Below are 71,260 nucleotides of genomic sequence, written 5' to 3' on the forward strand. Positions count from 1 at the left end.
ATCAAAACTGCTGGCAAGGAGAAGTACAAACGGGACCAATCCAGGAAAGAAACCACCCAAGCAGGAGCGAGGCCAAAAGGCTCCCTCCTCTCCCCGACGTTTGGGACACCTGTCCCCTTCGGGTTACTCCGCAGCCTCGAGGCCCAGGAGCAGGGAGAAGGGTGGCCGTCAGCATCCTCTTTGCCCAAAGCCCCGCTGGCCGGTCGGGCGGCTCCGGTGGCTCTCCTGCTGCTCGCTGCTGCCCCTGCGTCACCAAGCCCACGAGGACAGGGCGAGTGGCCAGCGCCCCACGTGCCCCAGCAGATGTGTTCCCTCCGGCTAAAAAGAACTGAGTGCGAAACGCCCAGGATCTGTGAGAAACTGTGTGGTCCGGGAAGAGAAGCTCTGAAAACCTTTTTGGTGGAAAACCATCGTGAAATGGGGTCCGGGGAGGAGAATCCTGCTTTCCCACCCACCGTGTGACGCGCGTCCTGCGGGAGTGACGCGCGAAGGCTGGCATCGCCATCAGGCCGGCCAGCGCCTCTGTTTTCCAAGAGGACAAGCTCGGGGGGGCAGGTGACGTCAAAGGAGAAGCAGGACTGGACTCCAGGCCTCTGGACCCTTCGCCTCCGGCTGACCCTCGCCAGCAGCTGAGGTTCGGTCTGCGGCTTTGAAGTCCACGGCCACCGTCCAAGGACACACAGTGAAAGGTCCCAGCGCTGGTCCAAGCCCCTCAGCGTTCCCACGGCCTCCCATTCAACCGGGAAGACAGATAGATGAGCAGACGCTGTGGTGGCTCCAGGCAGAGACAGGGACGAGGACTCATCTCGGCGGCAGGAGAAAAAAGGTAAAGGTTGCCCAGAAAAAATGGAAAGGGAACCAGTGAGAAATGTTGGCGATGCAGAGAGGAAGCGGGAAGGTGATCACACTGAGCTTCAGGGGCTTCGCGGCTTCACCCGCGGCTGACGCTTCTTTGCCATTCGGTCCCGATGAGTTCGTGCTCTGCGAACAAGCCCTTCCCTTTCGCCTTGGCTGCCGGGAAGCTCAGAGCTAAATTCTGGGTTCGATGAAAGCAGCTTCCCCTCGCCTGAGCTTTCTCCTCCCTGCATTATTGCAAATTCTTTCCAGAAGAAGGTAAAAAAAGACATTTGTGATTTTCTATTTCCCCTCTTTTGACACCAAATTCCCTCTAGAAAACCTTCCTGTCCCCTCCGCCTAGCCTGTGCGCCAGGAGCAGAGGTGCCACCTCCACCTCGGGGGTGAGGCGTGTAATCTGGGCACGACCTCGTCAGTCACTCCGTCTGCCTTGGGGTTTAGGTGAGTACAAGCCAGCGAGATGCAGAGCACGGCCCCCAGGAATTACGAGATAGAAGTTGTCCCCCTACACTAGAAGCTGGAAAGACACAAGTCCAAGGCCACCACAGCTGTGATGCACCACAAGGGAGCATCTGCCTGAAAATGAAGCCAAACCAGCTCGTCACGGGAACACCAGGCCCGGCTGCACCCGGAGCCCGCCCGCCCTGCCTGGGGAGCGAGCGCCGAGCCCCTGGGCTGCTTCGGGCTGGTCTGCAGCTGTTCTTAGCCACAGCAGAACGTGTCGCAACTGATAAAGTAGCTGCAGACGAAAAGCCACACTTGGTTTTCTCTCGCTGTGACAATGATTAGGCGGTGATGGCAAAAATTTTGAAAAACACAGGAAAGTGTAATTAAGAAGAAACACTGCCCCCAATCCCATAACCTGGGAGATAATACCAAAATGGACCGACTGGTCCCCAAATTTACTTTGAAGACAGGAAAACACTGCCGTCCACGAGCACCTTTCACCGTGTGGGTCACCGTCGCGAGTTGTCCCATCTAAGCCGCAGAGGGACTTTGAGTTCCCTTCTGTTTGGCTTCGGAGGGTGGGCCCAGCAGGCTTTTGACTGAGATTTGAGGGTTTTTTCCCTTCCAAGTTCAAACCTACAGATCTGCACTACTAGAAACCACGCGGGACTAGGCCTGGCCCCAGACACCTTTTAGCTAGAAGAGCCGGGCTGGTTGGGGGAGCTGCCCGCCCCCCAGGAGCGGCTGGCATCCGGGTCCACCCTCCATCTTCCAGAAGCCACCATCGGGGGTGCACGGTGGCAGCACCAGGCCCGCCAGCCGTGCGTGCAACGCTTCTCTGCACAAGCCTGGGGGGCTCGCGGGAAAGATTCTGCTACGCTCAGTGCTCTGCAAAGCGCACAGCCTGCTTTCTGCTACTTTTCTGTTAGGGGTTTTCACACACACGAGTAGAAAGAATAGCACGGCGAACATCTATCTACACGTGCGCTGCTTCAGCTCACGATGGTTAACGTTTTGCCAGCTTCGCTTCGTGTGTTTCTTTTCTTGCTGAAGTGTTTTCAGGCAAATTACAGACATCGTGATTCTTCACTCCTAAAAGTAAATGTCATATATGCGTATATATTTATACACAAAATGGTTATTGTAATACATAATCACAATTATTACTAAAACAGCTGGCACAGTTAATATAATTTTCAATATCTAACACCTAGTTCATACTCAGATTTCTCCATATATCACGAAAATGTCTTTTAAAGCTGTTTTGCTCAACTGAGGACCAGATGATGCGTTTGGTGTTATGGCGCTTACTTTTCTTTCCATCCAGGATGGTCCCCTCCCCGCTCTGTGAGATGCTGACTACCTGACAGGAACCGGCACAATATCCCACCTCGGGGGGTGCGTCTCTTTGCTCCCTCACAGTGCAATGTTTTCTCTTTTAATTTCCTATGCAAAATAGAGATCTAAGACAGACGAAAATAACGGCTACCATTTATCCAATACCTGCTATTCACCAATTGCTCTATTCACTCATTTACAATGTTTATTGAGTATCAATTAGGACCTGGTTCAAAGCCCTAGGGATACAGTGATGAACAAAAGTGGAGGGTGGGTCCCAGCCCTCATGGAACTTAGGTTTTTGTGGAAGAGACGAGCATTAAATAGAAAAGTGAGAACAAAATATATAGTACTACGTGGGACCCGAGCGACGGTGACCGCGTGCGTGGTGAGCGAGAATCCACAGCAGTTCCTGTACCTGCGTGTGAGCTGAGGGGTCAGGATGACGCCCACACCTCTGGCCTGAGCGTCCCGCGGCTGAAGGCACCATGACCTAGGACGGAGGTGACCTCGAAGAGGGCGGGTCTGGAGGGGACATGCAAAGGCCAGTTTGGATGCGTTCCATGTAAGGTCTCTTGAGATGCAGGGACAGATGTCCAGCGGGAAGTTGGGGCCAGGGCTGGAGCTCAGGGCCGACGTCCAGGCCGCAGACCGCGCTCCAGGGTCCTCAGGGCGTCCAGACAGACTTTCTAGCCTTGAGACTGGATGGAACCAGTAGGAGAGACAGAGCTGGAAGACACCCTAGAACTGAGCGCGGGAGATGGGGAGACAGGGGCCAGTGCAGGGAGGGCTGCAGAGGGTAGCGTCCTGGAGCCCGGAGGACAAAGGGCTTCCGGGAAAAGGGGGTGCTCGCGTCCGGTGCTGCAGACTGAGCCCCGAGTCCGGCAGCACCCTCACTGGTTTGGTGAATGCGCGGGGACAGAAGGCTGCGGGCGGGTCTCAGGGGGTGGGACAGGCAGAGGCAGAGGCAGGGGGCACGCGCAGCCCTCGAGAGACGCTCTGCGGCAACATAAAAGTGCGGGGAGAAATGGGGGGCTCCAGAGGCGTTTTCAGGAGGGAGATGCTACGCCGCGCCTGAGCGCCCCTGAATTATGGAGTAGAGAAGGGACACTGAGGACGCAGAAGAGACGGTGACGCGGGAGCACGTCCTGGGTGGTCGGCAGGGGCCGGGCCGAGGACAGCGGCTGGAGGAGGGGGACGGTCCATGCGGCGACAGGGAAGGGGCTCAGTGCGGGGCGCGGCTGGGTGCGTCACGCCCCCGCCTTCTGCACGGCGCCGATGCGACGCGGGGCGTCGGGAGCCGCTGAGCCGCTCGTTGCTGGCCGGGCCGGCCCTGGTCCCGCCTCCGGCCCGGGTCCTGGCTGGAGGTCCAGTCCGTGCACCCGCTTCTCCGAATCGCGGTGTCTCACTCGGCTCGTTCCCATGGAGAGTTTAATTTATGGGGGCCCGAAACGAGACCCGACGGAACGTCGCCCCGGTGCGTTTTCCGGAACGAACTTTCCTCTTCCTGCAGAAATGACCGCGCCGGCATCTTCGTCGTGCGCTTAGAGCCAGCTGTCGGGGCCGGGACGGGACGGCTCTGAGCCCCGAGTCCCCGCGGGCGGGTGGCGGTGCCGCCGAAGCCTCCGGACCGCCCCGCCCCGCGCGGGAACCGGCGCGCGGCCGCCGCCAGATGGCGCCAGAGCCGCCGTCGTCGCCGCTGTTGTCGCCGCGCCCTCGGGCCAGGCCGGCAGGACGTGGGGTGTCGGGACAAAGGTGCCTCGGCGCGTGCCACGCGCTCTGCCCGGCGTCGGGCCCCGCTGCCCCGAGCCCCGGGCGAACACAGGTGCCGCTTCCCGGGGACGCCGCGCGCCGCGCTGACACGGAGGAGGCGCCCTGTGCTGGCCGGTGCGCGCGTGCACGCTCGTGTGCGGTGCTGGCCGGGCCGCGCGTGCACGCTCGTGTGCGGTGCTGTGCTGGCCGGTGCGCGCGTGCACGCTCATGTGCTGTGCTGGCCGGGCCGCGCTTGCACGCTCGTGTGCCTGGGGGACAGCGAGTCAGCGCGACAGCTCCCTGTGTGAGGCCAGTCTCTGGACCAAACATCCCAGGCCCTGTCGAAAACGGGTCGTGGGGCGCTGCTCTCCTTGACTCCATGCGACTCAGTCCGGGAACTGTACGGCATCCCTGAAAAGCCTTTCGGCACGAAGTGAGTTAAAAACTGTAGGTGGTTAAGTATTTTAAACAGGTCGGGGTCACTGTGATTTATGACGGGAGCCTCCCAGGCGCGTGTGGCTCCAGGGCTGATGTGCCAGGCTGGCTGAGAACCACCAAGTAAGTTTTGAGACATGCGCCCTGTTAAGATGAGGCTATTTATCAGCTTATTCTCACAGCGCTATGAGACCTATGTTGAGTCAGCTCAGGTACAAGCCAGGAAGATGAGCCCGAACCCTTTTTAATCACGAATCCTGTGAACAAGCCAAGTGACGGTTCCATGCTCCCGTGTCCTCTGATAATGTCCTACCTTCCTCCAGGAATTCAGTGATAAAACATCCAGAGCTGTCAAAACATCGCACAAGTGCGGGTTTATTTTTGTTACAACACTGTTTAAAGACAGCGTAAGCTAAGCTAAAATGAGGGGACACCTGATGACCGATGATTCTTAAAATTAGTGTCAAAGGACTTACGAGATTAGATGAGAGCACTGACAAAAGATATTTACTTTTGGCAATTATTTATTTCACTGAAGCAAAATCTTGGGGATCCAGATCATTCTAAATCGCTTAAAGGCTCACATAAGGAGAGCCGTCGGCCCTGAAAAGGAATCCGTGAGTTTTAAGTGTCGCCCTAGTGGACAGCCTCCGCTGCAGAATAGCCACAGGCAGATCTTTCTAGATAAAGAACTGGCTTGCCCAAACATGTCAAATGAAAGACAACCCTACAAGCCCAAGTAGCACAGATTTGACCAAGCTCAAGGCCAGGTGCATGAGGTGACACAAGAGGTCAGTGGCCTCTGAGGTGTCTTTGTGCATGACTCTGTCCAACAGAGGGACGCTCCAGAATCTCCCGCAGAAGGTACGAATGTGACACGCGGAGAAGACAGGACACTGACATACCCCGGAGAAAGATGAGTTGTCAAGGAGGCTGGAGGTGTCAGTGGGACTGAGAGACTCCGTGAGCTTCAGGAGGATGCCTGGGTCTGCTTTCAAAATCGAAGAGTCTTTGGGTTCAAGAGTGTTTAGGTAGAAATCTCAAGTTTAGTGGAGAGATGAAAGCCACATCTGAATGTCGCTTGGGATTGTTTTGGATAAAAAGTAAAGCGGTGGTGAAAACCTTTTGGCTGACTTCTCACCCCACCCTGAAACTCCTTTTTAATTAAACCTGTCAGTGTAAGGCCAAGCTCAGAAAGGAAAGTCATCTCTAATTTTGTTGGGTTCTAGAATATTTTAATCCAGGTTCAATTACCCAGACTCTCATCCTTCTTGAGTTCAGCTCAACAAACATTTACTATCTACCTCCTGGCGTGCCAGAGCGGATACTCAGAATCCAAAGAAAAATGAGATCCAGCTCTTAGTCTAGCAGGGAAGAAGCACGTGAGCAAATGATCACATGAGTTCACTTCTGCGTGTTCCTGATGAGGACCTAAGGCTTGGAAAGCATTTCTAAGAAATCAAGCGCCCAAGTAACCAGTTCCCCAAGGTCAGCCAGCCAGCCCATGACAGCCAGACTTCAAACCGCCGTGCCTGCTGAGGCCACAGCCACTCCGACATTATAAGACGGTTAAACTGAGCATGCTGGACATCTCAGGTAGTACCTGGGAACGTAAAGAAAATGTGGACAGTCTTGTCTTTCGTCATCAGACATTAACTGAGGACACGGTCATTTTAGCAGTATCTTTTTCCAAATATAAAAGTCAAGCTTAAAATTAAGTCATCTGTGAAAGTGGACTAAACTTAAACTGCAAGTCTTCCCAGTTCTGCACGAAGCTCGACCTGACCCTGGCTGCTGCGTGAGGTTCTCCCGGCTCAAGGGACAAGCAGAGACGCAGCAGCCCGAAACGGTAACTGCGCAGAATTCACCTCTGCATCTGACGAGCTTTCCGGGAAAGGATGAATAGTTTAGAATGACTCAAAGTTGTTTTTTGAAAACCTTAGACGTGTTACTGCAGCGACTGCCAGGTTAGCTTTTGAAAATTTGTTTGTGCCATTTTGCTAAGTTAGGTGACAGTCAAGAAATAGAAAAACTAAAGATACATTCCATTCTAGTCTCAAACTTTGTCTATTCCTAATAATCCAGACACTTAATACGTAGCTTTTAAAACGGATCCCTTTGCGACCAACTTCCGCGTCTGCGTACCCCGCTTTTAACTCACTGTGAAACCAGTGACTTCCGCCCACGTGGATTTCCATTCGTCTGGTGAGCGTTTACCAAGCATTGAGCCATCCACAGGCTGGGGACCCAGGGACGGAGGCGTACGACTTTAGCAGTGATCTGGTGGGAAAGAGGGACGCGTTCCCAAGAAATCGAGGTAGGCCTCGGGAATGCCGTGGGGGTCTAACAGGGTCTCCAGCCGGGGGCCCCACCTGTGGGGGAAAGGCGGCATCCAGGGCCTCCCACCCCGATGGTGAAGTCAGTGAGGCCAGGGACAGTCTCTCCAGAGACCCTGGGCAACGCACGGGCACCTCCTGTGCCCCGGCCCCGAGGCGAGGTTGGCCGGCGGCCGGCCCGGCAGAGTCTGAGTGCCTTTGGGGGGGAAGGCCCCCCCAGAGGCTGTCCGATCCAAATCGAAGCTTTCCTTCTGACGTAAACCAGAACCTTGCCTGTGCCCCAGTGTCCTGGCTCCTGGAACAGGCCGCTGTCCCGACCCGGTCAAGCACGTAAGGCTGGAACCCGGGACCGGTCCCGTTCTTTGCCGCCTGCCAGGGGCAAGGACGCTGGCCGCTGGCTCGCAGCCCAAACGCCTGTGTGTCCTTTGCCCTTAAGAAACCGTTCGCTGCGAGACGGGAGGGCAGCCTCTGGCCTCCCTGCCCTCGGCCTGCAGGGCAGAGTCCGCCTCGGGACTTGTCCCTGGGTCTGAGGCACAGAGGACACCTGACGGAGGACCAGTCGGATTCCCAAGGGCCTCGGAGCCACACACGGGACGTGATGCCCCAGAACAGCTCCTCAGGCAGCAAGAGTGGTTGGGGGTGGGGGTGGGGAGGCTGTCTGGTCCACTACAGACAATGGCCTGGGAGCGGCAGTGAGGCCAGAGAGAAGCGGCGGGCGCCAGCGCCTGGGCGGGGCGAGGGCTGGTCGCCGACGGAACGTGGTGAGCAGCTGCCAGTCAAGTAGAGCCGGGTCAGGAGCAGGCTCGGGAATAAATTCAGTTCCGCACGTGCCATCAGAGGTGCCTGTGGACATACGCACCTGGGCTCAGAAGGGGGCCATCAGGTACAGGTGCCACTGCAGCCAGAGAATGAAGTCCCCCAGGAAGAATGGAGAAACTAGGGGGCCTTCTAGTTGCACGGGGTCCGAGAGCAGCAAGTTCCAGCAGCGGCCCGGCTCCCGCCCAGGCCGTGTGCCCTCCCGCCCAGCCCACACCCAGTGCCTGCCTGTCGGGTCCAGTCTGCGACAGGAGCTGAGGAACTCACGACATCCACTCCTGAAGCATTAACTTTATTTCAGTAACTTGGGAGGTGGCGAAAATATTTTTATGTGAGACATTGCGAAATTATAAAGCAGAACAAAAACTCGTTTTATAAAAAGATAGGACAAGATCTCAATGTTTTGTGCTTTCAACTCCTCCCCAGGTTCTGTATTCTCACAAGAAATATTGAATTGCATTCTACGTGCAATTTGAATTACAGAGTGGCCATTTTGTTTTGTTTGTTCGGTATGTCTCTTATCTTTGGTGAAAAGCACCCCCATTATTGTAGAATAAGTCCTCCCAAGTCCCTCGTCCTATCTGTCAAGTAGGTAGCTAAGTACAGTGCCAGTTACCTCCCTAATTCAAGTCCTGAGTCTACAGTCAACTCATCTTTGACAAAAGAGCCAAGAATATACAACAGAGAAAGGACAGTCTCGAATAAGTGATGCTGGGAAAACTGGATATACACACACAAAAGAAAGTAACCCTTCACCTCACTGTATATACAAAACTCAACTCAAAATGGATCAAAGACCTAAACACAGACCTGAAACCGGTCGTAAAACTCCTAGAAGAGAACACAGAGGAAGAGCTCTTTGACACTGGTGTTGGCGACAGTTTTTTGAATGACACCAAAAGTACAGGCAACGAAAGCAAAAACAGAGACTACATCAAACCAAAACCTCTGCGTGGCAAAATAAACCATCAACAAAATGAAAAGGCGGCCTACGGAACGGAAGAAAATATTTGCAAACCGTGCATCTGATAAGGGATTAAGATCCAAAAGTAAGGAACTCATGTAACTCAATAGCGAAAAAATAAACGTCCCAATTTAAAACTGGGCAAATGGCTGAACATTTTTGGAGACATACAAATGGCCAGCGGGTATATAAAAAAATGCTCAATGTCACTGATCATCAGGGAAATGCAAATCAAAACAATGGCACCTCACACCTGTTAGAATGGTTACCACCAAAATGTCAAAAGGTCAGCGTTGGTGAGCACGAGGAGAAAGGGAACCCGCGTGCACCGCGGACATGTAAACTGACCCGGCCACTGTGGGAGACGACGGAGGCCTCACAAAATTAAAAACAGAACTACCACATGACCCAGCAGTTCCGCTTCCGGGGACATGTCTGAAAGAAACGAAATCACTGTCTCAGAGACGTCTGTACTATCGTGTTCGACTATAGCATCACTGACAGTCAAGATACGGGAACGACCTAAGCGTCCGTGGACGAACGCATGAATAAAACGCGACGAACGCGATGGCGTATTCGGCCTTAAGAAAGGAAATTCTGCCGCATCTGACATGAATGAAGCTGGAGGATATGCTGAGTGAAATAAGCCAGACACAGAACGACAAATACTGCGTGACCCCACTTACACGTGGAAGCTGAAACAATCGGTTACCAGAAGCTGGGTGGGGGTGGGGGGTGGGGGTGGGGATGTGGGTCCAAGGGCACAAACTTTCAGGTGTGAGTCAGAGATCTAATGTGCAGCAAGGTGACTGTAGCTCATGACGGATTCTGGACTTGACATTGGCAGAGCAGATCTCCAGTATGCTCGCCACACACACAAAGGTAACTCAGGTGAGGATATGCTAATGACCTCGATTATGACAATCACTTCACACTGTGTACGGACATCGGAACATCGCACTGTACACACACGCGATCTCTGTGAATCGCACCCCCACACGGCTGGGGGTGGGGGGGCCTGAATCTCTTCCCAGGCAACACTGGGCACGTTTCTTTGGCAGTAAAAGAACTGCCACCTTGTAAGAGCGTGAGAGTCAACTTAACACGTTCTAGGGATCAGAAAAGCGACTTCATCGTTTAGCTCCAGCCTCTTCAAGTCTGAGCGAAAGCGAAGGAAGCGCCGTGAGCAGCGGATGGAGGCGCCATCCCGGTTTGGGGAGCCGCCGCGTTCTCATCTCGAAGGCTAGACCTCCTCGTCCCCAGGAGCTCACAAATGCCGCCGCTTCTTGAGCTCATTCGAGCTGGGTTTCCACACTTGCTGCTGGAGTCCTACTCCGGTGGAAGCTTCTGAAAACCGTGTCAGCAATGGGACAACTGAAATGACTGCTTTACAGACGGGTCAGCCTCTGCTGGGACCAGAGCTGTCCTCTGGGCGGGGGGTAGGGTGAGGCCACTCGAGTCGTCACTATGTTCAACCTCTAGGGACTATTCTTGTCACTCTGGGTAAACTGAGTCAATCGCATCAACGTATTTGGCTCCCTTATCAAGATCAGTAGAAATTAAACAGGGCATCTCCACAACGCCAACTGGACTGTTTCCAGAACACAGCTGTCACCTTTAAAAGGTTTAAAATATTGTATGTGATTTATATAATTTTCTAGAAACCTAGTATCCAAAAAGGGAAAAAAATCAATGTGATTCACCCCAGGACATGGAGTCAAAATTTTAACACTCACAACTGAAATGCTTAGGGAATACGATTTTTGCTTAACTGACCTGTCCAGTTGATGGGTTATTTTCTGAGACACGTTCCCCAGGTACATTTAAGTGGACTGACCTATCTCGAACGTCAAGTCTGATAACGATGGTCTATGCGCCTCAGTTCACGATCAGTGTAGTACTACTGGGCGTTCCGCTACCGTCAGCTGGCTTTTCATCACGCTGAATGGCATTTTCACAGAGTGCTGAAGTACACCGTCTGTGACCTTAATACGGCTGGCATTTTAATAAGAATTGCCTGGTTACGTTTCTCACATCACCACTGGGCGTCACTGTCTGTGTCCCAGTCAAAGCGGACGCAGACCAGCAGCACCAGAACCTAGGACTTGTTGGAAAAGCCCACGACCCGCGCTCCGGGGCCAGGCTTGTTTGCCTTGCCCTCCAGGTGGCTGACGCTTGCCGAAGGTGGAAAGCCACAGCCACGCAGGGCCTGCACCTGCGGACTTTGGAGCCTAAGCCCCTAACCTGGGATCTGTGAAGGCCCTGAAGTCAAAGACGAGTGTGTCCGGTCCTGGGGAGAAGCTGCATAGCTGTCCACATCCTCAAAGGGATGTCAATCTACAAACGGTTAGGTGCCACTATTCTGAGTCATCAAATTCAGCAGAATTCACTTCTGCAAATACACACCAAGCCAGTATTTTCTCCAAGCCTTTTAATATGCACTTAAACAGCTGAGGCACAAGCATCAATAAAACTGCATTTTTATGTTACAGAAAGAAAATATTGTATGATTATCTGCACGATATACCAATGACCTCAAAATCTCTTCTGGAATAATAATTCATTTACACTCTGGTCCATAGATTGATTCAACATCAGGCAGCTGCGTGGTACAAACGTCAGACCTATCAAGGGGAAAAGGACTCGAACACTGCCCGCCTGCATACGTTAAATGTGAAGTCCTGGTTGTCTGTCAACAGCATCGCTGCCACCAGGCAAGCTATCGTTTCAACGCTTTCACTTTAAGTGCAAACTGTGGGACCTAACGACAGATCTTTGCCCAGCGGCAGCCAGCGTGCACCGCATCTCCAGATTTTTACCATGAGAGCAACACAAGCGCACAGGAACACGCGAGCTGTTTTCACCTGCTTAAACCTTGGGCCGAGCTCCCTTTGGCCAGCATCGCTGTGACCGCCTGGTCCCACCCCCTTACGGGTAAAACTCTAGATAGGAAACAGCGTTTGGCAATTATGTGTCGGGGGAAAACATTCTTTTTCAAACTAACAGCTCCTTTCAAAATTCGTATCTGCTCTCAAAGCGCCAAAGCTGTCATCTAAATAAGAAAACGTGCCCGGCGTAGTCCGCTCTGAAGACACCGCCGCCTTTCGACAAGCGTCGCATCACAGCTGGGCACTCCCCAGAAAGCCCAGTGTCGCGGGGCTGTCTGCGCCACTTCTCTGGGACACTCAGTCCTCGGAGGCCAAATCGAAGCAGACAGACCCTTCGCTCTGCCAACCGGCTCGCGGCTCCTCCGGCCCATCCTTCTATTGCTCCTTTCCCCCAACCACGCCCCCTCCGGCCCTGAGCTCTGCCCACTCCTCTCGCCCCTCGGAGGCCCGTCCCGGGTGCTCCCTTTGTCTGGGACAGGCGACGGTTTCCAATCAGACAATCCCCACTACGCTGCTTTGGACCGGGGACCCCGTTAGTGAAACTGACTACCCAGCATGTTTGTACTGGTCACCCCGACCCCCACAAGCATGCTGGGTGTAATCAAAGCCAGCCGTCTAAAGGATCAGGACCACAGACCTGGAAGGTACCCAGGGGAGTCATTACGTGTGAGTCACCTGGTTCTACTTTTACAGATGAGAATAGCGGGTGACTTCAGAGAGGCAACACGACGTACGTGTGCGAGGTTGTGCGGCTCTCCAGAGGCAGAAACGCACAACCCCACGGCCACCATGAAACCCCAGGGCGAGGAAAAGTTTTAAGTAAAACAAAGCCTAGCACACACAGACACTTTGGGGATCTCTCCAGATGGAATAAACGCAACCTTTCAACAAGAAACGCTGCTCAGTTCAACAGATACCACCGAGGACCGGAGATCCTTATCTGCAGGTGTGATGATGAATCTGTGACTGCAGATAACGTCACTATTTTGCGAGTGAGAGGTCCCATTACCCCTGTTCTCTGCAAGCCTTGAGCTACGAGCTGCACCTGATTCTCATCGTAACAAGAAAATGAAAGATTAAGGAAGTACACTGAAGATAAAAGCGAGAAACATTTTAATAAGCATTTCATCCCAGTTACCTTAAAGGTGAAGTTTCATATTAATTTACAAGAGTAGTGACAGACCATTATGATTTCAGTGAAAATCAACACGTTATACCTTAAAACAAGAGAGCGATTCAGAAACACTAAGTCAGGCGAGCATGCAAAATTCAGAGACGAAAACATTGCAAGGCCTGGCTGCCCAAACACACACCGCAGGAGAAGGTGGATCTGATGATGCCGAACAGAACCAAATAAATGCGAGGCTGAAGGGACACTTCTCTGCATCGGCGACCAGTTCCCTCATCTCAGAGACGAGGAGAGCGGGCAGGCAATAACGGGCGAAGCTCGCAGCGAGATGAGAGGCACGCGGGTCTAGGTCCCGGTGCTATCCGCAGCTACGTATCATCTAAAACACCAGGAGTTAAATATCTAGAACACACTAAGCCACTGATTTAAACAAAACGTTTCAAGACTGATACACAGGATTGGGGGGGAGGGGGTCGTTAATACAACACAGCAGCTCATCTCACATATTTAAGAGATTAAATGCAAATAAATGATCTCAAAGATTTTAATACTCAGTTTTGATCAACACAATCACGTTTCGATCCAATTTTCTGATGTGCAGCAAAATGTATTAGCTTAAAAACTGCATTCTTCAGCTTCCCCTTCGCTTTTTTTGCCTTTCATAACTGAGCACTGGACACTTCTGATTTATGTAATATGATGTTATATGTACATTTCAATTACATATTTTAGGAATAAACAAAATCCATGATATTTCAGTAACTCATAGTGTATTTATAAAATGAAAAGCTCTCTATCAAAATACACTCTTCACTGGGAAAAATAAATAAAACAGACAAATGGATCTACACAAAGTAAAAATTAACTTTGGCAGATTTCAGTGCAGGACGGTCCATAGCAAGCACATGTGCCCTTATTCCCCCACAGCTGCTCATCTTCCAAGTTAGGATTTTAAAAATATTTTTAATTGATATTATTACGCTGAAATTTGTTTTTCATTCCACATCATCTTCAGCCAAGCTCTGAGCACTTACGATTCTCTGAAAGAGGAAAAATAAAATGTTTTAACTTTTAAAAAGTGTAAGTATTTAATCGGGATTCTAAATTCAATATAAAATGCTCTGCATTCGAAGATTCAAATCTTGCTAGTTTACCCATTCTGAGATTTCAACACTAAACCTTTTATACATTATCATCTTACTGTCAGTTTCATTTCAAAATTCGAATTAACAAAGGCATGACATCATACTGTGACACGTCAGCCAATTACATAACTGAAACTGAAATGAATTTAAGATCTCTTCTTGCTCCCACATAAACTAAAAATACTGATTGGTGCTAAGAATACTGATCATTCTGCGCTTCAAACATTTCCCTTTTTGGACTGGAAATGCTCGAAGTCATGAGGAAGGAATACAGTACTCTGAAATTAGCATTTTGAAAGCATTTCCAAATAACATGAAACAAGGTAACTGAGTAAACAAGGTCATCTTTACAGAGAGGAATTCGGGCATCATCCTGAATCCATCTATGCTTCAAAAGACATCAAGCTCATGTCAATTTTCACCAAAGCACTATACACTACGCTGCTTTCGAAGTGCAAATAACGCTAAACGCAGGATTCTGATAGAGACTGGGAACCACATTAAATAAAAAGGATTAAAACCAAGTCCTTGCTTTTTTAACCTTCTCCCTTAAAACTCTGGGACCTTTCTGTTTAGTCTCTTTCCAATCTAGTTGAGTAAAGGTCGGTTTCAAGAATTAATCCGTCATTTTACTAATCTTTAATCATAGCAAATGTGGAAATTAATACATGTAACGGACATGCTATTCCAAAAAGTAGATTCATTTGGGCTCTTTGGGAAGGATTAAAAATGAACAGAATGCATTTTAATTAAGTCTTAAGTTATGGACCGCGTGTAGACAAATGGTATTTTGTACGAGCCAATAGGAATTTGGGGATGTAGTGAAACGATTCCTAACTCAAAGCCACCCCCTGACAGCAGCAGTGGTTCTGAGGCCTTTAGGCAGGTGAGGTTAGGAGGTCCAGGGTCCCTGATCACTAACCTCCGGGCTATGCCACCTCGGCTCCTCTGCCTTCTGCCATCCACTGGACTGAATGCACGGTTTCACAAGAGTAGGCAGAAAGCTAGTGTTAGAAGGCAGACGAGAGTGGCCTGAATTTTGGGATGTGAATATTACAGCCGAGATTGAATTCTAAGAGACACACTTCCTGATCCCCCTCTGGCCAGCCTTTTGGATGTTTTTCCATTAGGGAAGAACATTTCAAGCACTGTTATCTTGAGTACTGTTTTCGTTATATGGATGAGTTTCATAATTCCACCATATCCACTCACTTTAAAAAGCTAACGTCTCTAAACGTTTAACTCTCAGATTCCACTTTCAATTTATAACATTTCAAATCCTTACCTGACTAATTGTTGGAAGCTTAGTCAGAAGCATCTGGAACACTGGCGGTGGAAGAGTTTGCTGTAACACTTGCAGTAACTGCTGTGGCTGTCCGCACACAGCAATGGCATTTGTCAGATGGTCTACACCCTTCTCATATTCACCTGGAAGATTTATATAAAAATAATGCGTAACCTGAAAAGCCTTGCCCTTCGTCAAAAATTCCATTCTGAAGTCTTCACTGTGTCTCTAAGCGACACTGCCAAAATATCATGCAAGCAAACACTTGGAAATAACTGAATATTATGAACCATTAACATGAGTCAGATTATATATACTGATATGAAGTGTCTTCAACACATACAAAAAGAGGAAAATTAAGGAGCGGAACATCCAAATATATCACTTTTCATAGACTCAGAATATTTCTGAAAGGCCACATAAGAAGTTGCTAACGATGAAATTGTTCCTCTCTATGTAAGGAGAATGAACTGGAAGGCTGGGGACTGAGGGAGCAAGGTGACCCAACTTCACTTTAAACTAATCCCATGCAAGTCAAAGAAAAAAAATTTGTTAAAAATGCTAACGGGCAAAATATTCACAATAACTGAGGTGGCAGGGACAGGTAACAAAACAGTGATTCTTGAGTGGTAGGATTTTTTTGTTTACCTATAAATTTCCTAAAACAGATGTGCGACCTTTGAAAGAAAAATAATACACAAGGCTTATAGTTTTTGAAGGTTTGCTCAACTGAATCAAGTATCTGCTTGGTGGTCCTTATCCTCAGTTATTCCCATTTTAAATCAAACGCCAAAAATTGTCTTGGAGCAAATGAACTTTGCACTGTTAAATTTGGTTTCAAACAAAGTATTCTTCTGTACAGGACCCTGCTATGCAGGAAATCCTCTTAATGTACTGAAAAACCGCGGGAAAGCACAGAGACTTCCTAGGTATCCCCTGCAGCCCCACAGCCTCCCCATCAACATCCCTCGCCAGAAGAGACATTGATTGGTCACAACCAGTGAACCTGTATCAACACATCGTTATCGCGCAGAATCTACCGTTTATGTTAGGGTTCACGCCTCATGCACCTTCTACAGGTCTGGACAAACGTATGACAGGTATCCATCACTACGGCATCAGAGTGTGTCCACTGCCTTAATATGAACAGCTACTAACATCTACTAGGTGCCAGAGGCACTGTTCTTGGTGGCTTTTATGAATAGGTTCACATCATTTTCACAATAGTCTTTAGTTAGGTGCTAGCATTATCCTTATATCTATAGAAATGGAGGCTCAGAAAACTTAGAAATTTACTTCAAGTTTTTAAGCCCATGCTCATATAACTAAACTTCCCAATTTGACTTTTCTTTATGGGAAGGCCTACTATAAAGCAAATCGAGGACACTACAAAACTGTTGTGCCCATGGCCTTTATGAAAGCAGCTTGTGACTACAGAAAATGTCTCACACTGTCCCTGCTCATCTCCTCTTTTTCCTACAGACTGGTGCAGTTGTCATACCCGACTGCCCTGTCAGGCCGGAGGGCACTCAGGGCGTCTTGGGGAATGTCTCCACCATCAGACTCCATGTGCGTGACTTTGTCAGCTGATCACAGGCATGGGTATAGTGACTGCCGTTCCTAGTGCTCATTCTAGGATCCTGAATCCATCATATGATGGTGTGTTTCTTGTTCCACCGACTGGCTGTTGTGGAGAGATCAGGAAACCTCTTGGGCAAAGTCTGAAACTGTGGGGTGTCCAATGGTACCTGCACAGGGCAAAGGCTTCTAAGACTTTCGTAACCTCTCTGAATCTCCGCTGCCACTTTGGGGACTGCAAATGTCCCATCGAAACACGGGTCCGGGATACCCCGACCATGTTGGCCATTGTCATCTGGGTGTGGCAGCCACCATCTTGACCTGCTCGGCTAATTCCTTTCCTAGGAATTGAAATTATGTCATAATGCTGCCCATCACAAAAGGTCAAGCCAGAGTTGCGTACTGACCCAGATGACGGTCGGTAATCAAGTGACTAGTCAGCTGACAGCTCCTGCTTGTGAACAGACATCATAAAGTCCTTCGATCTCTCCCGAAGCTGATCGGCAGGGGCAACGATCTTTCTACAGATCCAAAAGCCGTGCCGAACAACTCTGTGTGTCCAGAACACGTTCAGGAACTGACACTTCAATCACAGCAACTCTCGAGCTCCCTTCCTGTGTAAGTGGGCGCTGCCGAGACCTCTGCTGAGCGCACGGCGGGATCATAAACGGCGCCTCTTTTGTGAATGCGGCAGTGCCCCGCCCCATCGTCACACTCCCACTTTCCAGTTTCGATTACCCACGGTCCAAGAATGTTAAACAGAAAGTTCCAGAAATGAACAATTCCTAAGTTTTAAATTGCACGCCGTTCTGAGTAGGGTGACGAAATCTCATGCCATCCTGCTCCATGCCCCGCGACGTGAAACATCCCTGCCCAGCGACTCCATGCTGTGTACCCTAACCCGCCTGTTAGTCACTCAGGAGCCATCTTGGTTGACTGTCTGGGTACCACAGGGCTTGTGTTCAAATAACCCTTATTTTACTTAGTAATGCCCCCAAGTGTAAAAGTACTGATGCTGGCGATTCGAATACACCAAAGAGAAGCCATAAAGTGTACGTGTGTGCAGGAAGAGATACAGTATGCATAGGCTTGGGTACTATCCACAGTTTAGGGCATCCACTGGGGGCCTGGGAACGTGTCCCCGGTGGATAAGGCGGAATAACTGTACCAAGAGCGTCAGAAGCATCACGTAAGCCACCTGTCACACGGCCCAGGCGGAACAACTGTACCAAGGTCGCCGGAAGCATCACGTACGCCGCCGGTCACATGGCCCGGGAGGACCGAGTCCAGCATCCCGGGACGGAAGCAGTGCTGCCTCACAGTTGGGCGGCTGCCGCTCGGATCGCCGAGATGCTTCCCTGACTGCTGTCTGCCTCGTGTTCTGCGCTTCTGCTCTGACTGGTTCTCCTGTTCGTTTATTTATAATCTTAGTCTGTTAGCAACCTGATGCGGGGAACTGGGCCATGTCTAACTCTTTAGGTGAAACTGAGCCAACTCTGTCAAGAAATCATTTCCTTTCTTTCTGGGTTGGTGAACGCAGGTCCTAGGAGACTGGCAGGCTCAGTGAGAGCACAGAAACTCAGCGCCCCCCACAGGGATGTTAAGATGCCACCTGGTCACTGAATACTCATGTCGGCCACTGAACTGACAGACAGGAAAGGAAATTTGCCTGAAGATATTAATCCTCACTACTATATGGAAAGAGCTGCTACCGGAGAGGTACGCGCGGGACGCGGGGACCCCCCTGACTCTGATCCTCTGAGAACCTCCCGGCACTTCAAGATACACTGGGACGGCTCATGAACGACTGCGGCTCAGTGCAGGAGAAACCACTTCCTCTTGCACTTGCGACTCGATCCCATTCACACATCGGGAGATGAGATCCTGCTCGGTTAACAGGGTACTCACGGAGATGCCTGGGTGACGAAGAGCCTGTCGAGCGATGAAGTGCGCTGCCCAAACTGCTTATGCTTTCACCTGGCTGACTCTGAGGTCGACCTCTTCCCTAATTCCCGCCACCTGTCTTCTACCTCTGGCCGGACTGGCAGTTTCCACCAGAAGCAGGGCAGCTGGGCAGCTGGGCAGCTAAGTAATCCTCTGGGCGTGTTACACTGAAGAGTGGATAGTGAACTTGGAAAAAAGAACAACTCTTCCTCCTGTCCCTCCCTGACTTCCCCGACCACGGCGGGTAACTGTCCTTCTCAACATGGATCTAACAGCTCAAATCAGACAGCCAGCCAGCCACAGTGCATGGACCTCCAAGATAATCCAAATACAAGTAACTAGGGGCACACTATATTCTAATATCTTAGTGTTAGTAAATTAATTTAAAATGTTTACATTTGGGGGGTTAGAAAATTTTGATAGTATAAGACATCTTTATGTTCATGAAAAACAAAATTTACTTGAGAATCTGTTTGCATGAATTGAAATATTACGAACTACACCCTTAGACACAGACATTACTACAGACATAGATTTTTCTTTTCAGATCTTGAAGTAATATAAATATAGACTCTCAAATGCTCCTTGAGAGGATTTCAATACCCTTACTGAACCTCCCATTTTTTTCTATGTATCTGGGAAAGAAAGTTTAATAATTACTTTCTAGTAAGGTGTTTCCATTTTTATTTACAAACATTATCAGCTTACTATATCACCCAAGTAAAATATAACTGCTTCCTCAAAAAAAGGGAAAAAAATTATTTGAGAAAGATGATGAAAAAATTATTTCTTGAGAAAGATGATGCTCATCACCATCCTAAACCTTTCATCTCTTCCTATAAAACAAAAAAACACAAATGCCCTATCACGTAGTGAGTACGGCCTAAATTTATTATGGTACAGCAATGAGAATAAGAGAAACTTGACACTTGATAGCATTCTTTGTTAATAAGCAACTACTTCAATTTGTAATTGAAACAGATCATCAGGCAATTTTCATCAGACTGCGCTGACCAAACCTGGACAGTACAGCCCACTGCACGCCCACTGCGCCTAGGCCACAGCCTGTACAGCATGATCCTGTAACGACGAGTGTTACTAGGCCACTGTAGCACAATGATGAGTACTTGTGCATCTAAACAGCACTGTGTGCAATTTTATACAACTGGCAGCCCAGTAGGTTTTGTAGCAGAGAAAAACAAAAGTTTAACAACACGTATACTTCCTATATACATGAGAGACCCAGGAAAACGGAGAACCTTCCCAAAATGGCTGAAGCCACCACCTTAAATACCCTCTGCAGAACACAGATGACGACGCTGGAGGTGGTGGGAGTCGGTTGTGGGAGGTGACCAGAAAAAGCACAATAAACAAGGGTGAGGTTGCTGCAGACTTAAGTCATTGTCTTCTGCGTTGGTAACCACCCCCTCTGCCCTGCACAGGGAGGGAGACCCTCTTAAAACGTCAACGTCTTTTACAAGGGGCAATGTCTACTTGGTTTTCAGAGTTTCTCCATTGTCTGCATTTCTTAATATTAACCAGCCTGAAGTAATCCTTATGCCAAAGAGACACATTTTGGGGTGACAAATTCTGTTCCCCTACAGTTTACACCAGCATCACAACAAACACGTGAGTAATGTGTTGTGCTACTTGAGACATTACGACAGCCACAAAGTCACCAAAACAACAGGAATTTTTCAGCTCCATTATAATTTCACATGGGGCCACTACTGCATGTGGTCCACCCTTGCCCGAAACATTATTGTGGGCCGCGTGACTATTCAGAATACCTTCTTCAGAAACAGCCATACTGAAACCGGGTGCTAACCCTGAAACCAGACCTTATTAGTTTTTTTCCTAGTGTTTTTAGTGTCTTTCAGGAGATGACAACAGGCCTCTCTCATAGCGCCTAGGAGACCACCAGACCACGCTGGATCAGACCGGTCCCGGGGGCTCGTCATGCATAGACAGCCAACAGATGGACCGCAACTGGCCCCGTCGGGTGGAGGAACTAAAGTCCGCCTCTAGCCGGAACCTGGGTGCGCAGACCCAGCCCTCGCGGACAGGGGCGAGGGGTGCCCCTGGATCTCGCCCGGCCAGACCCTGCCGCTCGGATTCCTTTGTGCTTTCTCCCACCTTCCCCGGTCCTACCTTAGGTGGCTAAATTCCAAGACTGCCCGATCAAGACTCCTGAATTCGAACGCATAAATACGTGTCGTTTCTCCATACCCTAATCCTCTACATGTACTCCGAGTCTTTACCCAGGGAGACTGATCTAAGTCTCATCTCGTCTCCTCACTTGGCTGCATGACGAATAAACCTTTTTCTCTGCAAAAACTGCCGCTTCGGACGTTGGCTTCTCTGAGCGCGACCGGCAACGTACCCACCAACTTTGCTCGTAACAATAATACACCGAAAAAATCCATCCATTATCACCATAAATTTATATCAGTGTGATCAATTCTACCTAGTTTCCTAGTCATTTAATGACTATTAAAAAAAGCCATTGGCCCCAAATGGCGTCAGTCCTGCTAAAAGCCCGTTATGCTGCACCTCCAAATTTAATACCCGATCTAATTGCAGTTTCGACCTCTTCCAGAAACGATCTTAATGAACCAGTCTGGGATTTTCTGGTCAAGAACCAATAAGGTAATCTGCTACATAGGCCCTGCGCCATCCCGCAGAGAAAGAAACGGCCGGCAACCTACGACGATGAAAACCTTTCTCCTTTACTTCCCCCATAATATTCCTCGCTTTCCTTTCGCTAAGAGCTCCCTCGCCCCACCCTGCTTCCTAGAAAAATCTCCCATTTTGTACAACCCCCGGGAGCAAGTGCCTCTAGCTGCTGGATGGGATGCTGCCCCATTCCTGAATTGTTTCACGAGGCCGGTTGTATCTTCAAATTTACTTGGTTGAATTTTGTTTGTTTACGTGACTATTACCTTGGGCTAATAACTCTTCACCAAGCTGTATTTCTTCAAGGAAGAATTTCTGAACAGCGTCAGCGTCTTTAAGGTCAGGTAACTGTTTGGAAGTAAAACATTTAATAATTGATAACGTGACATTACCAATACACAGAAAACCATGCCACTAAAAATAAAACAAAAAACTGAAAAGCTCATTCTAAATAAAAAAAGACAACACTAGCGAGGATTAGTTTAGTATCTACACTGAAATGAATGCGAGGAAAAAATACTTAAACTTATTTGTCTCTACCATGAAATACATGCTTTACCATTTACACTACTTTTTGATCGCATTATAGATTTTTATGTAACAAATCAATTTGTTCTTCTATTCCAACATTGTTTTGTATAGATTTTACTACATCTAAAAGATTATTTTTACATGACAAAAGAATATACCATTGAAGAATGTGTAAGTGCATAATCACTATGTATTTGTTGGGCATTTGAGGTACTTCTAATTTTACTATTCCAAATATTAGCTAATATAATTACAAGCACCTTTACTTAAATAAGTTTTTATAGTTTGTCACATTTACCAGACCCAACGATTATGATAATATGCAATGCCACTAGCTATTTGGCTTGTCTTTTTAAAAAATGTAAACCTGCTATTAAAAAGTTCCTTTTTATTTAAAACTCTAGAGTTCTATTAATGGAGGTTTTTGGTTCTTGGATTGTTATTATATACACTCCTATTATTCAACGTGGGTGACAAAGTTTTAATTTCTCAAAGTGAAGGCATCTCTCGTTGACCATCCCAGCACACAGCAAGAATCTGATTATACCTGAATCTAAACATACACACCGATGCATACATCTTTATCTATTTTCCTATATCCTTAAAAAGGAGACTGACGCGAACGGACCTATTACACATTTCGGAAAGCTGGTTTGGACAAACAGGACAACTAACTGTTGTCTGTTTCACTTCATTATTATCACATCCAGTCAGTCAGCTGTTGATTACTCAATTGTTTCGAAATAACAAAATGTAACATTTATCGATTTGATTTTTCTTTGCCTCAACTTGCTTCAAAAAGAACCACTGTTGATCCAGCAGTCCAAGCCCTGGGAATTCAGGAAATGGAACTAATTTCATCAAAAAAGAAAACCTACATGCACAATTATTAACATTTACTTACTTACATGTCACAGAACATTTTTATCAAGCAGATAAACCTATGTAGTCATTTAAAATAATCATGAACACAGGATCTATAAAAAGAAAAAAATGAATAAAAAGATTTATATCTACATTGACGTATTACAACAAGGTAAAAATCTGTCAAGTGATGGGGCTTCTGGATCAGTGGCTGTGAATAATCTTATGTAACTTTTGAAATAAATAACGTGGTTCTTTTAAAGGAAAAATAGAAAAGTTAATAAATGTTTTTTATTATTTTGAAGCAGCTGAGTAAGATAAGTTGAACCTTTTGGTGCAAATGTCTTCCAGAGACTATCACTTTGTTGTCCCTTAAATACTTCCCAGACAGCGAGGTGTCTGCTATGAAGACGAACAAAGAGGAAATAATGGAGGACGCGATTACCTACGGTTGAACTGAGTTAACTATTTCTAAAAGCGACAAATTATATTTTAAAATAGAACATCAATGTTTGGTATCAGCTAGCTCTCTTGAAACACATTCGATGCAGAGTTTTAAATAATTATTTCTATAAAATACATAATACGATCTAAACCAAAAACAGGTTGAGCATTACCTTGGAAAGTCCCGCTCTCTCCTTGGCAAGCTTCTGTTTCTTTCTTCCTGTAAGAAATGAAATATTTTCATTTCAACATTATTAAATAGGGAATCAAAAGAAATCTAACTGCGTGGCAGTCATTCATCCTGTTTCCAAAATATTACTGACTCTGGCTCTCTGCTTATCAGGTCTTCTTGTGATCTGTCAGGGTCACATGAATAGTTCTGGTCAAGGAGCTTTAGGCAATGTGACATTTCTAGGCAAAAGCTTTTTCCTTCCTCCTATGCACCAGCATCAGCCATTTCCAAGCTGGAGACAGCTCTAACTGGTGGGTGTCTCTTGAGTACTACCATAAGCAGAGCAAGCCCACCCTCCCAACCTATAAAGGTCACGAAACATGGCCATGAATCAAGCCATCGCTGTTAGGGAGTTCTATTACTGAAATACAACAGATATCTATTTAGTGAATGTTGAATACTGTCTGGCATTCTTAGATTAGGGGAAGGGGGCCAGTGAGGAGAATCAGCGTTCGAGAAATTTTCTTTAAAACTCTTCCACTTGCTAGCAGTGCGATGTTGGCTAAGTTACAGTAACCCGTGCCTCACTTTCTCCATACGTAAAACTGGTCCAAGAACAGTACCTGCTTTACAGTTATTGTGAGGATTACATGAATTAATGTACGTAAACTATTTTTAATAGTGTCTGGTTTATAATGCGCCATATAAGTATCTGTTATTGATACAGTTCAATGCCAGCTCTTCAGCTAAGGAGCTGTGCTTTGCTAAACACCCAAAGTCACTAAAGGCTACCAATGACATGGACTATAATAACCATGTGACGAGGCTGAGAAAAGTAAGGCTCTAATACTTACTACCTGGATGACCTCGGGCAACTAAATCTCAACTCTCCAAGGATAAGGCATGCTTAACTTCACTACGGTGACAAACAGAAGCCATAAAACCAGCAAACGTCTTCCACAAACCCAAGTCCCAAAGCACAACTGAAGTGGCAGTGGCCTGTGCATCGATTCATTTTCTATGGTCAGGGAGCCTTCTTCGATCTAACCCTACAATCTGGCTCTAACCACACCAGCCTTGGCCCTCGGAATGCAGAGCGCTACAACGCTAAGGCTTAATACAATTCGAGCAGTTTCAGCAGGCAAATACAGGTTAAAGTCAATCTTACATACCAATTCGAAGACTACTTATTTGTCTAACAAACTCCCTTTCCTAGGTGTTCATTACCGGGCAACTGAATGGGGGCAAATGGACACACGTTCCACCCTCGGTTTGCTTAAGGGTTTCGTTCGGACCTCTTTAGGCAGAAAATAACAAATGACACCAGACTACATTAACTAATTTCTAAATATCATGGCACGGACCAGTGCTGGAAGGAGAAGACTAAGACTAGATGAGAGACAGGAGACTTCACAGAGGAACGGGACACCTGGACACTGGGATGGTAAAGGTATGCCAAGGCACGATGCTAAGCGTCATCAATTAGCTTATTTAATCCTCACGGAAACACTAAGACAGGTACTGTTGCCATCCCTATTTTCCAGATGAGAAATTGTGCCATGGTCGCAACCAGTGGGTGGAGCGGTGAGTGATGCAAACGGAGGCAGTTGAATTTCAGAGCATGTGTCCTGCACCATTACTCTAAGCCTGCCTCGGCGGGCTGTAGAAGTGAAGACATTCCCATCAAAATAAAAGGCACCTCGGAAACGAACGTGGCAAGTTTGTGGAATAAACAGAGAAATACAATTTGCTAAGCCAGAATTTATAAAGGATAATGAAACCCAGTAGAGAGAAACTTAGTTCCAAGACCATCCAATTTTACAGCTGTTCTTTCACGGGATGGAGAGGAGGGTGTGATTGTTGCTGAATGTTTGATACAATTACCAACTGCTGAAGACTAAGTTGCTTTAAGTCTCTAGCGATAAGATGAAAATTTTGGCTTTAGTTTCATAAGACAGTTACCTTGTTACATTAACTTATTTTCGGATACAGTACCACATGTGGTACTACAGTATCTACAGATAAAGAGACAGATGGTAACAGACTGGAAAACCAAGGAGTTACACATTCAATCAGCAAAATCAGGCGTTGATTCGGTATTTGATAGAAATTAGTCCCAGGTGCTACTGTGTAATTAATGAATTAAAACAAACTTGTCTACTTTTAAAAATACATATAAAATGTAAGTTTACAGAAAGTCCCAATTTAAATCATTTGTACAGCATTCATTTAAATAAGATTACTTAATATCTTTAGAAATGATGAATCATTGTATACAGTAGCATATAAGTAAACACACCTGTATTAATTTGGAAGTCAATTTTCACCTATTAATGATTAATTAGGTTGATAAAAATTATGCTTTAAGGGGCCTCATAATCTGCTGTTGCTAATGGAAGACAAAAAAAAAATCTAAATAAATTAGAAGCCCGGATCTAACCTCAAACCTTATTTTAAACAAGCTTCTTTTCCTTTAAAAAAAAAAAAAATAGAAAACTTAACAAGCCAAAATGATTGATTTGAGAAACTCTGCAGATTAAGTATTCCATTAGAAATCAGACTAGAAAAACTCAAAATTACAAGACTGAAATCAATTTAATTCCATAAATGCAAGACGCCCTCAAGTTCTTAAAAATCAGCCAATCGTGTAACTCTGAACAGACTGCAAAACTACTGTAAATTAGTTTTAATTGCTTAAGAAAATATCAAAGAAGTTATATTCATAAACAATCTTTAGCATTCACCAATTACCACGTGTCAGGTACTATACTAAACTCTATCTTCATTACACTATTTTACAAAAAAGAAAGAAGCCTGAAGTTGGTTGCCCAAAGGTTATTCAGCTTATAATTCAAGCCTGACCACTTAAGTCATTAGGCTACCTTGCTCAAGCAAGGAAAAAAATGCACCGAGGACGGAAATTTTTAAATAAACAGAGTTCTTAATTTGTTTGAAATATTATTCCAACTCAAAATTCATTTTCTCAAGGTTTTCAACAAAAAGGCTGCCACGTTTCCAAAGGAAGAAAAGGTCAATACACCCTTTACAGACCTATGCATCTGCATGCCCACCACCACCCTCCCCAACTATTTTTGAAATAATAAGAAAATTATCTAAATCCTCATAGTTGCACTTGCCACCAACATTAAAGGAGTGGCCTTGCCCATGTCGGGAACAGAGGTGGACACTTCTAACATCTCCCTGAAGCTCTACAAAAACCAGAGGCAGGTGGTATCACCTAATTTCATAAACTAAGAAAGGTAAGATTCAGAAAGGCCAAGATTGTACTGCTAACTGTGATTAACCTGGGACTGAAAACTCATCCAAGACAGCATTCCTTCCGTCAGTCTACCTGATCATAAATTAAATAAATTATCTCTGTATCCCTGCCTCCTAAAACATGAGTGGGAATTCTATGTCATCTGGTAGAGATCAGCGCAGTCCAATAACGTGGTCGCTACCCACGTGTGGCTCCCGAACGCTTGAAATGACTTACGGCTTAAAAAGTGTGACCTAGGACAATCACTTCCTTGTACTTCCTGATCTATAATAACCTACATTATCAATTTAACTCCAGAAACTGTTTCGGATGAGCAACGTAGATAAATGACAAAAATGTTTCACACTGCAGCAAATTTGCTCTTCTAACGCAAATGAGCATGCCTCCTAAATTCGAAGACCACAGTGGTTTTGGGGAAACGATTTCCCTCTCATCTGTCTCTTAAAAGATGTCGCAGGTATGAAATAAAACTGAGCCACAGGAGAAGCGCAGCCTTTGGACTCCCCTGCAGTTTCTATAGCATTCACTCATATCTTGGAAGCTTTGAAGCGAAGCTACCAAGAGGGTTTAAGAATGCAACCACGATGCCGCGTAGGATTCGGAGACCCAGACTCGCGCACAAACTCGGAAAATGCAAAAAAAAAAACCCACGACTTTCCAGTTAAGAATAGAGAGTTTAAGAGGTGAACGCAAAAAAAAGAGACCCAAGACCCCACCTTCCAACAAACATACACAACCTAAATCAAAAGACCAACTGGAGTGCAATTTACACGGCGAAAGTAGGGAAAACAAAATGGGAAAATCGCTCCTCCAAAATGGAGGGACGTCGCAGGGCTCAGGGCCAGGAGCAGCTCTAGGGGCGCGCGGGAGCGCCGGCACCTCCTTCCGGTTCGCAGCTCGCGGCGGCCCGTCGTCGCCCGCCCGCCCGGCGGGGAGGGGACACGGACAGGGGCGGGAGGCGGCAGGCCCGCGGCGTAGGACCCACTCACGTTCTCGCAGCCTGTTCTTGAAGTTGGGGTCACTCCGTCTCTTGCGGTCGAAGTAAATGCAGTACCCGATGAAGAGGGCCCCGCACACACCGGCGGCGATGGCGCTGTTCCGGCCAACCATCTTCTCTCGACGGTAGAGCGGCGTCGGTAGCCGGCCGGGCGCAGGAGCAAGACGATGCCCACGCACCCTGCGAGCGGACAGCGCCGCTACGAATGACGGCCGCTGCGATGCAGGCGGAAAGGCCGAGCGCCACTTCCGGCACGTCGCCCGAGGCCCCCGGGCCGTCCGCGGCCGTGCCTGAGTAGAGGCCCCGGGCCGTCCGCGGCAGTGCCTGAGCGGGAGCGCGCGCGCCGCTCGTGCGCCTGCGCAGGGGGCTTAGGCCCTGTCTGAACGCCCGGGGCGGCGCGCGCCGCGCTCAGCCTTAGGAGCCACTGGGCCCGCCTTGTCCGAAGGCGCGCGAGGCAGGTGGCAGACAAAGACCGAAGGTCGCTGACGGCGAATGCTTCAGTTTATTCTTATATAATACAGACAGCTTGTGTCTTCTTTTACTTTAACTGAACATGCCTTTCAAGCTCAATCTAGTGATTTCAATTCCAAAATGTTACGATATGGTTTCGTGAAGAGTGGAAGAAAATGGCGCAATTGCTGGAAAAATATAACTGGTAAAAGAGGTTAAAGGAAAAAAAAATAGAAAACGTGAGTTGGATAGCCACAGAAAACATTATATATGTAGTTTAGATTTAGAGACACTCAACAAAAAAAAAAAAAAAAAAACCCAAACAAAAAAACAAAAACAACGCACGGGCAGAAAGCGGACGTTAAAGAACCGCAAGGCGATGAGTACCATGGTGAGAGAAGTACAGGTGATAACCTGGCTGGCTGCTCTCCCGAGGCCCTGGCACTTTATGCTAAGGAGGTGGCTCTGGGGCGGGCCAGGAGGGAAAGACCAACCACGAGAATAGAAGGGTAGGACTCAGGCCTCTGGGGAGTAAAAGGGGCCAGGATTGAGATCAACTTGTGAAACTCGGATCAAGACTATAGACACAGAGTGAGCTTTCGGGGATTGGCAACACTCTGTGTAGTTACGTGGCAATGTGCCATGTACGAGGACCTTGAGGTGTTCTGACTCCATAGGGAAGGGACAGTGGAAGCTTTGAGTTTGGAACTTGCCCAGATCTCTCCCTATGCATCTTTCTGTCTGGTTTTGATTTGAATTCTTTTGTTATAATAAAAATAATCATAACTATAGCACATTCCTGAGTTAGTTGAGTCCTTATAATGAACTATGGAACTTGAGGAGGTAGTGGGAACCCCCAAATTAGTAGCTAGCTGCTCAAAAGGCCCGCAGACCCCCAAATTTGTGACTGGTGTCTGAAGTGAGGCAATCTCGTAGAAGACCGTACCCCTTAACCTATGAAGCCTGGCCTAACTCTGAGTAGTTGGTTTCATACATTGTAAGGGCGCCGTGGGAACGACACAGCTGGAGGCCGCAACGCAGTCCAGAAAGCCATCTGTTTAGTTGATAATGAAGCTGAGACCCACGGAAGACTGGAAGCTAGACCAAAGGCACGCGTGCGCTGCCAAGGCTGGGATGCGGGAAAGGGAAGGGTGTGGAGGTGCATCTGTCCCCAAGCCAAGACAATGACCAAGATCAGAGGATCGCACACAGAATGACACACAGAGCTTTTCCTTATATGATCTGATTCTTCCTATCCCAAAAAGCTCTCAGTGAATCTCAACTGACAGAGGTATGTCCTGAGCCGCAGCCGTTTGGAACACAAAAGACGTGTCCAAGGCCATATAGCCATACAGGTGACGTGAGACCTAGAACGCGACTCTTGAAAATTTGAGATTACCTGGCCACTAGGTTATGACTCCCGAATAAACAAAGAACATGCTACTTCTCTCCGTCCCTGTGCGGTGCACAGTAAATACGGCACAAATGTCGAGGTCACTACTACGAGGTACAATAGCCCAGGTAAGTTCTTTATACAAAGTGCAGTTAGAGCAACATCCATGCCCTTGAAACCCTTGACCACGCTGTATTTCCACATATCTGCTGTAAAACACCTGTAAGTGTAGGATCCTGGAACAGAAACAGCCTGGAGGTCCCCGAGGCACACATTTCTGAGTGGAATCCTTAGTGGGTTGTGAGATGACCTTACTGGGTCACCACCCGTGTTTTTAAGAAAATAGAATTAAAAATATTAGGTGCCAACACTTGTAGTAAGGACCAGTACTGTCATGTGAAATTTCCAAGTCAGTTAAATCCATCCAGGTTCAGACTGATCACAATATAAAATTAATGCTATTGCAGATCACAGTCAAGAGTGTGAAACCACTGATCTGGTCCAAGCCCCTTATTTCACCAAGATATTTAGATAAAGAGTAGAGAGGCTTGTCCAAGGTCATGTGTGCACAGCCAGAGAGCTGGGTCAAGAAGCAGATGCCCTTACACCCCAGTCCAGGGTTCTTTACATGAAAACCTAAGAAACCGAAAGGAACGCTCTCTGTTAAGGACACTAAAATTATATAAATTTATATACGTATATACTATAAAATAAAATATACCCAATAAAATTATAAACTATATGTATCTATAGAGAGTCTATAGTCTATAAATGATGCATCTTAATATAAATTTAACTAGAAACAGATGCAAAAATGCTCAAGAATTATCAAGTAACAAGTATTTACTGAATCCTCCTTACGAAAAACAAGGTTCTAAGCACCAGAGAGGATGGATACTAAGCATAAAATATCCGGTCCCTGGAAATTACAAGAGCCTTCAAACTTTTCTTCTTAAGGATTATTGGACCTTTGACCAGTATTCTCACTTGAATTGCTTACTTTGTCTAGGTAAAATCAGTATTAAAGTTTATTGTTTTATTTTTAAATTTACTTTTTAATTTAGTCTCATTCCAAGTAATTCTCGAAATAACTGAAGTGTTAATTAAATATTTCTAACGCTCGTTAAAATAATATATAACCGCTAAAATTCCAAACGTTTACCCTAAGTCTAAATCATCTCATCAGCAATAACATATAATCCATGGTGTCTAATCTGCCTATATCTTAAATGCTTCAAAGGTACTATTAAAATATGATTAAACTAAAAAAGTTTCCATGTTCACATACGCCATCCATAAAAAATTCTGAAACTCATTACGTGAGTTCGCCACATTTTTATTACCACTACCCAGTGGGAAAAAAGAAAGCTTTGGATTGCTACTTCTGTTTTTTCTGTTTCTTGATCTGTCCACTTTTCTTCTGTCCTTTCTTTTTCTTCTTGACAAGAACAGCTTTTTCTCCAATAAATAAACTTTCGGAATGTCCTACCTTTTTTGAGGCAAAATTAAGTCCCTTCTTAGGTTTACTAACATTCTTCAAACTGGAATTTGAATTTTGTTTTAATTTTTCTTTATTAACAGAACGCATGACTCTGAGTTTTCTTCCCATCAGTTCAGAATTGTTTAACTTCAGAGCAAGATGAACGGCATCTGTATTCTGCAATGAAAATCAACATATTAATTTCAATCAGAAATTCGTCTGCAAAGAAACTAGTAAAATTACTTTAATGGATTAGCAGAGTTTTCAAGCTTGCACATAGAAGCCCCTCCCATTTCCACACCCAAGAAGTCCAAGGCCAGTGCTCTAGCAGTTGTGCTTGCCGTCTGCTTTTAATCCTCCTCCCCACATTTTCCTCCAGGAAGCACTCGAGCTGCCTTGTCAAATAACTAGTTAGTTGAAACTGCACCTTACAACCGTAAATCACAATCCAATAGGTTTTGCTCATTGTAAAACAAAGTTTCAACTAACTAGATGAGTCATATGCAATCTTTCGAACCAATGAATTCCTTCTCACTAGGCCCTTTCTGCAAAAGCGCCCCTGTATCTGTTGGCTTGAGAGCGGTCCCTGAGATGCTGGAGTAGATGCCTTGTAGGGTACCATTCGGACCCAAAGTTCTATTATTCTTTTATTCTAATATAGAACCGCTGCATGCTAACAACCCTGAGTATAAATGAGATGGTTTATAAAGATTTCAGAAACTTGTCAAGTAATGGAAGACAGAGCAGAGAGACAGTAAGATAAGATACAATATGGCAATGAGGCCGTGAAGACCTTTCTTAAAACTATCTGGTAATACATGTCAAGAGCCTTAAAAATGGTCACTTATCTTGGCATCTGTCCTAAAGAAGTAACCCAAAAACGCAGGTGAACATTTAGAGAAAAAACATGAGCACTCCAATTTCATTCTTAGAGGGGAAAATAGAGAACACTGCAAATGTTTGACATTGGAGAAACGTTAGGGAAAAGGCAGTATAAATTATATTACATCGCTCGATAGAACATCCTCACACAACAGAAAACAACACAAAACAGGTTGCGAAACTACGTTCACAGATAAGTTCAACTATAAAAAAGAAGGCACAAGAAAAACAGAGACAATGTACGAATGTCGCGGGGGTTCGAAAAACTCAAGAGCCACCCGACGGTACATTCTTCTAACGTCAGGCACGGAATGCGGGTTAATATTTAGTGAATTAAATAAAACCAATTTTGTATAAAGGGTGAAGAGCCAATCCTTCTCTCCATTTTATAGAAGGTAGAGATTCGGTTATTTAGATACCGTAATATCCGGGATCTAAAACGTTATTTAACGACACTGGCGGGGAGGAACAGGGAACTGGAACACCTGGTTAGGCATGAGTCTCTGTCACAGTGGGTCATGAGTTTAGTTTTCTTAAGGTAGAGTTTGAAGGTGGCAGTGACAGTTATTCTGCATGATGAAACAGCGTGACGAGCCCTCCCGGCGCATTTCAAAGGACAGTGACAACACTTTAGTCTCCCATACCTCGAAGAGCACAAAGCCAAACCCTCTGCCGACGCCTGTGCGCGGGTCTCTCACGATCCTTACTGCCACGACACTCCCGCAGTCCAAAAAGTGCTCCTCGACCGCAGGCTCTTCAGCCTCTAAAAGCAAATTCGACCAAATGGAAGCGAAGCCTGGAGTCGCTGGAGCCGTGTACAGCAGCCCGTCAGCGGCCCCGTGGAATCGGTCGAGTCGCCGTCCACGCTTCTCAAAGTTACTCTCAGGGCAAAACATTACATGACTACTCGATGGTTATTTCCATTATTTTAACGACAAGAAGTAGTCCGTTTGTTTAAGCAAACTTACTGTACGGGAGATTCCCCACAAACACCGACCGCTTGTCTCTCTGAAACACAAAGAGGATCAATAAAAATCATCCGCTGCAGCAGAAAACGGAAGCCACCCTAAAACCCAGCCTGCCTTTTCCTCACCCCACGTGTGTGACAGGCCCTCACCTCCTGACTTAACCACACATTGGTCCCTCGTTTGATCGTCTCTCCTGTCCTTTCGGCTGGACTGTGAGGGAGGCCGCGGGAGTGGGCGTCTCTTCACAGGGAGCACTGCCTACCCCTGGCCGTGCTCGGGGCAGGTGTGCTCCGTGGGGGTGAAGAGCCAGATGGCGAATATGGACGGCAGGCTCGACGGGGCGCGGGGCCTCTGCCCTTACAGCGCCATACTTATCCTACTGGGTGTGGCTGCATGCTAATAAAACTTTATTTTGAAAAGCAGGGGACGGTGGGTTTGTCCCTCGGGCCAGTTTGCTGACCCTTTGCTAGGTCCATCATCAAAGCCAGGGATGGCAACCAGGCCTTTGCCACTTCTCGACCAGGTCACCGATGCTGACAGTAACGTCCTTCATGCCTCTCTGGTGAGCCCTTACAACCCAACCTTCACCCGTCACGCAAGACGGCTGTAAAACGCAAACCTGACCACGTCACTCGGCGTGTAAACCTGTGCAGCCCAGACAAGACCCAGACGCGCCGTGGGGACCAAGCCTCCACCTGCCGCTCCATCGGCGGCTCGTGCTGCTGCCCTCGCCACTCTACCCCCAACACCTGCATCGAGCTCTTGCCAATCCCTACGCAAATCCAGTGGGGGCCCCGCCATTCCTACTGTTTTTCATGCCCAATATCCTCATCTTCTTCAAGTTTTTTTTTTTGCCCAGGTAATACCGACTCATCTTGCAAGACAGATGTAACTCTGTTCTCTTAGAAACTCTCCTTTGTCCCTTCTTGCTGCTACCTCCCCAAGTCAAACGTCCCATTCGCGTGCATTTATGACAGTATTTATCAGAAAAGAGTGCCACGATCAGCCCATCTGCTTATCTTCACCTTTAAACTGGGAACTCTTACAGAACTGGTACTGTAAGTACTGACGGCTGACATAGTAGAGACTCAAAGCTTTTGAATATTTTAACTTTCTAAACCTCAATCTATAAAATAAGGTGTTTGCCCAGACCAATACCAATCTACCTTCCAGCCTATGATCATGCATTAATGGCGGGAGTGGGAAGTCACGCTCCAGAAGCTAAAGTGACTTAAGTCCTGTGCTGTTCTAGGCACCAACGCTGTGACCACAGTGGGCAAAGGCTCTTCCCTCCCGTGCTTCCCTCATGCTCGCTGCTGATTCTACTCCTAACAAAAGCTCAGAAGAAAACGTTTCTCTCTGTAAGACTCTAGTTACGAAGTCCCTTAAACAAGTCACGTACTACTTACAGATGAGGTCTCTGACGCCAGATCAACTCTAATACGAAATCCGTCAGCAATCTGGGCCCCATTTCTGTATTATACATACAAAGGGAAAATGGCCGTTAAAAATGAGCAGAGTTACTGTAACGTTTGCTCTAAAGTGAAACCAAAGACTAAAAAAAACTCACACATACTTTTCAATACAGTGACCATTCCGACCTCGAGAGAGATGAGATTACCTGCTCAGAGCTCTGGCCGCAGAGTTCTCGTCCTTAAACACGACGTAAGCGTTAATATTCTTCTGATCGGGATGAATTTTACGTCTGCGCACAAACACATACACACGAAATACAATATAAAACTTGTTAAATGTCAAAGTCACTAAAATAAACACAGCTTGTTTTCTACTTTCGATCAGCACAGACGAGAACTGTCTCGCTTAGCTTCTGTCTCCACCGGGGGTGTCAGCTGTGACCTTATGGATGAGGAAGCTGAGACGTGAAGTCTGTGACGATGACTATGAGGTAACGAGCGGCCAGTCTGAGACTTAAACCACGTCTGACTCCAGAGCCCTTACTCCTCCCACGCCGCACGCCGCAGCTGACAACACCCAAGTCAACACGTCCCCGTGTAACCCCAGGGCCTTCACGTTTGTGTGACCCCACATTCACGTGCTGGAATCCACTGTGATGGTAACAGGTGAGGCCTTGGGGAGGCGCTTAGGTCATGATGGTAAGGTCTTCATGAACAGGATTAGTGCTCTTTAAAAGAGACACCACAGAGTCCCCAGACCCTTCGGTGATGTGAGGACACAGAGAGAAGGGCTGGCTTACAAAGCGTCACCGCGACACAACGCTGCCACACCCGCATCTCAGACTTCCCGGCCTGAAATCGTGAAAAATAAACATCTGTGGTTTGTAAGACACCCAGTCTGTGGTATTTTGTTACAGCAGCCTGAACAGACTGAGACAAACCCTAAGACGACATAAACGGAAAGCGACTTTAAAAAATTTCAGTGGCTGCAGCGTGCTGCTACTCCGTGACAAACGATCTCCCTGGCACCGGGACCACAGAAGGCAGGCACCCAGCTCTGCCCTCGATCCCTGGCAAGAACATGTCCTGCATCAAGCCTGATGGAGGATTTTTAACTAATGAACTCAGACGTCCGTCCAGACCTGAGTGACATCTACATTTTTATCCCCACCCAGAAGGGAGGAAGCCAGAAATAGCATCACTGCCATCCCAAAGACGAAGACGCCAAATAACCTAGAACATTGTAACTTCTGTCAAAGCCATCAGAGAGCCGAAATCATGGGGAACCAAGCAGCCTGAAAACTAAGAAAGGACAGGTTTGTCTGAGGAGGCAGAAGGCAGCAGAGGCTCACGGGTGAGGAGCCTGACGAGCGCGGGCGGGCCGGGAAGATTCGGCTATGATTTTACTAACTGCTAAATCCAAGCGTGTGGTGGGCCTGACATGGAACCCCAGGAGGCCGACGCAGGAAGTGTGCCCTCACAGGCTCTGCTCCGCTGTCTTCTGCCAGGGTCCCAGGGAATGACTGATGCAGGGAGGAAGGAGGCAGGGCGCATCCTTGGTGGTCGCCCTGGAGGACAGAAGGGCCCAAGCTGGTATGGGGAAGGCTCAGCCTCTAGGGCAGAGGCGCCACACCCTGTCCCCCCAGGGCACAGAGAAGACCCCTTATGGCCGGAGGAAGGGCAGCCTCCTACCCCTGGGTGAGGGGTGGGAATTGTTCCCCAGTACAAGACCCACCAAAGGCACAAGGTGGTGTTTGGCCGATCAGGCACACTTCTGAAGTATAAACACGAGGGCCTGCCTGCATCTGAGGCCGGACCAGGACAACAGAGAACCCACTGTCCCCACCAGACTGCCAAACAACAGTACTCTCTACACTGCTCTTCAAAAACACCCTCAAAAAGGCCAGCCACAGGCTTCCGGTCAAGCGGGCAGAGTAGGAAAATGCTGCGCTTGCCTCCTCTTACAACCACATCATAATCACAGCTAAACTACAAAGAGCCATCACTGGGAGTCACCTGAAGTCTATCTGAACAGAAGTCCTATAACTGGGGACATACGCGAGAGGCCACATGGAGACTGGTAGGAGGGGAAGAGACACAAACGGGCTGGACCCACACCAACGTGGGATGCTGAGGAGCAGGGGTCCCAGACCCACAGCAAGCTCCGCAGCCCAGGGTTCCAGTGCCAGGAAGAGAAGTCCCCACAACTTATGGCTGTGAAAACCAGCGGGGATGGCAACTGAGTGAGACAGAGGATGGCTGGAGTCCCAGGCATCCTCTTAAAGGGCCCGTGCGTGGACTCATCATCGATGGACTCATTCGCTCTGAGCTCCAGCACTAAGGCAGCTGCTTGAAGGGCGCCAGGGACACATGGAGAACTAAGTTGTCCGGCTACAGGGTGAGGGCTAGATGGGCAGCTTCCCCCTAGACAGACATGCTGGGGACATGCAGAGGGCACTGCTGGGCTCTCCCCGCTCCCGGTGTGACAGGCAGCCACCACCTCTGAGTCTCCATCAACCTGGCTGACACTGGTCGCCCAGCCCTGGTGATTCCCTGAGATCCTGTCCCACCCAATTTGGGGCCCACCCAAGCCAATTTCAAGGGCTCTTCCATACAAACAGCCTGTTTTGGCTCATGCTGCAGACTTTCTTAAAATTTCTCAAAGGTTCACAAATAAGCAGCATTTGGCCTTGGTGTGCCCCAGCCTGGCACCAGCGGCAGCCGGCCTGGGTTTGCTGTTTGGCCTCTTGAGACACCTCCAAGCTCAGCACGGGTAGAAGACACCTGTGGACTGTTTGGTCACTCTTGCTAGATGGCCCAGGGCAGGGTGCAGGCTGCGGCTGAACCTGGCCTGTGGCAGGGCCCCTCCCTAGGGCCAGCACACCTGGTGGCCGGCTTCAGACCGAGCTGGAGCAACTCCCGGAGCCGCATCAAAGCACAGCAAACCCACAGGGCAGACTGGGCAGGCCCCGGAGCCCTGCTCAAGAGAATCCTGCTCCACAGGGTCAGCCCCTCACCAGTCAAGCCTCACAACCAATCAGCCTGAGTGTCAATCCCTCCCACTGACGTGCCAACAGCAACCAAGGCTCAACTACAACACGAGGGTACACACCACCCACACAAAAAACACACCTGGAGCATCCGGCTCAGGTGACCAGGAAAGACTGCACTGCTGGGCCCCAGAGGACACCTACTACATACGGCCACTCTGCTAAAACCAGGAGACTCAGCAGCCCTATTTAGTACGTAGAAACAAACACAGGGAGGCAGCCAGAATGAGGAGACAAAGAAACATGTCCCAAGTGCGGGGGGGCAGGGAACCCAGAACAAAGCTCCAGAAAAAAAACTAACAAAATGGAGACAAGCAATCTACCAGATGCGGAGTTCAAAACACTGGCTGTAGCGCTTGCTTTGGCAACACATATACAAAACACTGGTTATGAGGATGCTCAGTGAACTTAGGGGAAGAGCAGGGAAACTCGATGAGAACTTTAAGAAACAGACAGAAAACAAATATGGAGATAGTAAACACAAAAAAGAACCAGTCAGAAATGAAGAATATGTTACGGAGACTCGACATTAGATTAAATGACGTAGAAGATCAAATCAGCGACTTAGAAGATAAGGTGAGGGACCGTCCATCGACTGGCACTTCCATACAACGGGAACTACTGGCCATGGAAAGAACAAGCCGCTGAGCATCCAGCAATATGGATGCAGCTCAAAACCCCCACTAGACTAGATTTCCTATATGATGAGTCCATTACAGACAATTCCAGAAAATGCAGACTAGCATACAGAGACAGGAAGCAGCTCAGTGGTTGCTGGGGGTGGGGTGGCGTGGGGGGATGAAACTTGGGTGATGAGGTATTCAGTATCTGGACAGCGGCCATGATTTCGTAAGTGCATATGAAATGTTAGTAAAATCATACATTTCAAGTATTTGCAGTTTACTGAAGGTAAATTATACCTTAAAAGAAAAACCTTACATTTCTTTTTAAAATTAAAAAAATTTTTAAGTTAAAAAACGTTTTTGACTAAATGAGAAAGCAAAAAATATTTGACATGGCAAAATCCCCTGTAAGCAGAGCAAAAAAGCCAATGAAAACAGGGAACAATATTTGTAACTCAAATCACAGAAGCCTGATTTCCATAACGTCTCACAGATCCGTAAGAGAAACAACTCAACAGAAAAAAATGGTAAAGGAAAGCAACAATTCAGATAAAAGGGGTCACCAATGTATTGAATACACAGAAGATGCTCTCACATGAGAAATGCAAAGGAGAAATACCACTTTCACCTATCAGGCTGTCTATGATCAAAACGCTCAAAAACACACTGTGGGTAAAGGTGTGGGAACGTGAGGAGGTTCCATTTCTATGGGACAGCACTCACGACTACAAAAGCAAACGCCTTTTCGACTGAGCAATTCCATTACTACAAGTTTATCCTACAAATTCGCAAACGGGGAAAACTGCTAAGTACAAGGTCACGCACGCCAGCATTACTGGCGATGGCCACGAGACTGGACCCGCCAAACGCCCACTGAGGAGGGCTTGTTAAGGCGAGCCGCGGTGCACCTTCTGGAATGCTAGGATGCTCTGAACAGAACGGACGGGGAGGCGATGTCCCCACTGCTGGCGACAGACCTCCGAGTGGCAGTCAGTGGAAAACGCGAGACGTGGAGCAGCGCACGTGTTGAACCCCCACCGTGTCGAAAGTGGAGAACACACACGTGTACCGAGGTGTAAATGCACCAACTGTCCCTGGCCTGGCAGGTGACACGAGGAAGTGAAGACAGCGTCCGCCTGGAGCAGGGAACTGGCTGACCAGGAAAAGGGTGTCGTAAGAAACTTTCCACTGTGTACGCTTTTATAGTTGTTTATTTCTAACCATGTGCTTCGCTACTTATCCAAACAATTAAATTTAAAATTTCTCAGCTGGGGGCAGGGGTAGGCTGATGGCCATCGCGGTGAGCGAACTCCATTATTCTGGCGCCCAAACCTCTCAGCTCCACTCTTACATACGCCCCTCGGAACCTCGTTTCTGCCGAAGATTGGGCCCCTGGTTTCAGCCTCACCGGCAATAAAAGCCCATACAGCCCACAGAAGAAGGGCTGTATCCGCTCCTCGCGGCACCTAAACGACTCCCTAGACACAGAAGGGCTCATGTTTGGTCATCTCAACAAACGTTACCAGAGTCAAGGACACACGCTTATCAAGCACTATATGCCCGGGGCTGTGACGGTTCTGGGAAAACACTGGGACCAACCCGGCCTGCCAAAAATCCCAAGTCAGAAATGAACGTGGGAATGAGCTCGCCAAGATGTCAAATGGGGCTGCTGCCACGCGAAACTCTTGGTATGACAGGATTCCCAGAAATGTTTTTAAAGTACACCATTATATTTCATCTAATGTAACTATGTATAAAGGTCTAATATTCATCTGTCTTTTGATTTGCGTGATTATCCGTTCCACATGTCTGTTTTTTACGTGGAAGAAAAATTGCGTAAGAAGAGTCCGCCAGTACGAAAAACAAAAACCGACAGGCCGATGTAAGGCATAAAAATATTTCACGTACTTCCTCAAAAAAATGCTGATGAAAATTCAGAAAAACCAAAATAAATTTTACTCACTGTTGGAGTCTACTGCAATCAACCTTCTCTTTTTAACTGGCGCAAAGTCACTATCTTCATCGCTCGAAATATTTGGAAGTGCTGCTTCCGTTTCATTATTTACGTTTATGTTTTTAGACGATCTTTTTCCAACCTCATCTTTTGCTAAGTTTTCATAAATTCTTAAATATTCACTACAACATTTAAAAAAACCTTTCCGAAATGTTAAAGCTCGTTGGATGTTCGGATCAATATCTAGAATTGCAGTTTCCAGTTTTGTGGCCAATGGAAGAGCTTTGTAATATTTACTGCCGTGAATGAAACTGGTTCAAGGTCACTGCCGTATTCATTGGCAGGATGGGCTTCAGATATTAAGCGAATTAATTATGAGTTAATTCGTGATCAACCAGTAATTCGTTAATATCATTTACATTCAAATTGGCAGCGCCCTCTTCTTGAAATTTATTTAATAAATTAATAATGCCACTGAGTCACTCTTCAGCTGTTGGAACCATATTCCCTGGTACCACCACTTCTGGCCATACTGCTTTCCAGCAAGCATTTAAAGTTGACGGCTTTACAGCACTCAAAGCTAAAGCAATATTCTTGATACGACTTAAAATTGTGTATTTAAATCCAGGCTTTTGTAACTGTAAGTGATCCATTATTTTCACGTTTACTAAAATCTCTGAAACTCCGTTTAATATAATCAAGTTAAAGGTGGAAAAAATGCCTTGATCTAAAGGTTGGATCGAGGAAGTTGTATTTGGTGGCAAATATACAATGTTTATGTCTGGATGCTCTAAAATTGTGTGGATGAGCAGGTGCATTATCTAAAAGTAAAAGTATTTTAAAAGGAAGACATTTTTCCTTCATATAATTTTCAGGTTCTACAGTAAAAACATTTATAAAACCAATCCCAAAAAACCAGTAGTTGTCCGCACTTTTCTATCTGCCATCCAGTGAATGGGAAGATCATTAACTGTGTGTTAGTATTAGTTCTTTGTACATTGCTGAGTTAAGCTATTGTTTTTTTAGAAAAAGTAATCGCCAATAATGGAGATGAAAATTAAAGAACTGAAACCGTGTAAATGGAAACCGTGTATAAAAAGCCCGCGTAAACGGGGGTGGGGGAATTTAACACGTATTAAAAAACTCACATAAAAAAAAAAACTCGTAAATCAAGGCATGGGTATTATCTAATATACACATCTCTGGTTGTAAAATCCATCATTTCATGTACTGGTGAGAAAGAAGAAGCACCCAAGATTAGGAGACTAATAAAAATCTGCATAAAACTGAAGGTAAATTAAAAATCGAGGTCGTATGACCCAAACTTACATAATGTTATGTGTCGATTATATTTCAATTAAAAAAACAAATGAGAAATAAATGGAGAGCAAGAAAACTTGCCACATCTTACCCCTGGGACTAGGTAGAAAAAGGGTCGGGAAAGTCCCCTGAGAACTTGAAGCATCTACCAGTATGGTTCCCGAACCCTCAGACAGAGGCCTTAAAGAGGTCTCGGCTGGCAGTAGCCCCAGGCGACCAATGGGGGCAAACAGGAATTCTCTCTGGAACCTGACCAGCCAATCAACGATGGGGCACCCCTGATTTTGCTACATCTTGATTTCAAAATTTTAAGATATGGGAAAAAGCGTGCCTTAGAATTGATGAAATATGGTATTTATGATTTATATTAGAATATTTACATATGAAACTTTCCTATTTTCTTCAAACACTACACCCAATTAAACATCCTTAAATTTTCTCATGGCGCCTTTTCTAGTACGTCATTTTACAATGCTTTCTATGACTCTACAGTTTACGTTAAGGCTTAAAGATAAACATCTGACAAACGTATGTACTATTACACACATAAGGAAACTAGCAAAGCGTGATGTATTATCCAAATAAAATGGAAGCGTTTAAGATTACTCCCTTTAATGATAAACTTACTTTATCGCTGCCAACTTTTTGGACAGAGTTCCCTCTGCTGGAATCTTTTAAGAGGAAAAAAGAGCATTAAAGAAAATTCATTATTTGAAACGTTACTTCAAATCAATTATATTTTAATTAACTGAATTCTAAATATCTTACTCTGATATAACGTGATTAAAAACACTCTAGGGAAATGCTTAATCAGAACGACAGTGTTGCAGTGTGCCGGGGGTGAGGGGTGGGGCAGGAGTCATGGGAAGAAGTCCTTTGAGAAGACCGAGTTGACAGTGGCATGCTGGATCAATTTAAGGTAGACCGCAGGCAGAAACCACAAGAGGCCTCTGCAGCTATTCCGACAAGAAGTAATGAGAACTTAAGTGAGACAATGGAAAAATAAAGGAATGAGTCACCGTGGGAAGCACAGGTGAAAAACAGACAGAGGTGACAAACACTAGGGTGGGTGGGCCAAAGAAGAGTCAAGAGCAAGGACACAGCTTGCAGCACGGTGGCACTAAGTCACAAGAAAACCAGTGGGCAGCACAGGCTGGAGCTACGCGCAGACGTGCTGAAATTGGGGTGCTGGCAAGACACCCGCGTGGAGGTGCCCGGCAAGGGTATGACGTGGGGAAATGGGACTCAGAAGGGCAGACGAAATATACGTATTGAAAGTGAGAAACAAACACCATGATGGCAGTTATGGAGACTGTGCCCAGACCTTGGGAAATGTCTACTTAGAGAAGTGGGCACTTTTGCCCTCTGCGGACATCTGGCAATGTTTGGAGATATTTCTGGTTGTTACAACCGGGGTTGGCCGAGTGCTACTAGCATCTAGTGGGCACTGCCCAGGGATGCTGCTGAACATCCCATAATGCACAGGGCAGCCTCGAAGAACAAAGACTTATCCAGCACAAAATCTCAACAGGATCGAGGTTGAGAAACTCCATTTTGAATCACGTGAGAGCAGTCGGAGACAAAGAATAAACATTTCTAATACATAATACATATTACATTAAGACATACGAATGGTGCTTAATTCATGTTCCAAGGAACACGGCTATAACTGGCCTAAAGGATGCTCAGCTGATGAAGTCAGACACCATTCATTTCTAGAAAGTGTTAACATTAAATTGATTTTTTAAAAAACGATTCATCTTTCTATGCTCAGAGTACAAGTCTGTTTGCAACAGCCACACAAACCCCCATGCTGAATGCCCACGATTCCAGAAATGCTATTCAGGAAGTATTAACGTTTCTGCCTACTCGACCGACACAGCAAACAGGTCACCCATCCATTCTCCCAAACACAGTGTTGGCCTTAGTGACAAGGATTTTACTACGTGAACTCACTGAACTATTTAACAAAGACAAGAGTCAGCAACAGATTCTAAGGGCGACTCTTCTCTAGGGCTGGATTGGAATCTATTGATCCTAAAGGCTAAAGTCAAGTGCTCCCCACTAACGCCGACACAGTGATAAGTCTAAGTTGAATGCAATACGTTTAGAACGATGCAATTTTAAAGGGGAAGAAAACATACCACAGAACGAAATCGTACAAATTCTATCTGTCCATATTCTTTAAAAAATGACTTCAGCTTCTAAAATAAAAAACACATATATTTTAGTCCACTTTCAGAATATCGAATAAACGCTACAAAAAGGAATTACGTAAAACTGTGTGATAATCTTTTAATGCCAGGCTTTAAGAACATTTCAGGAAAAGTAGGTGACGATTCAGTTGGAAAACAGAAAAATTTGACTGAAACTTACCAAGAAAAAGAAAACACAGTTCATGTTAGGATCCGTAAGTACACATTTTGGTGTTTCAATCTTTGATAATGTTTACACGTAAACTAAGATTATATATTAGACAGATTCTCTCATCTTTTCACTTTGGCTTAAACCAGAAATGAATTTTGAGGAAGCTTATATCATTATGAGAAATTCCCCAACTGTCTGGAAACAGGATCACTAGGATTGAAGAAAAATCTAGTGCGAATTTCATACATTATTCTTACGACTGGCTCAGGATGTGACTGGCTCAGGATGTGAAGAACGTATGTTTTACAGCTAGAACTACAACCAATCCTGATTCATAAACAATGTATCAAATGTGCAAAGCACCACACGCACTCCCTGGCCTTGAACCACTTAAAATCTAACAGGAAGCTGGATAACCAAAGCTATGCTACAAATGTGTACTGCTCTAGGAAATAATGATAAATCAAATGCGAGACAAAAGGGCAAGGGAAAAAGGGAAAATCCAGGAAGTCAGTTTTTTGTACCATTCTGTTTTTAAGAAAGTGGAATTCAAATTGTCCTTCAAAGGAAGAGCAGGATTTTGACCCCTGAGACTGCTGATGGGGTGCCTATCACGTGAACACAAAGGAAAGGGCGTGTTTTGGTTTGGTGACAACCCCCCCACCCCATGGAGTGGAGGAAACTAGGACGTGTTCATTCATTTACACGACAAATATTTTCAACCCTCCGCCATGCGCCAGGCACTGTTTCGAGTGCTCGGGAAAATGCGGGGAAGGAGAGATAAACATTCCTGCACGTAACTGAGCTTTTCTTCTCGTGGCATGAAACAGGAGATAAGGCTGGAATTAAAAACAGAAACGGGGAACCGGCTGTTGGAGGCCACGGACTTCCCATCCTAGAACTATGGCCCGGTTTATCCGTAACCTCACGGAGAAGGCCCCGGGCCCCGGCACTGGTAAACGCTGCTGTAACTTACTCGAAGCCGCGACTGGCTACACTGTGGCACTATGCCAAGGCTAAGCTGGTTCCTCCAACTCCTGCTGAGATCCCTACAGTTATTCAGAGCTTGAAAAAATAGTCACTAGCGCTCGAACTGGTAGTTTCAAAGAGCTCACAGTTAAGGAAGCTCTGCTGAATGGTTTGGTGGCCACCGAGGTGTGGATGAGGTTTTATGTTGGCGAGATCATAGAGAAATGTGGTGTCATTGGCTATAATGTTTGAAGACCAATCTTTAACATCTGTTTCTTCTTGGTTTATTATTTGCATGTTCTTGGACCATGTAGGAGCAGACTGGTATTTGGATAAAATAAGACATGTCAAAAAACAAAACAAAATAAAACAAAACAAAAAAAACAGATAGGGGCCACTGTAATAGTTCAAATAAGATTTACGAAAACCTGAACGGGAACAGTGACTATGGGAATGGACAGGAGGAGTAGATACTGAAATCAAGCTATGAATGATTTATGTAATCATGTGTAATAAAGTTATATATCAATGACTTATTATGTGCTTATTCAATAAAGGAACAGTAAAGTTACGAATTACTAACTTCTCTGAATCCTTACAATATACAGATTACATACTCACCTTCTTATTACATGTGACAGGCAAATTCCCAACAAACACGGTTCTCTCATTCTTTAATCTCTCTTCTTCTTGGTTGATCTGAATTTTCTTCCTTTGATTTGCAACTGTGTGATCTACATCATCAAGTACGTCTTTATCGGCTACTTTAACACCAAACTGAGAAGTTTTCCTTTTCTGCCCTTGTTTCTGGTGGATTTCTTCTTCTAAATCAGCACTTGCTAGAGCATTTTCTCTTTTTAAGGTAAAAAAGAAGAAATGAAGTCTAGTTTGGCAAACACAGCGATTAGAAATATTTTCCACCCACTTCTGGCTTTCCTACCTATAAACTTACCATCCACAAATATATCTAAATTTTAAAAATAGCAGTATCAAAAAGTGACTGGTATCTTTAGAATAGGAGTAGAAGTCATTCATTCACTCAAGAGTTAAAGCAAGTTAAGCTCAATTTTGAAGATGTTAAAACTGCCAGGTAATAGCAAACAACAAAAGTTCATTTAAACAAAAATTGCTTCATTTAAAGCTCTTCGAGATTTAGCTCACGCTATCCTGCTGTCTAATTCCATTCTCTGTTCTACAGCTCCAGATGCACTGCGACACTCCCCGGGGTCTATAAAGGTTAATATGCCTGCAAAATACTACTATGTAAAAGCAATCTGGCCAAGAGGAAAACTGCGATTTCCTACTTATAGTAGTTCTGTAATAGTTAAAGCACTGCTCGTCAAAAGTAAATTCTGAAATAGCAAATACAATATAAAGTGTTGGTGCCCACGGATAAAGTGAGGTCTGAGCATCAGTCCAACAAGAAGAGAACAGATCCGGGACCTTAAGGAGTGAGGGGAGACACTGGGTAGTAGGAGTCACTCATTCATTCACTGTTTCCTGGGTGCCTACTCACTTCCGGCCTCTGCCGACACAATGTCGTCCAGTGGCTGAAGAAAAAAAGCGAAGTTCACAATAAAATGGCAATATTTATAATACGCGGTGTAGAAACGTAAAAGAAACAAGAGAAAAAAGGAAAGGCTTCTCAGAGGAAAGGAGGCGTCTGGCACGCAGCCGATCCTCAGTGAACGCTGGCCGGGACGAGTCCTCCAGCAGAGCACGAGCTCCCCCGAGGAGCAGGTCCACGTCGAGTGCTTTGCTCGCTACAGTACATAAAGGGCCCAGCAGCAGGAAAGGAAATGAGATAGTCCTGCAGGGCGGGAACCAGGTCAAGAAGCACTGTGCCCGCTATGCAGTGCTTAGATTTTATCCCACAGAAGCTGGAGGGCCACCGAGGACGACCAGAATGCCTTAAAAAGCTCATTTAGGCAGCAGAGCAGAAGATAATTAGGAAAGGGACGAGGGAGACCACTAAGGAGACAAGAGACCAGCCAGAACCACGGAGGGGATGGACAGGGGAACACAGATTAAACACATCATTTAAAGGGACAGCATCATCAGGACTTGGCAACTAATCAGGTATGTGGGGAAAAGGGGTGTAAGATGACTCCCAAGTCACCGGCTCAGGCGCCTGGAGGGCTGGTGGTCCCCCTGGCAGAGGACCAGGTTCGATGAAGACGACTAACTCAGTCTGAAGCGTCCTGAATTAGAAATGTACACAGAACATACAGGTGCAGAAGCCAGTGGGCAAAGACATACAGGTTTAGAGCTCAGGAGAGAGATCAGAATGGTGGCTCACGGGCACAAACAAGATGGCCCAGAATGAAGGGAGAAAAGGGTCATGAGATGACTGAGAACAGAATTCTGAAGAAAATCACTTTAGGGAGCGGTCAGAATAAAAGGTTCCAACAATAACAGACAAAAGGAGAATCGGAGGAGACTTATGGAAAAATCCGAGAGCTTCCAGAAGAAAAGCAGCCATGTGACATGCTAACAGAGGACTCGTAAGACAGAGCCTGTCTAGCCTATTAAAGATGACGACTAGGTCAGGATGGCTTCAGTGAGCGCTGCTTCAGGAACACGGTCAGAACAAGCAAAGACAAGCACAACACACAGACTGCCAAGGGCACGGAAGAGAGAACAGATCGAGAAAAGGAAGAGCGCGCACGTAAAGCCTTCTGCTTCTAGCAGCTTGACTACGAAGGGAAGGACTGGGGGAATGGTGCCAGAGACACGGGACTGTGAGCAGGGTTCCGTTCGGTTGGATTTTTTAAGATGAAACTCTTGAGCACGTTTACATGGTAGACAGGTCAAGGATATGTAAAACAGAAAAGTCCATCTGATGGCATAATCCCGGAGAGGGCAGAAGAGGAAGTGCATGGTATACGCGGCACAGGTGCCTGAATTAACCTGGGACAAGACAACAATTTCCCTGAGAAAGAGGGGAGAAAACTAAGGATGCGCACAGATACATTAAATAGGATAAAAAGCAATAGACTACAACTGCTAGTCTATAGCTCTCCGAACAGATAACAAGACCGCCTAACGAGAGGAAAACGAAAAGAGGAGGATGGAAGAGTGGCCTGGGAGAGTGAAGAGAGTTAACTAGGAATCTGTGATGTTATGCTGTTTGGATCTTGATTCAAATTCACTGTAAAAAAACCTTAGGCTAATGGAGAAAATGTGATCTCTGAATGAGTTTAAGAAAATCAAACTCGTCTTTTACATACATGCTGAAATGTTTACCGATGAAACGTATAAGATTTAAGTTTGCTTACAATTAAGGAGGTGGATATGAATGGGGTAAAGATGAAATGAGCCTGGCCAAGTCTTCATAATAGTTGATATTGGACACACAGAGAGGGGGACCTTATCTTTTCGACTTTTGAATATGTATGAGATTTTCCATGTTAAAAACTACAGAATGAGCAAAAAGTTAAGATAGCTGTTGCAGATTAAGTACCTCGATTTCTAATTTCTTCAATCGCCTAAGAGAATTTTACTAACCTGTCTGCCAACTTTTTGTCGGCATTGGAAAGTTTCCTCTTCGCTTTCACTTTTTTGGCAGGTTCTTGCAAAAGTGGTCTTTGATTTGGGAAGGTACTTTCTTCCTCCTCATCCCGTTTCCTTTTTTTGGTGGTTCCCTGTTAAAAGTTTGAAGTTATGTGTGAGACCGCATCCTTTTCAATAATTTAGGGGGGGTCTTTCTAAGTTAGCATCTTTTCTCTCTCGCCGGTATGTCCAATTACTGGAAATTAATCCTACCTGCCCCATTTAAGAAATCATGCCCTGCAGGGCAGATTCTTGCTTCCAAGCTGCTCTGCTGGGCCACTCGGAGGGGAATCGGTGACTTACCTTAGGCACAGGCACGAACACGGGTGGAAGCTGAGGCTCCACGGAGCTGAAGAGGGCCGCCAGCCGACCTGGGCCGCCTCCGGAAGGGCGCGCGCCGTGGACTAAGCTGTCGGCGACCTGTCCGACCAGGTAGTCTCCTGCCAGAGGCCCACGACCGCCATAGTCCGGGGTCTCCCTGGGGACCGACGCCAGAGACTCAGCAACACCGGCGCCACCGCTCACCCGCCCGAGCCCAGGGTCCCGTGGCGCGCGCGACTCACCCTCCTGAGCACTCTTCTTTTTCCTCCGTTTGGTCTTCCCTTCCGGAGCCATTCTCAGCCGGAGGCCTCCTGGAGCCGCAGCACGCGAACCCGCACTTCCGGGTCCCGGCGACTTCCGGCCAGGACCACGCCCCTTCCGCCTCGGCGCCCGTGGGGCCGCGCTGGGGGCGGAGACACCGGCGGCGGGAGACACCCGGGGCGGGGCTGCGGCCCGCTCTCTTTCCTGTTCTGTTCCCGAGGAACCGAGTTTGGGAGTGAAGTGTCTCCCAGGAGTAGCTCAGGCCCTGAGTGTAAATGGGAATCAGCCAGGCCGGAAGTGGGGGTCAGTCCCCGCAGAGAGAGGGCGCACGAAACCCCGGAATTGTTGGAGAGGAAGGAGGTTCTCAAGGAACGAGGTTGCAGGGATTCGGGTGTTAATTGTCGAATCGGTGTGAAGGGTACACGGGACTACTTCGTAATGCTCGTGCAACTTTTCTGAAATTGGACGTTATTTCAAAGTAAAGTTACAAACAAATAGTTGGAGACCACAGCTTTAACCTGGTCTGCTCTGCTGTTCTACCAGGAAAAGTACATGCTTGGCACTCAAAATTGCTTTTTAATCTGCCTCGCTTCGCAGACTCATCCCTCTCCAAACCCTTTCTAGAATTCTAGCCCTTTTTCGCCATCTTGTTAGTCCTGCCCTTTCCGTCAGTCCTTCTTATTCTTGCTGTTTACCCCTCATTTTCACCTGCAAAATTGTAACCGTCCTTCAAGGCCCACCTCAGATACTTAATCATTTATGGAAATTTTCCGGCATTTACAAGAGGTATAATCTTGTTCCAAGCCTCCGTATATGTATTTGCATTAGTGTTATTCAGTCTCAAGATGTAAATGGGTGTCTTATTCACCCTGTGTTCTGGATCTCTGTATTTACCGAAGCTGGTCAATATTTGGTACATTGACTTTTAGGTGATAAAAAATATTAGATTATAATTAGATAATTGAATTCAGCAGTTTTGGTGGTAAAATAGAATTTGACTTTGAATCCATGAGAACAGACTTGGCTTTTTGAAAGTTCCTTAACAGAAGTCACTGGGAATATATATGACCTTTCATAGCTTACCTCAGATCATAAAAAAAAAATCCAACTGCTTGGCCCTGGTTTTGATTTCTGAATCCCTTATTTTGGTTTGCCATAATTGTTACCTTGTGGTATTTCACAAAGATGAGAAAAATCCAACTGCCCTTATTTGCAATTCGAGCATCTCCGCCTGTCCTATACAATCTCATTAAGAAATTCTACCCATTCTTCTTCAGCTGTCTCCCTCCCAATGCCATTCCTTCCCCAGTCTTCCCAACAGCATCCCAAGAATCACTTCGCAAGGACCGCAGCCTCATCGCATCTGGCTGGCCTGATTCTTCCTCTCCACTCTTGCCCACGCATTCCACTTCCAGGAAATCGCCCTCGAATGTGAAGGTTTGCATCTCTATGTCACCATCGCGTTAGGCGTTGGCCATCACGTTCCTGTATGCTCACATACTGGCCACCTTAAACTCTTATGTACTTGTTTCCCTGCCCGTAAAATTTAATATGTAATCTTATACATATTACTTCCACAACTAAACCATAAATCCATTCTTCTGGGGGAATTACAACTTATATATACAAAATCTATATGATGTTAGCCCCGAATCCCTACATAGCAGATGAAAATTAGACAGTTGGAGAAATGGACTCACAATGAAAGGCAGCGCACGCTTCCAGAGGAAAATAGTAAGAAAGAGGTCAAAGTCAGAGAGCTACAAAACCAGTCTCCATTGCTGTTCAGAACTGGTTTAGAGACGACTTAAAATATGTGAGACGGGACATCACTTGTAAAATTCTTAATCTTTTAGCAGATAACGATATGGGACATCTCTTGCAGGGTTAATCTTTTTAGTAAACCTAGTTGTTTTCTTCCCCCTTTTCTTTGGAAAAAGGCCCTCTCCCTCAAATTCTGATCATTGCCGTGGTGACTCAGATCCTCTTACTATTGATAAGGGTCATCAGCCCATTGTTAAGCAGAAATGGTGTTAAGCCAGGCAGAGCCCTCAGAATCTGAGGGGGGAGGGGACTTTAGGCCTAAGGTCTTTTTTTTTTTTTACTCTTTAAGAAATATATTAACCAAGCCTGTTTCCCTTAACAGGCAAATCAATAATAGAAATTAACAGATATACAACTTAAATAACAAGTTCGTATCTTCTCCTTGTTTAGGGACCGAGGTGGCATTCCAGCAGGAAACCCAAGACCCCACTGAGTCAGGAAGGGACTACGGCCATTCTCAGCAGGGAGCAGATAAGGAAGAGACCTCCCGTCCATACTACTACTAAGGGGTTCGTGGCTCTTTGAAGAGTCAGGCAAGAAAATTAGGGGTTTTCTGGGTTTCCCTGCAAAGACACTGAGGTCATCCTATCTTAGAAGGGGTCCGCCCTAATGCCCTAATCTGCCCACAATTAAGCAAGCCAGAAGGCATTTTAATTCACACAAGGAAACCAGTAGGCAGAGAATTAGGTGCCAGTTTAAGCCAGTCACTCGCATCCGCACAATTAAGACCCCAAGGACATTCAACTCACCTGAGCCTCGTTATACCATCATTATAATATGATGCATATGCCTGGAAGTTCATTAATATCATTAAACATACTGAATTCTGGGAACACGCATGCGCAGAAAGCAAAATGATAAATCACTGAGTCCTGTCGACCTAAGTTGTCAATCAAGGAAGACCACGCCTCTAAGAAAAGTAACCACCCACAGCAGAAAGGGGTAAAAACCCCGAAGGCCGTTATTAGATCTTTTGAGCCAGGCTTCTCTTGCTCGGGCCCGTTTCCACTTCTGGAAGTGTACTTTCCCTTCTAATAAAACTTTTCGACTGTATTTCGGTGTCTTGCTCAATTCTTTGTTCATCAAGAACCTGGACAACACGCTGGGAGAGGATCCCCTCTCCGGTAACATAAAGACTCTTTTCACAGAAAAATGCAGATTAAAACATGTAACAACAAAAAAGAAAAGTTAGGGGTTTCATGGGATCTGCTCCATCTTCCCCAATCTCCCCAGGCTAAGAAAATTAACAAGACCTCACCCTCAGGTCAGTATTTGAGTAGGAAAAAAAAAGGTTTTGGAGGACACTGTAAGACAATATACTGTCTGTCTGAATTTTATCATAGATCATAAACTAGGTTGATACGATGTAGTTTGGGTGACCAGGAGAAAACTTAAGTCAAATTCTAGTAGTATCATGAAATTTTCAGTCTCCAGAGAAGCTGGGAAGAAGGGAGGAGAGGGAGGAAGAGCGCAGAGAAGCCCAAGGGTATGCAACTCAACTCCAACAAAGTCAGGAATGGTTCTCCTTCGGAGTGCTTTTTCTGTAACACAGAGGTTAGATATTAATCGTTCCTCGAAAAACAGGATTTCATGATCAGGTAAGATTGAAGATAGAGTAAAGTGAGTTGGCTAGGTGTCTTCGCAGGCCTTCTCAAAGTTCTTAATATACTAACGCTGAATCAATCTCTTAAGAAGGGAATGTGCTCTATACTTCATTTCCAAATACATTTGACAATAAATTCCCAGAGCATTTCTGGGGTCCAGTATTTAGGACCTTAGGAAGCACTAATCAACAGATTTTTTTAAAACTCGACCCTTAAACTAAAATTTCTGTGAAAATAAAGGGTCATCCCAGAGATGCTTAAAAAATATACATTTGAACTTTATAGGTCTTAAAAAGAAGTTTTTTTGTTGTTGTTTTAAAGGAAGGATATTCTCTTGGTGGAAAGTTCATTAAATAGGGCGAAAATAAAACTCTAATTATTGAGTCTAAAAGTTTTGAAGTAAAGTGGTACTTCTCAACTAGATGCGTATTAAAATCACCGGAGATCTTTAAAAACGGATCAACGTCCGGGTACCACCCCAGACTCCTAAAGGTCTGGGCCTGAGTACTGACTATTGTTTTAACAATGCCCAGCGGTTCCAATGCGCAAGGAGTAGAGGGCACCAGAAGAGGAAGAGACCCGCAAAGGTCCCTTTAAATTAAATGACCAAAAAGGGGAGGGGGGGCCCGGCTGCTGGTAATGAATGGTTTCAAGCGTGTTAAAGAAAAAAAGTAAAACAACTTTGATTTCCCTCTTCAGACAAATCTCCAAGTCATAAGTACTCACGTTCAGACTCAAGCAAAATAGTGTATGCAAAGATATACGAATGCCTAATAAATCCCACATCTGGTTAGTGGACTTTTAATTTTTATAGGTAGAATATTCCCTTTTTTGGTATGTCAATTAATTCCTCCTGACAATACCTGCTGGAGATACATGTTCCAGTCAGCCATCACATTCATAAAGGAACTAAAATTACTTAATCTTTTAGAAACGAAATCAAGGATTCACAAACTATGGCATTTTATTTCAGAGCCTTTGCTTACATTTGTACAATATATTACATAATTCTTCATTGTTTGCAGATCCTAATATATACTTTATAGCTTTTATTCTATAAGCTTTTTCTTCAATGTTTTGCTGTCAACAAATCTTTACAGTCCTGTACAAATTTGAGTAACTTGAAACCATTTTCAACAAAATTAGTTACTGTAAGCACACACTACGAGACTGAAAATGCTTCTCTTAGAAAAGTTGAATGTAAAGGATTCTGACACGTTAGCATCTACAACAAAACGCTTCGAAATTCTCACGTCGTATTGCCAGAAAACAAATAAAACATGCCAGCCCCATTCAAAAAAAGTACACAGAACTACAATTAAAACAGTAAAACAGTCTGTACAGTAAAGTACTGTGTATTAACAGTGCCAGGTATTAAATAGCTTGAATGAACACACCCACAATATACAAATGTCTTACAAAGGTGTAGAATTAAATACAAGTGCCAAACAGAACAGAGATTGGAATCATACAACATAAAGTCAATACAAGTGAAAACGATTTTGCGTTCATTTTGGATTTTATACAAGGCATTTAATGTTATAGGCCTACCACTCTGATTAGCTATTTATACTTAAAAGAACCACTATGCATTTGAGACAGTTCATATCAATAACCTTGAACCATACAAATACAGTTTCCTTGTTCCTGAAGTCCTCTTGTTGTAGCTCATAATAAAATAAGCAATACAAATGAATTATCTGTATTTAAAGAAAAGAAACATTTACAAGAAAACACAAAAATATAACTGTTATAATTCATTATGAATAAATATACACTTTGAACTGGCTAAGTACAATCTTTATACATTGTTTAAGATTTAATACAGTTTATTAGCCATTTTCTTTTTCGCACAATGTATTATATCAAAATTAAAAAAAAATACTGATTTATAGAAAAATGGCAAAGTACAGTAGTTCCATTCCAATTTGAAGGGGCATGAAAAGCCACTGCAAGACCTTTTAGCCTAATTCAAACCTGTAAACATGTTCAGTCTTTTTTAAAGAGAATCTTTAATATTTGGTTACCAGGATTGATGTCTGATATCCTGTTAACTGCAGGTTTTGAATTTATTACATGTGCTTGACTTATACAATTAAAGCCACCCTAAGGTGACTTGCTTTAAAAAACAATTAGCTTGTACAAATGAAAATAGGTTCATATTTTTTCATAAATAAATGGAAAAATATCAAATGCTCCAGCTTTAACAAAATACAAGGGAATACATATACAGTAAGTTATCTCACCATGTTCTGGCCCACCCAATAACTACGCTTACTGTATTGTCTCTACAGGCAGTGAAAAGCCTCCATTCGCCACAGTGGAAGGCCTTCAAGTTACCAGACACACAATTCCCAGACAAGTTGGAAACAATTATTGCTTGAGGAAAAGCAGTTCATTGTACTTTTTCTTCATAAAAAAAGTGCACTTAAGTGCCAAGTCAGCTTGTCAAGAAACAATTTTTAAATATAAAATAGTGCTTGTCTCATTTTTTTTTTTTTTTTGTGCCACTGTGCAGTATAAAAAAGACGTGGCCCTCAACAGCCATTAAGTGCAAAGTGCTTTAGCAAGTCCTGCTGTCACCTGCACTCAACTGACATTCCATTTTGTGATGAGCTGGCCATTGATGGTTCAGCTAAAGTTAACATAACAGCAGCTGTTATGGAGCTGGATGAAGGTGAAGAGGAGGATGAGGATGTAGCAGCACCTGAGGGAAAGGGAAGCCAGGTCAATAGCCAGATAACACGGGTAACCGTAATAAAACGAAGTTAACGCTAGTCCTAAGACTAAAATTCTGCTGTATTCTCCAAAAATCATTGAGCTACAAAGAGTAGTCAATTCTCACAGTACCATAACGTAAGAAAAGGAAAACCTAGTGTAACTTAAGCAGCCAGACGGTGCCAAACCACAGAAGTCATAAAAAAAGAGAGACCAGAAAATGCTCCTGCGTGCAACAAAGAGGAAAAAAAATCGTGTGTTTGGTCCATTAAGACATTGAAATAAGAGAACAGACTTTCTGTAATAATGAAACAAATGTCAAAGGGATGTGAGTCCAATAGGACAAATCTGTAACCCACCCGAAAATCTTTTCCCCGCTCCTAATTCCCGTTTCTATGTTCGAAGCTTCTTACGAATTTAAATGGCGATGAGAATGGAAGACTAATTGCTTCTTAAAGGTTTCACAGCTCAACTACTGCATTTGACACAGCTGACCACTGTCCTCCACAAAGTCCCTCCGTGGCCATCTTCTCCACTGGAGGCTACTCCTTCTCAAGTCTTGCTGGTTCTGGCTTCTCTTCAGTCTGACCCATAAAAGCTGGCCTGCCCCAGCCTGCCTTTTCTTTTCTACCCATATTTCTTTCCCCGTGGATTTACTCAAGTACCGGGGCCTAAAAACCCACCTCGCAGTAAGGACTGTACTACAGATATGCCAATGAGTTGCAAATTAAATCTCTAGTCCTGACCTCTCCCCTGAGCTCGCACTGACATATCCACGGCCCGCCTGACATGCCACTTGGACACCTAATAGGCATTTCGAAAAGGAACACAGCTAAAACGTCCCTTCTGTGCTCCCCAACCTATGATCTCTTTTCGAGATCTTCCTCATTTCCAAAACTGGCACCAGGTATCCAGTTGTTCCAGCCAGAAACCGACGATGAGTCACCCTTAGTTCCTTCCTCGTGGGCCACCTAATCCATCAGCAAGCGCTGGTGACGCGACACTCACTGCTATCCGTCTCTACTGAAACCATCCTGGTCCATGTCACTACCATGTACTGCAACAGGCTCCCGATCGACACCGCTGCTCCCACTGCCCCGCCAGAGTCTACTTTCCGCGTGGCAGACGGAAATTTTTAAAATGCTAGAAATCATGATGTCATTTCCCTGTTTAATGCTTTCAAACAGCTGTCTGTCTACTTAGAGTAAAATCCCAGCTCCTCATCCTGGCCTACGAGGATGTGGCTCCTGCTTTCCCGGCTGAGGCTTCCACCACCACCTTCTCAGCGCACTGGTTTACGTTCTGCTCCTGAAAGGCACCGAGTGCATGGCCTCCCACCGTGGAGCAGCTGTTCTCAACCTGGGGTGATGCTGCCCCCTAGAAGGTATCTGGGAATGTCTGGGGATGTTTTTGGTTGTCATAACTGTGAGGTGCTACTGGCATCCAGTGGGGAGAGGACAGAGAGAGGCCGCTAAAGAGCCTACAGTGCGGCCCCTACAGCAAAGAATAATTTGGCCCACAACATGAATAATTCCAAATTTGAGAGACTCTATCTTAGGGATCACTTGCTGTTCTCTCTGCCTAGGACCCTTTTGTGGACTGAACTGTGTCTCCCCAAAATTCTATGTTGAAGCCCTAACTCTCAATTTGACAGTATCTGGAGATGCGGCCTTCAGGGAGGTACACGGGGTGGGGCCCTGATCCAGTGAGACCCGTGTCCTGATAAGACAAACACACACAGAGGAAAGGCCATGTGAGGACACTGCGAGACGGCGGCCCTCTGTAAACGAAGGACAGGCACCTCAGGAGAAACTAAACCTGCTGACACCTTCGACTTGGACTCCAGCCTCGGAACAGAGAGAAAGACACGTCTGGTGTCAGCACCGCCCCGTCTGTGGCCCTCGTGATGGCGGCCCAAGCCAGAGACTGGGATGACTCCTTCCCCCACGTTCACTCTGTTCTCTTCACACTGCTTTTCACTAACTGAAAATCCGTTCAGACTGTTTGGCGGCAGACTGTAAGCTCCGTGAAAGTGAACATGATTTGAGGTAATTTTTTCTTTAAGTAAAACTTGTTCCATTTAATAGATGAGGAAAGTGAAGCAGAGAAATTAAAGAACTTGCCCGAAGATACAGAGACAAACTCGTATGCATCTCACTGCAGAATCATAAACTGCGTTATGTTTAAGTAAAGTGAGGTAAAAACACTTACTTTCTCTCTCTTTCTTCTTTAAACGCTTTCTCCTCCGATCAATGGAAGCTACTTCCGATTTTAATGACAGGTAATGTTTTCTGATTTCTTGTAGTTTTTCTTGAAGAATTGTGATGCGTTCAGCACTTGTCATATTTTCCAGGTCCGCTGTGAATTTAAAACTTTCATTAATATGTATTTTTGAACAAAAATTTAATATATAGAAGAGAAAACATAGTATGGCTGTAGAATAAGATCAAGACAAGAAAACTAAAAAAATGGCTTGCGAATGCCTGTTTCCCTACGTTTTTTTTCCAGCTTAGAATAATGTCTGGCACATAATATATGCATGACATTTGATAAACTATTTAATAAGTGTGTAGAATGAAAGACTTTATATCCTAAACACGTCTGCTGAAAATTCCACATTCATGTACAGTATTAGCACTGTATAGTGTCAAGAATCATACTTAACCAGAGAGTAGGAGGTAGGGGGAAGGGGGGAGGTAGACGGGGTAAAGGGGGTCAAATATGTGGTGACAGAAAGAAATCTAACTATGGGAGGTAAACACCTAGTGTAAATATATGTATGCCTTACTGTTAAAATGTACAGCTGAAACACTGAATTTCATTAACCAATGTCACCATAAAAATAAATTAATTTAAAAAATCATACTTAGAAATAAGGTTGGAGAGACACCAAAATGTAAAAATTGTATATATTTTTGAATGTCAGCGCTGCGGATAAATTTTTCTTCTGGATTCTTTCTGTTCTTTTTAGATTTTTTATGAGTATGTATAACTTTCACATTGGCAAAAATTTTTCAAAAGCTCTAAAGCTCACCTGTGTGAGAAACTCTGGGGTAGTGTTTTTGTTTTTGTTTTTTAATTTTATTATTAGATTCCTCATATACACTGAAGTACAGAGATAATACAATGCAGCCCCACATGGCCAACATCCAGCTGCACTAATTAGCAATTCGTGGAAAATCTTGTCTCATTTATAACCCCATCCACTCCCCACCCCCAACACCAGATTATTTAAAAACGAATTTCCAACATCATATCAGAAATACCTAGTCGATGTTGATATTTTCCTCAGCTACCTTAAAATTTTTCTTTTAGCAATTTATTTATTCAGATCAAGATCCAAATAAGGTGCTCTATGATGCATCTGGTTATCATGTCTCTAAGTTTGGTTATAACCTCTTTTTCAGCGTTATTGGCATGAGAGTTACTAGGATGAAGTTTCTACCGATCAACTACGGGTTTAACGGATGCCACTTACACATCTGAAAACTCCACTTGTAAACTTTGGGTAATCGATTACTGGGTTCCTTGAGATCAGGATCCTTGTCACCATTCTTCCCGCATTTTCCTGGAGACTGCGTCCTCGCAGGAGATTTGGTGCCATGCGCCTTCATTCCAGTGGAAACGGATTTGACTGGCTGAGTCTTAGCTACACCTTCACCAGCAGAAAGCTCTTCACTATCGCTACTATTTGCTGAAAGAAAAATAAAAAATAAATATTAGTAAACAGAAAAGTAACAAAGAATTTGTCACAGATTTTAGTGGACAATTTAAAATTAACCATTTGAGAATTTATGACTGCGGTAAAGAACTTGCTTTATAGATCCTGCCTAAAAACCTGGAAAACCGTGATGTACAAATACACCAGCATCTCATTTAAAGAAAACAAAAAAAACTCTTCTTACCTGAATTGCCATTTAAGAAAAAGAAACAAAAACTAATCTTCCATTATACCTGGTAGACTATTGAATACATAGTAATTATCTGAATGACTTTTTATTCTATTCTGTTAATAAACATAACATAAAACACGGCATCTTTTAATTCATTATAGAAACTTCTTAATTTTAATATTTATACGCACTGTATACATATAGCACTTTCCTACTCCTTTGGCCAGAAACAATGATGCAGAATCATCCTATTTAATAAAGAATCCTCCAGGAATAAACTCTAAATTTTGGTACACCCAACGATTGTCTTAGGTAACTCCTACCTCGTAGCTCGTGGACTAAAAATGAAACCATTGCTTTTACTCTGGTAAATACATGCAGTAATCTATGGAGAATTCCGAAGTCTACGTAACATTACGTTACATCTGCCTCTGCTGACTAAAGTCTCAGTACTAGACCAGAAATGCTTAATTAACACTTGGACAGTGTACCGTGTGACTACGTGATGGCACTGGTGTTTCCTCTTTCTGGACACAAACTATTATTTTAGATTCCATGAGAGTTAATTCACTTAACTTCATTATTCTCAGAGGATGGTTTCCTGATTCTGATTTTTCAAGGTAGAAGCCCAATAATTAAAATGGGAGAATACAATCAATAGCTATAGCTCTAAATTACATGAATATGTTAATTGACTTGTTGAAGATGCGGCCTCCTAGAAAACGTCATTTAAATGGTAGTCTTGAAGACAAAAACATCACAGTGTAATGAAAAGCACTTTAAAACAGCCTGTTAGTTACTCCAAATAACTGATGATCAAATCGGCATATATCCACTGATTCTTCATTTAACGATAGCTACCAAAAAAAAGAGCAGAGTTTGGCTCTCAAAGCCCGAAAAGTATTCCAGATAGGAAAGGTACACGGCAACCCGCTGTGGTGTTTCAGGAATAAAGACTCTCCACCACTCTCTTACGGCACGTTTCTTAAGCGAATGCCCGCCCAGCCCCGCACTGCTGCTCTGGAACCCCTGGCAACTCCTAGCTAAGCCCCCAAGGCTTGGCGCCACTCTGATGCAGTGGTCTTCCTCAGCCCGGCTTTCATGGCCTTGCTGAGCACAGCCGCCCGGGGCCCCAAGGGACGCCATATTCACCGCCTGGAAGTCATATGGGCTCAGCAGAACCTCGGGGAGCTGGCCGCATAACCCTTTTCTGCACTGAAGTGCAGCCAAGCCGGCCGATAGCAAAGGTCAGGCAGTGGAGGTGGCAGGAGTCTCCTGGAAGAGCAGCAGGAGGTCAGTGTGGGGCACCTGAAAAAAAATTCTTTACATATTTTCTGCTTCTCACTTTGCCTACAAAAGAGAGATAAAATGTGCAGCTCTCAGGAGAAATACAATATATATATTCCTGTAGGTCGATGAACAGTCATTGCGAAGTCAAGTCTTTAGGTAGAGCGCTCCTTAGCAAATGCACTATTGTTTATAGCTGCACTTGGGCACACGGTTGGGGTGCCAAAGGTAAAGGCAGTAACCAGAGTTGTTGGGATTACAGCTCTAAAGCTATCTTGATTGTTCTCTGCTAATTTTGCCTTGAAGAATTACAAAGCAATCAATTTCACTGCAATAAAAATGACATATACCTGGAGCATTTCGTAATATGTGATATATATAATTGCAAGTAGAAAGAACTATAGAACATAAAACTAGCATAAAGATGGTGACGTTTATATTATGTTGGCTGTTATTTTAGAAAGGATGACCTGCTCATTCATCAGCAATCAATATCACTGCTACGACCAAGACCAAATTTGCTTAATCCTAGAATTTACCTAGGATCAGAAGACTTCTGTGTGACTTTTTTAAGGGTAGTGACAAAATGAGAATATTGAACTAACCCACATCTTGAATACTCTTTTCTTAATGAGGAAAAAAATATATCTGCTGTAATTTTTTAAATTGTAGTTGACGTACAATATTATATTGCTTTCAGGTGTACAACACAGTGATTCAACACTTATATACCTTAGGAAGTGATCATCATATCCGCAATTATTTTTACATTTAAAAACGAAAGGTTTCACACTTACTGCCTTTCCCCTTCTTTTTGTTGTTTACCGCTGTTGCTTTATGGCTTCGTTTCTGCTTTTTTGATGAGCTTCCTCCTCCCTGAGCTTCTCTCACTCTTTTCTGACCTGTACAGGCTATGACAGGACAGAAATTATTAAGTGACACTAAATGAAATCAAGGTTTCCCTAGGTATAAATTCCACGTTTTAGAAGCACAGAAAAATTCTGAAACTATACATGTTCTTTTTCAGATTTATAAATTATCATAGAAATTACAAACTTTCAAAATAAATTGTCATTAAGAAGCTGAATCACTGCACATAATAAAAGCTAGTTTTTTAAGAAGCAAAGTGTGAACAACCTTCTTAGGAAAATCGGATATAAACAGAGTAGTTCTCAGTATAGTACTGGGAGCTAACGAGTCTGATTAATAGTAATTCAAAAACATGCATATGCTGAAAATACAAACTGAAATTTCTTAAAACTCAGTAAAACCAAAATATTAAGATTTAATTACAGGTTAAGGCATGAATGACATATATTATGATATTAATAAAATTTTTAAATGAGATGAATGAAATAAGTTTTAGTAGTAATTTACACTTATATTACAAATTTATTTCAACAATAATTTAGATCCCAGGGCACTGGTTAACACATAGACCATTTAAGAATCCAGCATAGTAGTTCTAAGAACCGTTTCACTTTCTTGTTAGAAAATTTTCTCAAAACATTAGAAATGTCTCCCTTATCTTCAAGGACTAGCCCAAGTCCTACTTCTTCACTAACCTTCCTCGATGCCCAGGGTTCACTGATTCATCACTACTCCAAGCTGGAGTTTCTATACATTTTTCTGTATTAATAATTTGGTCCTCAGCATTTGCTGTGTTTCTGTAGCTTTCTAATTATACGTATTTTCTCCCAGACTATACGGTAAGATCCTTTTTCCAGAGATGAGTAAAGTCCTATTTCTGTTCAGTTCCGATGTCAGATACTATAATGACATGATATAATTAGTATGACAAAACTATGCTATGTTTGCTACCAAAAAGTTTCTTAGTCCTCTTATCAATGGTAAAATCAACCTTGAGTATATAAGACATGGCTTCCATGGCCCACAATAGAACAGGCTATTAACTGTTTTGTTTGGAAGTTCCTAGTTTTCTTTTTTAATGGGTTACATCTCACATAATTTTTCCCAATGCTATTTTAATATGACAAAGTGAAACATAAATGAGGTGATTTAGATATTGACTATACTGAAGAACAGAATCTTAAAAAAAAAATCGCCAGGTTTCTCTCCAGGAAAGTTTAACTCTGAAACTTTCAGCTCAAAGAAATAAAAAGCTTAACGTAGGCTAAATTAGAGGAAAATCCTATGTCTAAATTATAAAAACTTACACTTCTACTTTTAATGTGAATTCTCAAATATCAGTAGACAAATGTTTTAAAATGAAGCCATATGAAATTGGTGCTTAAGAATTTATCCTTGAAGAGATATAAATTCTAAAATATATATGTTTGATTTGATAAACAGATGGCCTCTGTTACCCTAAGTTTGGGAATTCTCAGGTTTCTTACTTTTTAACTCTGAAGATGAGATTCAGCAAGGCAATACTGACGCAGTCTATCAGAAGACAAGATAACATCTTAAAAATATATATATACATATATATATACATATATATATATATTTTAAGCTTTCATAAGATATGAGGAACACAGTAAGGATACAACCTGTTAAGAAAGGGAACTATTAAAACTTTGTATTATTATTGTCAAAAGCCTTTCTAATCATCTGTGACAAAGGCTTCTATAATTTTGAAGATTATTTCTGCGTGGACAGTTCCATTCCATGAGCTAGTATGGCACACAGATCATGGAGGCTGGACGTGTGAATGTGAAAAAAACAAAGAACATCTCAATTTAATTGCAAGTATATTTTTCACAAAGGCTTTAAGTCAAGATTTGTGTGACAAAGTTTTTGCAATAATTATATTGCAATAAATCTAGAAAAAGATTTATGTGAGAAAACGTGGATTTAACCAATCTAATCTAGATCAGAACTCTTTAAATTTAGCTAAACACCTAAAGCTAGCTAATATCTCACAATAAAAACTGGCACGTTACATAAAATAGATACCCTAGTGTTCTACCTTTACAATGCAAAAGTGTGCAAGCTAAGTGTCAGCCTAGAATACGTTGATTTAAAGACACCTGAATGAAGTGGTTTGTGAGAAAGATGACAGAATTATAGCTATCGGATAAGGTCCTAACCCTTCTGCAAAGTACTAACTTGAATTTCCACCTTTAACAACCTCACTGAAAATCAAAAAAGTGCCACTGCAGGTAAACACACACACTGGTCCTTCCACTTGGCAGCCGTGCATCTAAGAAAGCGCCCCACTGCTTTACGAACGCGCCCAAGTCAGTCGGGCTTGAGCATCATTCTGACACGCTGTCTGAGGAGGGCAGAGCCTGAGCAGTGGCCGCTCCAAACCCCCGCACACGGTACTTGCTAAGGGTGGAGGGGGCCGTCGACAGATCAAAACCTTCGTGAGAAACCGCCACGTTACGACTGCGAAAACAATGTTACAGAAACACATTTCGGCTGCTCGAGCCGTGCAACCAACCAAGCGGCTGGGAGCGAGCGTTCGGCCGGGTCCGGACCCGGCCTGGGCGCCAAGGCCACGCGCTCCTTCCCACGCTCGGAATGCGCTCCGCGGCTGGCCGCGCACATCGCCTTTCCAGGTCCCGCGCCAGGCGAGCGCACAGCGCCCCACGTCGGCAGCTGGCGGCGACACGGGACCGGGACTCCCCGAACGAGGCCAGGGCGGCTGCGCTCACCTTTGTCGGGCTGCTCCGCTTCGGGCTGGTGGCTGCTGCCCGAGCTGGCGCTGGCGTCGAAGCCCGCGGGCGAGCCGGTGCCCTCGGACTGCAGGTCCTGCAGCTCGCCCGCCACGCTGTCCACCTCGATCGTGCTGTCGGTTTCGCTCTTGATGCTTCGGACCTCCTCTTGGGTAGGAGCCAGCGTTTCCGACACTGTCACGGAAGCCTGCTGCCGGCCGGCCTCGGTGACGGTGACCGACGAGGGCGACTCCGGCGTGGTGGGGGGGGTGTTGAGCACGGAGTTGCTGCCGCTGCTCGGAAACTCCGCCTTCTTGTCGCCGACTTCCGCCGGCTTCTCCTCGGCGGGCGGGCCGTCCGCGCCGGGCGGCGGCGGGGTGTCCAGCTCGGCGCCGGGCGAGCAGCTGTCCTCCTCGGCCACCGTCTGCAGCGACCCCTCCGCCGGGCCGTCCTCCGGGGCGGGGTGCGGGGGCGACGCCGCCGCCTCCGTGTCCGAGTCCGAAAAGAGCTCCTTCAGCGTCTTCTTGGGCCACTGTCCCTGAATGCTTGACCACACGTCTTTCCGATCTTTAGCTCTGCTGTTCTGAAGTCTTTCGTCAGAGTTATTTAGAAGTTTTATCCTTTTTTCTGCCACTTCTGAAAATCCCGAATAGAAACCAGTTGTCCGTAGAGATTTTCTTTTTTCCTCCAAACCGTTGTATTTCTTAGTCGGTGTCAGCTTTGCTTTCGATTTTTCTTCCTCGTCTTCATCCGAAGAGCTGTTGCTACTATTTTCCACGCACAGTGCTTCTTTGTTCTTGGCCTTCTCATCCTTTTTGCCCGGGGACCCCGTTTTTGAACACTCCTCCGTGTTGCAATACCTTCTTTTACCACGTTTTACTTGTGGCTTTGAAGATTTATCGGGGGTGTCCTTCTTGACATCCTTTCTCTTTTTTGTGACCTCATCTTCTTCATAATCAGTATCTTCCGATAATCCTTCTATATCTTTTCTTAATCTTTCTGGAGATTTCGACCCTGGTTTAGATAGTACCAATTCTGCGTGGACCTTGTTTTCTTCCAGCAAAGATGAACTGTTCTGTTCCTCTTTTGAAAGATCGTTTCTGGCGTGGGTCAAATGATCACTCTTAGCTTCCTCTTTGCCATCATTGTCCATGTCCCTAGCACTCGGCTCATCCTCCTGCTCACTGTCTTCCGCGGAACTTTCAGAAGCTGGCAAAGAAGAAAAAAACGATGAGTATAAAAGACTAGTGATGTCTTCTCTGTGCCAGGCACGTTATACACGAGCTACGTTTACAGTCACCCCAGTTGCCAGGTTTTATGCTGTTTTACAAGTGAGGAAACGGGGCTTCAGAGAGTTAAGACACTCATCCAATGTTCTGTATCATGACTGGAGTGGTAGTTACACTATTGTGTATTTTTCCCATAACTCACCAAACTGTAAACATAAAAGTCGTGAATTTCATTATCTGTAAATTACACCTCAATAAAGCTGATGATAAAAAAGAAGCCTCTCCGATTTATAAGCAGGAACAGTTCTAATTCCAAAATCTTTATTCTTACAAAAGTTTAGCCCTTATTTTCACTGTAGCGGTGATTATTTAAAGATTTTGTGAACAATGGATTTCCACAATGGATGCTTTCAAGGATTACACAGTTAGTCCACGGCCATGCTACCCTGAACAAGCCCGATCTCATCCCATCTCGGAAGCTAAGCAGGGTCGGGCCTGGTTAGTACTTGGATGAGAGATCACCTAAAAAGACCAGGTGCTATAGGCATAAAAAATAAAAAAATGGATTGTGAGCTGACAAGGTCTTTGTAATCCGTGAGGTCAACCAGGGGTTGCCTCGCCTAAAAAAAAAGAATTATACAAGTAACTGATCGTCTTACATGAAAATATTTATAGAATTTCTTAAATGTGTTATATTAAATGAATTCAATTAAGTATAAAAAATAGCTTTTATTACGATTTTAACATGACATTTACTGAGAAACTGCTACACGCCAGGTGCTTCCACATGCTTTACACGGATCATCCCATTCACTCTCACAAAAACCCTGTGAGGTCTATGTTGTTACCGGCCCCATTCTACAGTTTAGGAGACACTGAGCATTTCTATTTCTATTCCTTCTGATAGTTATTACCATCGTCTCTTCGCAATATTCTATTTGTTGGTTAAGTTTAGTCTGCTATAAGCCATGAGGACTTTCGTATTAATACCCCTATCTCCCTTCTGCCGTACTTTCTCTATATATGTAAATACAGTATTTACAACATGTAAATGTGGTTCGTTGCAGAAATAAACAGTACACTTCCTTTCTCATATAGCCCTTTTTCCAAGTGTTTCCAAAAGTCTTTTCCTACAAGTCGTCTTCGTTTTTTATGCCTTTCACATCGATCTCAATTGCTCCATTAAGCCCAGCATCCTACTCAGCTCCCTAAGCCTCTTCCCTGGAGGCCCGTCCTCCGCCCCGCTCTCTGGGTGCGCTCTAACAGCCGACACCCCGGAATCCCCTGCACTTTCTCCTGATCTAGACTCACTGTTCAAGGGATCTCCTGTCACACCTTCCTTCTTGGAGTATCTCCCACTCTGTGTTGGAGAACATCATTTGTAGTTTCCTAAAACAGGTACATGGAGGTAAATATTCTTAGTCCTCACGTGTCTGAATACATCCTTCCCCTCAAACTTAATTGTGATGACTAGTGGAACCAGGCACAGAATTCCAAGTTGAAAATTATTTTCCTTCAAAATGCTGAAGGTACTGCTCCTTTGCTTATAGTGTTGAAAACATTACTTTCATTTGTCTTCTCGATCCTTTGTGGTGACTTTTGTATTCCAGCTATTTTATAATTTCATAATAAAATACCACGGCATGGCTCTTTCTTCATTACTTCAGGCACCTGGTGGACTCTTTCCATTTAAAGCTTTATGCCTTCGGTTCTGGAAACATTTCCTCTTTTAGTTACTTGCTTATTTCTCCTACCCTGCCCATCCTCCCCCCGCCCAACCCAAGGCTTGCTTGACCCTAGTGATACACATATGGAGAGAGAGCAAGCACTACATATAACACTCGCTAAGGAATGAGGTACGAATCAATAATACATCGATAACACGGTTGTGAGACAGTTCATAAGAGAACCATGGTTGGGTTTTTTGTTGTTTATTTTTTTAATCCAATTGCTTTTTACAGTTATATATAATCAGATACGCTGTTTCCATGGCTTCTTGATTCCTCGTACTGTCTGATACGATTTCAGAAGCAATGCTAGTGTCTCCCCATTACAAAACACAGAGAGAGATACAAACGCATTAGTACTTTCAAGCAACAGTGTTCTGTGTGTGCAGTTACTAGTTTCCTCCCTCTGCTTTCATTATTCAGTTATCTTTTCTCTAAAATTTCCATACTGCTTTCACATATTCCCTGGAAGATTTCCTCAACTTTAAATTTTAAGTGCTCTATTGAATTTTAATTTCAAATTTTAATTCCAAGTTTTTCTTGTTCTTTGTTCCTTTTTCATTTCATCCTTGGTTTCGGATATAGGTTCTCTCAAATTATTTAATAATCAACAGATACTTATAGGTTCTCTGAGATTACTTAATAATCAGAGAGATGATTAATAGTTCATTTTTGTTACCTTCATCTCTCTCTCGTCAAAGGTCATTTCTTCCATTTGTTTTAATTCCCATCTTTTATGTTGGAGCTCTCCTTGACTGCTTACATTTAAGGATGACCTACTAAAACGCGACAGGCACCACTGTGGTGACAGGGCTCGTTAATGGATAAGCTTTCCATCAGATGATTCGCCAGGGATCTAGTTTACTCAAGGGGATCTCTAGTGGTAGAACGATCGTTCTCTGGAGACATTCGATTTCTCCACAGAATCCCAACCCACACCCACCACCCACCCTGCTCATTCTGTTCCCAGCCCGTCTCACGCTGAGGGGACAAACTCCTGGCTAGCTGTGCTCCGCACTCACAGACGGGATCCATTTTTCTTTACATATACACACGCATACATATGCGCGTGCACAGCAACAATCATTTTCTAACTGGAAAAATCTCAAGTGTCTTGAATTTGACCTGTGGCCAAAATAAAATAAAATTCACCAAGGAAAAGAGAATACGCGAAGAGAGCATTTGAAATGTTAAAAAGTATGCCAATATAATGCTCACTGCTGAACTGTTTGCAACAGAAAAAATAATGGAAATAACCTAAATGTATTTTATCTGGAGCTAATTAAATAAAACAAGCCACATACTAAGAATCAGGACTTCACAGCAACAACACTGGAAGCAAAAAACGACGACTGAACGATGCCAATAAAACAACTTCCAACCCAGCTACACCATGAATGAAATAAAGATATTTTCAGACGTGCAGTCAATCTCTAAAAAATTACCTTCCCTCTTAGACACGTGCTCACCGCGTGCAGCGAGACTACACCAGAGCGCGTAAAAGACGGCATGGGAGATCAGAACCGAAGGAACGCCAAGGGCTGCTTCGAAGAGGGGCCCCTGGAACCCTGGAACGGGACGTCCCGGGAGGGAGGGCGGTGTGGCCGGGCCGGGCCGGGCCGGGCCGGGCCGGGCCGGGCCGCCCACCCGCCAGCCCCTCGCGTCTGCGAGCGCGACCGGATTCTGTATCTGCATTCAGCTCGTTTTGAGCGTGTGGTGATGAACTGCACCGGCCCCCTCGATGGGCCATTACTGGGGTCCGCTACCGAGATCGTTCCGCCCAGCAGAAAGCTTCTGTTTGGCCCGCGGCCGAAGGCTAGAGGTCCATTTGGGAGCCTGGGATCACAAAGTACACGGCGGCTCACCGCGCCCAGAGCCGGATCTTCCCGTAGTGAGCCCCGATGTCTCCACGAGCTCCCCGAGACCCTGCCCCACTGAACTCCCTGAGAGGCTTCTGTAGACACTCAGAGAAGCAGAAATAAAATCAGAATATGACCTGGAGACTCTACTCAGAAAAAATTCTCAGGGAGCTTTCAGTAAGAGGAAAGATGCTTTTTTTTTTTTTTAACATAACTAGGCTTATGCTTGCTACTCACATTTTTTATCCTCTTTAGGAATATATGTATGTAGATTTAATACAATTCTAAAGAAAAGGAATTCAGAATTCTTTTAAGTAAATACTATTCATTCATCATCATGGTAGACATAAAAATGTTCACATTATTATTAAATTATGTATTTTCCATACACTATTTCTACATTATAAAATTATTAAAAATTAATTTCAGAGTATTTACAGCATTTGGTTTATAGAATGAGTTCACATAAACATCCATTTGAGTGTAATCTCCATTACACTCAAAATAAAAAATAAAAAAATCCAAACTCCCTTTAAGTTATGAGAAATGAAAAATATTTTTATGGAGATACATTCTTTAACTTCATTTGACAGATCAGACCCCCGCCCCCATTGCCTTGCCAGTCAGATTTACTAACTCCCTCCGGTCCTCGTCATTTTTATTATTTGATAGTTACACTTCATTCTGCCCTAGATATTAAGCAGTAACGTCGCCGTAACAGAGAACATAATAATCGAGATAAGCAAAGTTAAATATTCTTTACAAAAAATCAATATAATTTTATAGTCTGATACGGCATAATACAAACTACTATGCTTTACATGGCAACATAAAGAACAGTACTTGAAAAAAAGCACAGTAACAGTACAAGTGTGAGTATTACCTTTTAACTAAAATTTAATAGTGCCCTTGGATCTACTAATGACAAATATTTCCAATCATCAATCAATGGCTGATTTATTTCAAGTAATAATGGAGCCAAAAAACTTCTGGTTCCATTAAAAAACAGAATTTAATAATGTCACTGAATGATCCTTGTAGAATTTGACTTACGCAAACTAAAACATTTGCATACAACAGGAGATGTCTGTTATATTTACCTTGAAGTCCGTTAAGGATTGAAGTAATTTCGATGGATTTAATATGCGCTGTATCAGAGTTTTTAGCATCGGTAAGATCCAGTTTAGATACCATTTCAGGAGATGAATTTGTCTGAAATGGTGGTTTTGACAAGCGCCGAAGTTTACAATTTTTAGGGGAATATTTTTCATCTTTGTCTTTTTCTTTGTCTAATTTATTCTAGATTAAGAGGAAAAAAAGTATCTCATGTTAGCCATAATTTACCATGAGGCATTTAATAGTGAACAATGTTAATACTCATTTTAACTCAGGTATAAAATATATTATTCAATAACATAGAGTATAAAAAGCCCCTCAAAACAGCCTGAGATGTTTTTTTCAAACACAGATGTTATTTAACAAACACTGCAGAATGAGAAAAAGTTTTTGTCTAATATTATATTTAAATAGTGGAAATAAATGAGCAATCAGATAGGCAATTAAGACTAGCAAACCTCCAATACTGCAAATAACTGGTATTATAAATTCTTCAAAATGAAATCATAATAGGATTAAATAGTCAAAAAAAAAAAAGAAAGAAAGAAAGAATGTCAACCTGGAAATTTTAAAACCTGGAACATTCTCAATATAAAATGTGGGCTGGGAATGACAAAATTCCAAATACCTTCATTCAGTTGACTGCTGGGAGTAACTCTAAGCAAATTACCTGTTGTAAAGTCAAGCTGGGGGTACCCTTCCTATCTCACTGATAAGTTAATATTTTGGGGGAAAAAATGAGAAATTTTCTCCAATGCTCTGTTTACAAGCAGGCGGGGCAAAGGCTAATGTACTTCCTGAAAACTATTTTTTAAATCTTTTAAAAATAATTTATAGGAAAAATAATTTAGACAAGCTCTCTAAACAACCCTGAAGCCCTGCTACACAGTCAGGCTGTAGGATGTGAGTGGCCAGTGCCAAGCTGGACACAGAGAAGGTAACTCCTTCCACACAGCGAGCTTCAGGGCGGTGGCTCTCCTGGGGAGGACCTGGCCCAGCGCCATCAGCCCCTTCTAGGGATTTGTTAGAAATGGAAACTTCTGGAACCAGACTCAGATCGAGTGAACCAGAAATGCTGGGATGGGGCCAAGCAATGTGAGTTGCGACAATTCCTTCAGGTGAGTGTCACACATGCTCAGGTGTGAGATTCACTGACCTAGGCCATCTGGGTGTAAGTCTCAGAATGTGCTGAGACGTATAAGCACGTATGAGCACGGAGACCACCACAACCTACCAACGATTAGTGTTGGTCTAATTTTTCTGCTGCTGCCACGTCATCGATTCATTACTTTATACCAGACGTCGTAATACACTACACATTCTGAAGGCAGAAATAGTCTACCCACTCGTAGTTCAAATATGGCTTTAAATGCTTGTAAGCAGACGGCCTCAAAAACAGTGGTTCTCAGGTCAGATGAGAGAGAGAGAGAGAGAGAGGTGTACAGGATCAATATTTTCCAGGAAGCTTTCTCAAAATCCACATGCCTCTTTCCTTATGA

At 44.7% G+C, this 71,260-nt stretch overlaps 3 protein-coding genes, 1 non-coding gene and 2 pseudogenes across 4 annotated transcripts in view; 2 read left to right on the plus strand and 4 right to left on the minus strand.

Annotated features, from left to right (window-relative positions):
• Window positions 1-12,927: 12,927 nt before the first annotated feature.
• Window positions 12,928-28,113, minus strand: TOMM20 (translocase of outer mitochondrial membrane 20). Its single transcript, XM_039850301.1, has 5 exons — window positions 27,869-28,113; window positions 23,601-23,647; window positions 21,855-21,936; window positions 15,391-15,533; window positions 12,928-14,000 (listed from the first exon to the last, which is right to left on the minus strand). The coding sequence occupies exons 1-5, from the start codon at window positions 27,987-27,989 to the stop codon at window positions 13,956-13,958; spliced, it is 438 nt and encodes a 145-aa protein (XP_039706235.1). The 5' UTR covers window positions 27,990-28,113; the 3' UTR covers window positions 12,928-13,955.
• Window positions 27,326-27,458, minus strand: LOC120592657 (small nucleolar RNA SNORA14). Its single transcript, XR_005650185.1, has one exon. It is a non-coding gene; the product is annotated as a small nucleolar RNA SNORA14 (small nucleolar RNA).
• A 2,925-nt stretch (window positions 28,114-31,038) lies between the features above and the next one.
• RBM34 (RNA binding motif protein 34) lies at window positions 31,039-48,991 on the minus strand. The gene is made up of 11 exons (XM_039850295.1): window positions 48,863-48,991; window positions 48,603-48,778; window positions 48,255-48,391; window positions 45,369-45,600; window positions 43,556-43,615; window positions 42,039-42,082; window positions 34,671-34,754; window positions 34,459-34,522; window positions 33,050-33,089; window positions 32,726-32,844; window positions 31,039-31,376 (listed from the first exon to the last, which is right to left on the minus strand). The coding sequence occupies exons 1-11, from the start codon at window positions 48,912-48,914 to the stop codon at window positions 31,098-31,100; spliced, it is 1,287 nt and encodes a 428-aa protein (XP_039706229.1). The 5' UTR covers window positions 48,915-48,991; the 3' UTR covers window positions 31,039-31,097.
• On the plus strand, window positions 44,554-45,102 carry LOC120592557 (ATP synthase subunit g, mitochondrial-like; annotated as a pseudogene).
• A 4,264-nt stretch (window positions 48,992-53,255) lies between the features above and the next one.
• Window positions 53,256-71,260, minus strand: part of ARID4B (AT-rich interaction domain 4B) — a 115,581-nt gene continuing 97,576 nt past the window's right edge. Inside the window, exons 19-24 of the mRNA XM_039850349.1 lie at window positions 69,746-69,938; window positions 63,831-65,039; window positions 61,005-61,118; window positions 58,506-58,721; window positions 57,239-57,385; window positions 53,256-55,016 (exon numbers count right to left, since the gene is read on the minus strand). Coding sequence (XP_039706283.1) covers window positions 54,889-55,016; window positions 57,239-57,385; window positions 58,506-58,721; window positions 61,005-61,118; window positions 63,831-65,039; window positions 69,746-69,938 — 2,007 coding nt within the window. The 3' untranslated portion in view covers window positions 53,256-54,888. The remainder of the gene's footprint in view (window positions 55,017-57,238; window positions 57,386-58,505; window positions 58,722-61,004; window positions 61,119-63,830; window positions 65,040-69,745; window positions 69,939-71,260) is intronic.
• LOC120592688 (uncharacterized) lies at window positions 65,488-65,606 on the plus strand (annotated as a pseudogene).

The sequence above is a fragment of the Pteropus medius genome, unplaced genomic scaffold (genome assembly GCF_902729225.1).
Source record: "Pteropus medius unplaced genomic scaffold, Ma_sr-lr_union100, whole genome shotgun sequence".
Classification (NCBI taxonomy): domain Eukaryota; kingdom Metazoa; phylum Chordata; class Mammalia; order Chiroptera; family Pteropodidae; genus Pteropus; species Pteropus medius.

What these genes read in the sequence shown, in the direction of transcription:
- TOMM20 (XM_039850301.1), bottom strand. Translation starts at nt 27,989, where the DNA reads ATGGTTGGCCGGAACAGCGCCATCGCCGCCGGTGTGTGCGGGGCCCTC. An exon ending in AGAGAGCGGGACTTTCCAAG is followed by an intron (nt 21,937 to 23,600) that starts GTAATGCTCAAC and finishes ACTTCCAAACAG; the next exon opens with TTACCTGACCTTAAAGACGC. An exon ending in TGAAGAGTTATTAGCCCAAG is followed by an intron (nt 15,534 to 21,854) that starts GTAATAGTCACG and finishes TAAATCTTCCAG; the next exon opens with GTGAATATGAGAAGGGTGTA.
- RBM34 (XM_039850295.1), bottom strand. Translation starts at nt 48,914, where the DNA reads ATGGCTCCGGAAGGGAAGACCAAACGGAGGAAAAAGAAGAGTGCTCAG. An exon ending in CTGTCACATGTAATAAGAAG is followed by an intron (nt 43,616 to 45,368) that starts GTGAGTATGTAA and finishes TTTTTATTTTAG; the next exon opens with AAGCTGAAGTCATTTTTTAA. An exon ending in TGGCGTCAGAGACCTCATCT is followed by an intron (nt 33,090 to 34,458) that starts GTAAGTAGTACG and finishes TTTGTGTTTCAG; the next exon opens with AGAGACAAGCGGTCGGTGTT.